Source organism: Astatotilapia calliptera, chromosome 8, assembly GCF_964374335.1.
Source record: "Astatotilapia calliptera chromosome 8, fAstCal68.1, whole genome shotgun sequence".
Lineage (NCBI taxonomy): Eukaryota > Metazoa > Chordata > Actinopteri > Cichliformes > Cichlidae > Astatotilapia > Astatotilapia calliptera.
In genome coordinates, this window is record NC_137429.1 from 22,795,433 (window position 1) to 22,865,682 (window position 70,250).

Consider the following 70,250-nt stretch of genomic DNA (forward strand, 5'->3'; position numbering starts at 1 on the left):
AAAAAGTGAGACAAACAGTTTCTTGGCGGTCATGTCTTCAGACTTCTTGTCCTGCGCAGTTCTAGCTGATGCTACAAAGTAAATTAGAGTCATTTCAACAGGCGCACTGAATACAGTGTTAACTGTATGTCTGAATAAAACACGCACTCATTCACACACACATGCTTTCTGTTGATGAAAGATACTTACCAGGGAGTAACTGTACCGGATGGGATTTAGCCATACCACAGTCTGACCTGATTTCAACTGTGACATTTTCCTCTTTCTGGACATTTTGGATGGTCAGAGATACATATTTCAGAGGATCCCATTCACGGATGTATTTAATCAAGTTGCTGCTACATGTTATGGCTCCATTTGTGTTCTCCCAGGTATAATTTAGAATTCTACAGTTTGAGCCATCTTTCCAGTTTATTGTACAATATAGTCACACTTTGTCTAACTCCTGCAGTCTTCTTGCAGTTCAGTGACACAGCTGAAAGACAAAACATCAACATATGATATTATTCAATTTGTTACTCTCCCTAATGTTTTTGCAGTGGCCAGTTTAACAGTAATTATTACAAGCAGTATAGACATACCTTGACCTGATGAGACACTGCTTTGTAGTGCATAGAACAGACACAGACATACCCACAGATGGAACATGCTGGAAGCTTCACTGTGTTTGGAAACTAGAGGAAAGAAGAAAAGATATGAGGATCATTCTGAGAGCATCTTTAAAAAAAATGAAGAAACATACTGGTTGGTTTATTGAAACCTAGCGTTTAATTTCAGCAGGGGAAAGTGCAGTGATTTGTGCCAGCGGGTAAGTTGTGCCGCCCCTTGTTTCTAGTGAACCATAGAAGAAATTGGTCATGAGACCGGACATTTTTGATTTTTGAAGATGTAAATCTGAAAGTAGTTGTGATTGTCATTGTGAAGTTCGCATCAAAACCAAATCCTACACCTACATTGGATTGGTTGATGGTGCTGACACTGGTTTTTAAGTTTTTAAGGTGAAGTCGTAATAGGTCTGTAAATTTAAAGCCCATCTTCACTTTCAAGGAAAATGATGACGGAGTCATCCCTAGAGTAGATGTGCATAAAAACAGCCATCCACACCACACAAACTTGGTGATACTGCCAGAAGAGAGCAGTGGGTAGCATCAATGAGTTCAAGTGTTGTTAGGCTGTGTTTAAGAAAACTGACTTTTGATGTGCTCATGTGGCAGAATTGGCTTATGTAAAATTGGCCTTTGAGGTTTTAAAATAAGTTTAAATAAACCTTAGATTATTAATTTTGTGTTAAATTTGTCTAGCTGTTATATAGCATTACAGTTTCTGAGATCAAAGTCTACTGTTTTACTTTCATAATCAATGGCACCCAAGGTATTCTCTCCAAAGGCACAACTTACCCTGCACCAGGGGCAAGTTGTGCCACAAGACCACTTTTTTTTCAGAAAGCTATATTTCTTAAATACTATATGTGTGATTGTTCCCAGGGACGCACGACATCCTGAAATATATTTACATATTTTATTTGGAAGCATTACAGTCATGGTTTTAAGTAAAACATGGCACAACCCACCCCATCGTCCCCTCCTACTGTTTTGTTCATAAATTATAGTCACATCAAGGTTTGAGAAGAAGCTGTTATTAAAACCTGCATTTCAACAAAGAGCTGTCAAAGGACATCAAGGACGAGACTGTAGAGAAAGTGCTGCTCAGATAAAACCTAAATCGAGGAGTATGACCCAAAGAACACCATCGCCACAGTTAAGCATGGTGGAAACATTATGCTATGGGGCTGTTTTTCTGCCAAGGGTAGGGGACGACCTCCAGCATGACAATGACCTAAAACATACCACCAAGGCAACAAAGGAGCGACTAAAGAAGAAGCACATTAAGGTCATGGAGTTGACTAACCAGACCTGAATGCTTGAGGATTTCTCTGGATTTCATTGAACTATTTCATCTTTATGTTTTCTGAGTTTAAAGCTGCTGTGTGTATTGTTTCTACACCTTAACTGTAGTTGTCACAATTGGTGACAAATACTTGTGATATCGTGTGATGTCACGGCAAGATTATACAGAACCATGCCACTACATGCCACGCTGTATTGTACTGTTACTCTTACCAAGCATACGTTTTCTGAGGTAATACAAGCAGTTATAAGGGTGACAAATCTGTCAAGCGGTGAGTGTTGATATGGTGAGTAGTTTAAAAAAGGGAGGTACAGATACATATCAGCAGATCTCTGAGTTTATTGCTTAACAGAAACTAAATGAAAAACCCACAAGACAGATTACAGATGCTATTTCTGTGTCTCTGCTTATCTTCATCTCCAAGTCCTTACTGTACTAAAGACAGTGTTAACTTTGTGAGAATACTTCATGTAGATCATGAACTGTTGTCATGTGTCCATTCACTTACATTTACACACACATTAAAATATAAGTAGGTGTATGAGTTGATGAGGCATGTGCTCAAAGTGATCACATCTGTAATGTTGAACTGGTAAATTGTACAGTGTGTGATAACTGCTGTGTTAACATGCTCATAACAGCAGCAAATGAAAAATGCTATGGGCGGTTCAGATGTATAACAACCTTTCTTGTTCAGCATTGCCCTTTAAGGATGTGGACTGTGATACATGCACAACAAACTAATAGATTAAGATGTCCCATAAATACACAAACACACTCACTGGTTTTATAATTTTGAGTCACTGGGAGTTATGGTTTTCTGTGGCTGACACAGCAAGCCAAAAGAAAAAAAAGAAAAAGAAAATGGAAAAATGATCAAATCCTGAGAAAGTTATGGAATAACTTAAGTCCATATTAAAATCCAACAGGAGTCAATAATGTTCTAAACAGTCAGATCAAAGTAATTCAAATAGGATTTAAATAGGCTGGCTGAAAGGAAAAAGCTTGACGTAATAACCAATTTCACTTTTTAGACTCAACGTTTTGCTTTTGTAAATTTGGATCAGCAGCTCTCAGTTACCCTCACGCATGTCTATCATTTGTTAAAATATGAAGAAGCAGCAGCACGCACCTGTTAGAGAGCTTGTTGCTTTAAGAGCATCTGGGGACAACTCAGAGTAACACCACCGATTATAAATGCCGCTTTTTTTTTTTTTAACCACACACCAGCGCTGCCAGAGAAACATGGTGCTGATGTTAAACTCTTACAAACTTTTTGAAGATTAAAAACACCCCACAAGTGTTTTTTAGATTATTTTAAGAAATAGTATTCATCTGAATTATGCTACTGATGCTGACTGAAAACAAGGGGGATTTAAAATCAAAGGCACGTTTGGCTTTTTGTTGTGATAATTAACTATGTTAATATCTTTCCTTCTTTGAAGCTTGCAATATTGACTTTTTGACTGAGTGAAAACAGATTTGTTTCCTTGTATAAATCAAAAACATGTCCACCAAATGTGTTTTTCTCCATCCAAGAAAACAATAAATCTCATATTTTGCTTTAATTTGATGCGACTACAGACTGAACAACTTGGCAGGTGTTGGTGAGAAAACGTCAGATGAGCCATTTCCCTTTGACTCAGAGACAACCTGGATCTAAATAATAAGCAATAATAAGTGTGAATATGCATGTTATTTCAACAGTGTCATAACCTTTTTCTTTAAATTGCCAGTTTTAATATTTCTTTTGAAGAAATTCAAAGATTAATCCATTTGTTCGCTTAATGACAGCACAGAAAATCTAAATATTTTCAGCCATCAATCATCAGTGATGCATCTGAGGTGCTCCTAAGGTTCAAATTTTGGTCCCTTCTTGTTCTCTAGTTCTTCTATGTTTCCACTAAGACTATACACATTTCTCCTGTGACCTGTAGTACTCTTTTTCTATCTAGATTATTTGGTGATCAGCCTGGTTTGGAGAGATCAGCATCTTTTGGTTCTCAAAGGACCCAAAAAAATTTTTTTTTTTTTTTTTAAAAGTTTCCGGAGTGACGTCTCTTTATGTTATGACCAGGTCCCCCGACCAAAACAAAAAACCATCAGCATCAGAATGAGACAAGTCACTTATTTGTGAGAAGCATTTTTCTTTTTGTGCTTTACATAGGACACGAATGTTTGATCTTGTAAAACAATATGCATAACTTAATAAAAATACTAGTTTGTGAAACTGGAGCAGTGATACAAATGAAACCCTCTTGCAGCCTTAAACAGAAGGACTGTCCTTCCTCTGGGACGGATAATCTGAATAATGCATCAGATTTACTGTGACTGATTCAATAAGACACTGTTGCATAGTTATCACTGTGTTAGAGAACACGCAGTCTTTCAGCTAGGAACAGTGGAGATGACTTTAGCATGGAAAACTGCATGATTCATACTGGACAGCTAAGATTCAAACTCATCAAATATACATTCAGCATCCACAGGTTCGGTTCATGAGTTCCAGTTGTGATAAAAGCTTCTGTTTTCTCAAGGGGTTATTGCTCTGTGACTCGACAGGTTCACACTTGCTACAGATGTCACTTATTAGAACAGCTGGCACAGCAGGTGATCTTGTTTTTTGCCAGTTTAAGAACACCTCACTGCATTCACTGATTCACTCGGTATCATTTCTAAGTGTTTGTTTTTCTGCCCCTCACATATCATCAGGCTCGGCACAAAAGAGGCAGCCCCCCCCCCCGTGGTTAAATGGAAGAATGATCTTTTGAGACGTCAGTCACTGGTCCGTCATTCTGCGTCATCCACAGTTTTTTAGAATATGTGATGGTCCAGGCAGAAGCACAATCGAATAGCTGTCCATTCATGTCTTTAAAGGAAGACGTTCCCTTTCTTCTCACCACTGCATGTGTGGGGGCTGTGCGTGGCCGTGACTCTTATCTCTGTACTCTGTGTGCAGCAACTTTCTGGCCTGTGACGAGTCCTGACCCTCCAGCCAGTCCTGATAGAGGGTGTGCAGGGTAGGGTTGAATTCTGGGAGCCGGACTGGAAGGCTGCTGTAGATCTCCTCCATCTGGTTGACCAAGGCTTTGTCCAGCCGGCCTGCACCTCCCTCACTCTCAGCCTGACCGCGGCCGCTCAAGCACCCTGAAGGGAAACATAGGAGGAATGTTAAGGGTCATAAATCTTAAAGAGCTGGCAGCAGCATGTCTGAGCTCATGGGCCGTGATGGGCGTTACCTCCGGGGCAGGACAGCACCTCCACCAGCTGATAAGGCACACGTCCCTTTCTCATACGGTGAACCAGAGTCTGGATGTTCCTGAAACCATAGACAGCAGCAAACTGCAGAAGTGTTTCACCATCCCGCTCTAGTGTCACTTCCTGGAAGTCCCGATTCCTGTAAAGTCACCAGCAAAGGGATTATACACAGATAATCAAAGAAAAGTGATCTTTAACTGATCCATCCACTGCCGTGTTTTAAACACCCACATCACACTGCTAAGCTGATTAAACTGGTTTTTCACCTTTACACAGACAAAGTAGCAGCTCTTAAGTACAGGCTGACACAGCAATGTGGGGAGTGTAGGATCACAGGGTCAGTCTTAGTTCAAAGTTAGCTCACAGTGAAGTTGGTGTGACAACAAATTTTGTATTGCTCATTGTTAATAATATTGAAAGGAAATTAAAAGCAGCAGATGTGCATAAAGTTGACAATGAAGAAGGAAAAAAAACACTTTCCGTGCATCTGTTGATGCGCCAAACGTACAAACAACCACAGTAATGTCATAATTTCACATTAACAGATGGACAAATGGATTAAAACCCTAACACCATCTCCAGAATGACACAACCGTGAGGTATTAGAACACAACTATGCCGACTGGGCCGTCTCTCACCTGAGGGTCTTATATGTGATCTCCTGGACGTCCACACCAAAGAGTTCTTTAGCAGCGTGTTTGAACACGTGTTCCAGGAAACCTTCAGAGCCTCTGCCGTCATGTCTCACCAGCGCCACGTCTCCACCGTCTCCCAGCCTACAGTCACAGTCAAAGCTGCATTGACACAGGCTCAGAGGTTGTATCCAGTCACGTAAACATTACACATCAAAGTACAATTTATTAACACTCCAACTACATAGCACTGACGTCATCGTTTACATTATTAAAAACAATGCTCTCAGCTACTCACACTTGGTCCAGTGGAACTGAGTCCAGCTCCTCCACCGACACCTTCCTCTGCTCCATCAGGTAATAAATCTGCCCTGGAACATGAAACATGACTCTTACTTTGACAGTGCTCTCTTTCATTATCCACTACAACACTCACTGGCCACTTTATTAGCTACACCTGTTTAAAGGCTTATGTACAGATGGACAAGACGACCTGCTGAAGTTCAACGTGAGCATCTGAATGTGGGAGAAAGGTTCTTTAAGTAATTTAACCGCATTTTTGTTGATCTGAGTATTTCAGAAACTGCAGATTAAAGTTTTTCCACCCAACCATCTCTAGGTTTTAAAAGCTGGATAGTGTAGTGGTAAGACTACACACTTCTGGAGTGGTGGTCGCAAGTTCAGTTCCCACCTGGTATCCAGTAAGGGTCCTGTCACGGCACGGCTATGTCTGCAGCCTGTTCGCAGTTCAGGACACAAGCATTTCACTGCATGTTCACTATATGTTGAACTGTGTATGTGACAAATAAAATTTGTATTTGTAAAAAAGAAAACAATGGCTTGTTCATGTGAGAGGAAAATGAACGGAATATTATGAGCTGACAAGAAGGCAACAGTAACTCAAATATGTCATTTTCTGCTGTGACATTCAGCTGGTTTGGCATAAACAACATGCTGCCCAGTATGAACTATTGCTGTTACTGGTGATATTTTCTTGGCACACTTTGGACTGCAGCTGAGCACTGTTTAAAAACCACAGTACAGTTGCTCATCATATCCATGCCTTTATGACCAGTGTACCCATCATCTGATGGCTGTTTCCAGCAGGATAATGCACACAGTTGCACTGATGTCAAACTGGTTTCTTGAACATAACAATGAGTTCACTGTACTCAAATGACCTCCAACAGTCATCAGATCTTAATCCAGCAGAGCACCTGATGATGTGGTACATCATAGATGTGCAGCAGCTGTGTATCATACTAGTATGAACTGAAACCTCAGAGGAATGCCTCCAGCACTTTGTTGAATCTGTCCATCTATGCCACTAAGGCTTTTCTGAAGGTAAGTGGGGTTCAACCAAGTATTAGCATGGTATACCTAATAAAGTGGCCAGTGAGTGTACATTTTACAATGATACATGCAGTGATACTCTGGTTGAAACAAAGAAAGTGAAGAAGAGGAAACATGGTTGGTTGGTTGGTACATGCAGGTGCATCAAATGAGTGCGAGTGCAGATTTCTTTTTTAGCCACAGCTGCAGCTCTCCCACAGTTGCTCACTCTGACATGCTCTGTCATACTGGGGTCAGCTGCTCTTAATCTTAAATGGATCTAGAGACAAATGGCTGAATCTCAAGAAAACAAAAGAAACCAGATCAGCATCCTGCTGGCATAATTACAGTGATTATATTCGAGTATCCATTATGACCTTTCTGAAGAACATTATAGCTGTTTAAAGCAACTCTTGGAGGAAACCTTTTAAGGATATCAAGTAATTCAGCCTTTCCACTGCACAAACAATCCTCAGGTTTCAGATACACCTCTAGACAGTAAATGTGTTCTGCTGAAACCAGAGAGAGGGGTCTAACAAACTCTAATATGGTTGCAAATATGGTCTTTTTAATAATCTTACCTGAGGTAAGTACGCAGTCTACATCCCTGGTCTCCAGCATACTGTTGTAGAACTCTTCTCTGACAGCTTCTAGCTTTTTATCAAAGCAGGGAGCCACCACCACATGGTAGAGTTTCTCTGGACTCAACTTCTGCTAGTACAGAAAACACAACAAAGACATAATAAGAGAGATTCTCTCTCATAAAATACAGAACTCAGTCTGACATTAGCCTTGGATTGTTCAGGTTTGAGACAGTACAAACACTGACTCAGATGGAACGTGTGGTTTGGGACGACGTGACTACATTAGGTGATCAAATACTGAACATTTAGAACAGCCTTTTGGCTCACAGTGATTTTTACACGTTTGATAAATTTACCTCTTTAATTTTACATTATTTTAAACTTTGGCTACATTTTTAAACATCATTTTAAAAAAACAAAAAACAACCCACAACAGTTATTTTGAAGGATTTTAAGTATTCTTTTTAGTATAATTTAAAATGACAGTTATCATTAAAAAGAATAAATAAAAAAAAATCGTAATGGCATAGATCCACTCTGTATGTGTTCTCACTGCACCTGAGAGTGGTGTAATCTGATACCCTTGGCACTACTATTGGCTGGATGCCACACACCCACTGCCCAAAGGTTAAAGCCCAGGAACATGTTGAACACAGCAAAATAACAAGAAAATGTAGCAATGGAGACAAGTGCCAGGGTCATCTGCCTGCATTGTTATGGCTTATTTTAGTGGGTCGCAAGTCATTTAAAAGGATGATCTTTGTATGTATAAATGAAGTTATATCTGGTTGTATTTACAAGTGCTACTGGCACTACTGAATATGCCAACAAAACATCCCAGCTAGCAATCATGAATAACTACGCATGTTCTTTTTAACCTTCTGCTTTTTCCTCAATGACAGTTTAATAAAAGAGCTTTAATGCAAGGTGTTACACATTTGTCAGGCTTCATTTCTGTTGCAGGATATTTTGGCTGAGCTGCTGTTAAGATTTTAGGAGCGGTTCATTAACATTAGTTCATTTGATGCATTCTTTTTCTGCATTTTGTGACAGCTTAAATTAGAGGTAATTTAACACAGGGCCTCAGAAGTGGTGAAACTTGTTTTGGTAAAGCACTTCCTGAACTACAACAAGTCCTAGAACCACATGTTGGGTGAGCAAAGTTCCCGGTCTTAACCTATTAGAGACTTTTCTAATAGAAAAAAAAGATTTAGAGCAGCATGAAGACCTTTTAGCCAATCAATGTTAGCCATCAGTCCCCATCAGGCTGATCACCTCTTACCTCCATTATATTTAACTCTTACGCCTATACAACAGATTAGTTTTCATTTATTTACCCTTCCTTATTTGTCGACAGACACTTAAACAAGTGGTAGAAAGACCTCCAATTACCCTGAGACCTTTGACTGTGAGTTGTCACAGTAGATCAATGCTTACCTGCTGTTTAGAGAAGTAGTCTTTGACCAGACACCCCATGATCTGTTGGGGAGACCTGGCTGTGCAGATATGAGGAGTGACCAGGCTGCCCAGAACACGCTCTGAATAGCGGATCCACCCTGTAAACACACAATGTTAAAATAACCATTAGCCTACTGTGCACGCGTGGCTCAGGGGGTTGGGAATCGCATCTGTAACCGGAAGGTCGCCAGTTCGATCCCTGGGCTCTCTGTCCTGGTCGTTGTGTCCTTGGGCAAGACACTTTACCCTACCACCTACTGGTGTTGGCCAGAGGGGCCGATGGTGCGATATGGCAGCCTCACTTCTGTCAGTCTGCCCCAGGGCAGTCTGACAGTCTGTGGCTACAACTGTAGCTGCCTCCACCAGTGTATGAATGTGAGAGTGAATGAATAGTGGCATTGTAAAGCGCTTTGGGTGCCTTGAAAAGCGCTATATAAATCCAATCCATTATTATTATTATTATGAATTGAAGTTTTTTATTTTAGAAACACACACCAAGAGATAGGAGGAAAAAAATCCACATAGTCCAATACATTTCTTTCATGATGATAAGCCGGCTTGCTATTTAATTACTGGTCGTTCCTCACCTGGAGGCGAGCAAAGCCCTCCTCCATGGCCAGTGTTAGACCCCACAGGATGAATACCTGGGTGTCTGCATGCAAGTGTATAGCTGCAATTAAAGACCAAAAAAGTTCTAGCGTCCTATCTCTGATAAAGGGAGTGGTGCAGGAAGAGCTTCCTATCTTTCCCCAGCAGCTCTCTGCTATCTGCACCTCTAAAACCCCAGGTTCAGCACACGCACAAAAATTCACTCAAGAAAGAGCCCGGGGACTTGCAGAACAAAGAAATCTTAAAACTGAGGCAAACACCAGCACAGATGATAATCACACTGCCAAACCAGTACAACGGGGTGGGGGTTTGAAAAAAAGAGGAGAAGAAGAAGCAGCAGTAAAGAGTGGGGGGAGTATGAGGAAGGCAAAGAAGAGAGGACGGTTTACCTGGACAGGAGGAGGTGAACATGGGCAGGGCGTGGGAATCATGGTGCCTCCTGCGATATCGCTGAATAAACTCCTTTTGACTCTCTAGGATGCTGAAGCCAGCTGCCAGAGTGGTGTCAAACACATATTGCACTCCTGCAGGGAAAACCCAGAGTGACGAAGCAGAATGCACACAACAAACAGGGAAATGTTGAACATGTATGATAAATACCAGGGCGTACGGGTAATCCGTGCACACCTGCTTGCAGAAAGGTAAACTTAAGTCTGTTTAGCAGAAAAGTGGGAAGTACGGCCAAAAAAAAAAAAAAGTAGCTTTTTTTAAAATAACAAAACAAGCTAACAACAGAAAGAAACAAAAAGGAGAGAGTAGGAAACTTATGGTAAAGTCTACTTCGTATTTCATAAAAGAAAAAAACTCAAATCACCGATGTGCTTGAGGAAGCCGCAGAGCTTGTGGGCCGCTTCAGCGATGTCCACACCGAACTTGACAGCAAAGAAAGGCAGAGACTGCGGACACACCGACGCCACCAGCACCTTGTGCTTCGACGCATCACACTTCTGACAGGGACAGAGGAAGGTGTTGTTTAGCAAGCGCAACAAGGCAGCGCAGAAACACTCCCTGGTTTCAGAGGAAGTGTACCTTATTCAGCGCCAGAACTCGCTCCACTTCCTCCAGACCCTGCTGAGAAATCTTCAAGGTGTCCTCGTCTGACAGACAGCCGTCACAGGACAGGCATGCGCTCAACAAAAGCTGGGAGCCTTCATTCCCCTGAAAAAATTAGATTTTTTTCACCCCGACAACCTTTGAAGTGGGCTACGTTTCATCTTCCTGTACTGGTTATTACCTGCCTTAAGCCTACTATCTGCTAAAAGCATCTTAATCTGAATCATGCTGAAATAAAGAACTGTAACTTTTTAGACTTTATCCTCCCTGTGAACTTCAAACAGTCTGAAAGGATGCATGAAAACTGCTTAACATGGGAACATGATGAGGACTGATTCATGTAGAGCAATTAATGACTAGAGTGCACTGGGTAAGCAGATACTACCTGCCCATTGACTTCTTCGCTTTCCTGGTTTGAGTTGGCCCCATCTTCGCTTTGCTTCTTATTGCACTGTGTGTAGAAAGATCGATAAACTCAGCTCAGAACTGAGAGCAAGAAAGAGGCAGTCAACCAACCCATTTATGAGACAGCGTAGTGCTACAGAGCCATCATCATACCTGTTTGGTGCAGTTCTCGCACTTCTCCTTGCGCTTGGCTATGTTGACCTCTGACATTTTCTTCAGCAGTTATATCTTTAAATTAAGAGAGACACACAGAGATTAACATCCCAGCTCCACACAGCCTAAAGTTTCCTGTAATGAAGGCAGAGGCGACTACTCTTTGCTGTTTAATTAACTCCACCTTCCACTGACTGCTTCCAGCGTCCTATCACAGGCGGGCGTTTTTATCATAAACAAAACAGCTTTATAATGGTGGGAAACTGAGTGCAAGCACAAGCTAGTCTTCTGTCATTACATCCCAAATTGCTCGGGTTAATTATATAAACAGAGTCAACAGAAACCGCCACGAAGTCCATTACGTCAGATTGCGTGCGCGTGAGGGGAAGCGCGAGAAGTATGGGCTGGAAGCTACCGTGCTATTAAAACCTATAGAGAGTTAGCTTGTTGTATAGAAACAGTCTTACTTTCATATGATACAAAAATACCTTTAAAAAAATCTAGTTTGGGGTGAATATATTTATATCTTTAAATAAGAATAGCCAAATCCTTAAGCATGCCTCACGTTAACAAGCTACCTGGTATGTTAGTTTTGCTGCCCTTAAATATACCACTTGAAAACACGCTATTTCGGTCCAGGCCTTTTTTGGGGTTTCTACATTAATTCCTGTGTGGGACCGAAGCGTGTATGCTGGTTTAACGGCGCGGCAGACGCAGTGTTAACGCTGCAAGGTCGAATTTTAAGGTAACTCACCGGACGGTTTATTTCACTGCTCTTTCGGACAAAGACATGGGGAAAAATGTAGAAGAGCAGCCAGTGCTAAAGAAGACTACATACAGGTGAACTCGACAGTTACTCAGCACCCTTCGTTTTCCGGTCAACTCGTCTGTGGACGGCGTCACCGCCACTGTTGGCCGCCAGGCTTGAACCTCTGCGGTTATTTCATAATACTCTAACTGCCGCTTACAAAAGCGACGAGACTCCTCTAGTGTCCAAGCCAGTCGTCCGACTCCATTGTGTACCCCGGCGACCTCTGAGCGCATGCGCAAACTGTGTACGAGTTGCTCCGGAAGCTCGTGTGTAGAAAGACGTCTTCTTACCTCACGTCACACTAAATTCAAATGTGATAGAAACAGCTTTGATAAAAACTCAGTTTAGGTATTTCTGAAAAGAAAACCTGTGTGGTTGTTATCGAGTTATGAACGCCTTTTCAAATTGTTACTATGTTTGAAACATTTAAGTACACAATCATATATACTACTTGCTTGCTTATGGTAGGCGTATGCAGGCAAATGTAATGTTTAAATGTAAAATTTAAAGTAAAAAAACCTTTCTTTCTTTCTTTCTTACTTACTTTTTTCTTTCTTAAGCTTTTATTTTGAAGGCGTGATGAAGTAAAGCTCGCCCTGTTCCTGGAAGGAAGTGTTTCCCCTATGGGACTGTTTTGTTGCAATAATATGAATAGAACTTCCTTATATTTTCAGCGGTTGCGTTCCCTTGTACGCATTCTTCTTTCCTAAATCTACAAGGCAAAATTTTATAAGAAAAAAAGGCGATTTTAAGGTAAGCAATACAGATTTCATATTACTGTCTTTACCTGTTCTGCAGAGATTGTTGTCACGCTGAGTGATCGTGGTCAGCAGCAGCAGCAACAGCAGCGGCATCTTTCTTGTCTCGTGTTTTCAGATCCAGTTAAAAAAAAAACAACCGTATGTCTGATCAGAAACATATATGGAACAAAAATGTAGATCAAGCCACGAGAACAGTTTGAGTTTTATTTTGCCATCACCCCTGTACAGCAGTACAGCAGCAGGTAGGTCTATGCCACTCAGAGGACTGAAACATGTTAAAACATCAATGTGTGACCATGAAACACATTTCATCTTTGATATTTCTTCAGTTAGAAAACAAACAAACAAACAAACAAACAAACAAACAAACAAACAAAAGATCCACTGCTTACAGCAACTTGTCTGGATTATTTTTGAGAAACCATCTTGGTTTATTTTGAGGTAATCCAAGCTTGTCTGATTTGCAAGGGAGGCTCTGGGGTAAAAAAGTGAAGACTTGGTCCCTATTGAACAGCTGTTACTTTGCTGTCTGGGCATTGTATTGAAGCAGAGCACAGGTCTGGTATAGCTCCTTTTGGGGTTTTGATTTGATTAATTTTAACTTAAAGATACGAAATATAAAAGCTGAAACTGAAAAAAAGTGCAGAAAATACATAGGGTGATTCACTAGTTGTTTACATTTCACTGAGCTCTGGCTCTATCAGATTTATTATAATGGCAATTTGAAAATGAACACAGACGTGAATGTTTTACAGTGGCTCTTTAAATTGAGTTCACTTAAAACAGTCCCTTCCATTAAAGGAAAGGTCTGTGAAATTATGGAGTAAAGCAGGTTTTGCAAGTTTTTGCACTTTTCCCACTGTAAGAAATCAAAGGTTTTAGTGTTTCTAAACTGCTGGGTTCTTGTCTTTGTTTAGATGGGATACATGACAGTAGAAGACCAGAGCTCCACCCTGCTCCACCTAAAGAGATCCCCGGGGATCCGTTCATGGTCTCTTCTTGTTGGTAAGTTTGTTTTTTGTGCAAATGTTGTTCCCATACTCAAATATGACATGCGCTCTCACACTTCAGTGATGGAATATTCCCTTGAACTGCTCCAAAACCATAAGCCTCTTATTTTCACTGCAGGTATAGCATCTGTTGGCTTAACAGCTGCATATTACAGCTCAGGTATGCAAGCTAAAATTTATATGATATGTCATCTTAACTTCCAACACTTGAGTACAGCTTTCTTTTCTTTCCTTGTGTTGCGTCGATCCCGCAGACAGCATCCCGTGGAAGCTCTTCTACGTGGCCGGCTGTCTGTTTGTGGCCATGCAGAACATGGAGGAATGGGAGGAGGCTGTGTTTGATAAAACCAAGAACCTGATTGAGCTTAAGACCTTCAGTTTATACACTTTAGTCCTGACTCTGTGGAGGAAGGGCCAAGAAAAAGGTGAGTAAAACCACAGAGGGGGCTGGTCACTACAGCTCCATTAGTGAGCTGAGAGGCCACAGTAATGGATCTTACCATTGTGTTTTTTCTCTCCATCTCCCAGTTGTGCTGGATCTGGACCAGCTGTGCGATATCTGCGTACAGGAGGAAAGGGTGCGTTATTTGGGAAAAGGTTATCTGCTGATGCTGAAGCTGGCTGCAGGCTTCTCCTACCCCCTCACTCAGAGTGCCACGCTCGGGGGACGCAGGTAGGTCACCGGCAGTTGACAGTTCAGCACAGGATCTGATTTAGTATGAAGTTGTTGCTAGATGAAAGATAAAATAGAGGTTTGATGTTCAGATTTTCAGTATATTAACCCCATAAAATTAAAACTTGCAGTTAATACATGTTTAGCTACCAGTTTATTAGAGGGCTCGCAGCTAAAACACAACAACTGTATAAGAGATCCTTCCTGCATTGATTTATTTTGTGGCCAATCTAGAGGCTAGAATTTATGTTGCTGTTAAACTGTGCTGACTTCTACAGATAGATGTTTGTTATTCAGCCTGCCCTCATCAATAAATAAATCAATAGCTCTCTTACACAGTTCAAACAAAAACCAAAGAACACAGAATTGACTCCAAAACAGTTCTGTTAGATTTTAATTATTTTAGCTAAGAAACCACCAAGTAGATGTGTGTGCCAAGTGTTATATAAACATTAAATGAGTCGCCTGTCTTCACCGTTTAAATCGGTTCAAATCAATTCAAATCAATTATATCTCTACAGCGCCAAATCACAACAATGGTCGCCTCAAGGCGCTTTATATTTTAAAGTAAAGACCCTATAATGACACTGAGAAAACCCCAACAATCACATGACCCCCTATGAGCAGGCACTTGACGACAGTGGGAAGGAAAAACTCCTTTATAACAGAAAGAAACCTGCAGCAGAACCAGGCTCAGCCATCTGCCACGTCCGGTTGGTGGTGAGGTGTGGGAGACAGGACAGAAAAGACACACTGTTTGCTTTCTGGTGTTCACTTTAAGATTGCTAACAGGAATTATTGTTGCATGCTAATTAGCTATCGAGATGTGATGGCTAATAATACCCTGCAGAAAAAGTACCACAGCACTTTGATTACTACGATTTGAGATGAACATTTATTCATGAATACACTGTATTAATATTTGGATTTATTTGGATCTGTTTTCTGCACTCCGGTTACTCCTCAGTGATGTGGAGGCAGTGGCTGCTCTGCTCAAGCGCTTCCTGGCACTGGAGGAACTGCAGAAACGTCGGCAGCAGGAGTATGAGGCTGAGTACGGGGACGCAGAGGATGAAGATTCTCTAGACAATAGCACCGACTCAGATGAAGCAGACAAGCTGTGATCTGTCTGAAGTGTAGTGTTACTCTAATGTAAGGGAGATTTAATTAGGGGCAGTGCAGCAATGCAGAGCCATTACAGAGGGTGAGGTTTGTGCAAGGCCCTTAATATATAGCAAACTCTAAGCATGTGCATGCATGTGGAACAGCAGGGAAAATAACCCTTAGTTTCTACTTACAGTCTTCCTTGTTTGTATTTTTACTGGTAATAATTCAGTTATATGTTGTCCTGCAAATGTTCACAATTTAGGAAATCTTGGAATAGACCTTTTTATTTCCCTTTTGTTACATTCTAAGTGGAGTCTTCTTTAAGCGAGTATTATTTCATCATCTTTGAGCTAATTACTGTTTGAGAGCACACTTCAGATTACAGATTTCCCGTGCCTTCCTACTGAATTTGAGTGTTTGTGTATGCGAGCCTCAGGAAAGTGCTTTTCCCACAGTTTTCTGGACCACCCCGCTCATAATTGTCTTTTTGCGTGTTTATTTGAACCCAGTAGACAATCCAGATGAATGCATGTGTAAACTGTAATTGAGCATGAAGGATCTTCTGAGCTTAGTCAAGAGTGAATTATGTGTCAAATGCTTTGACGTCATGCTTGTCTATCTTGTAACCTTTACCTGTTGTTGTTGTTTTTTAAAGTGAACCAAAGACTGTATCTCAGGAAAAGACTTTTGTGCTTTTGTCAAACTTTGTCTCATTCCAAGTTCAAATGTGTGCTGCTTTAAGGGAATAAACACTTTGTTTTTTTTAAACTAGGGTTTGATTTTTATTGTCATTGTTACATGTAGCTCCATTTACATATAGCAGTTTACTCTCACATAAGCGTAGAACCCTATATAAAATCACTCCTTTGAACTTTAGTGCCAGTGTGTGGCAGAAATTAGGAAGGCTTTATGTGAATTAATCAGCAATGTCAAAGACGGAAAAGTGATTCTATGGCACCATCTCCTTCAAACAGGCTGCAACATCCTCTGTTATCCTCTGAAGAGGAGCTGTTACAGGGCTGACGTGTTCCTCTATCCACTCCTGGACTGTTGAATCTGGGTAGAGACTGGCCATCTCCTCTCTCACTGCCTCCACCTTCTGCTGTAATGTAGCCAAATACCTGCAACGTGACCGGAAGAGAGTTTAAAGCCATACAGACTAAGGTTAAGACTTATCACGATGCTAGCTCACAGGCTGAGCTAAGTGCTAAAATGATTTAAATAACTGTTCTATTCTGCACATGCTTAGCACATATAAATGGAACCACAAAATATGAGTTTCATGGCAGCACTTACTTACAGGGGCCCTTTTTAACTATAGCCCGAAAACAAGTAACTTGTAGAGGTAAAACAAATTTTCTGTCTGTTTCCTTTGTGATTTCTGAAGAAGATATCAGTAAAGCAGATGTAGTTTCATCTCTAGGTTTTTCTCACAGAGCTGTAACTGCTGTAAAACATATTCGTTCTTGCATTAAGGACTTCAAGCCTATCTGGCACCACAGCAAGCTCCTTTTTGTACATGTTTTTCCCAACATCTGTTGCATTTATTATCAGGAAACTGGTGCCATTAAGCCAGTCCTGTTAGATTTTATGGGTAAAAAAGCATCATAAGGACATTAGAATTGCGTCACTTCATATCTTCTGAGCATCCCTTTGAGAATTTCAGGAAATAAAGACATTCTCTGTAGACTTGCTCTGGTAACTAGTTACCTAGAAAGGTGTGTTGCTACCACTGTCACACAAAATCATGTCAGACATGATCCCTCTATGGTTTATTGACAGCATAAAAGATGCTCCAAACTTCTGGGTCTGAAAAGTGAAGCTATTGTGAAGTGCCCTAAACCTGAATTCTTCTCATTGGTCACCATGGAGCGATCCCATTAGCTGCACAGAGTCTACGAAAAATCGCTCTTGGCTCTGACCTCAGCATACATGTAGGATTACAAAGTGCTTGTTGGCCAAACAGGGTCACACCACTTCTTCATTTTGGCTTAACTTTTGTTAAATATCATGACACATATATCATATAGTTTAATTGAGGTTCTAGTTGCCTAATTTTAAGGATTTTTAAATATATCCTGTACATGCTGTACTTTCTTTTTACTATGACTGCATATTCTGTGTATTTTTAATTTTCCACATTTTGGTAAAACATAAGGAAGGTATGCTCACAGGGATGCTTGGTTGTGAATCTGCATGGTGATTAGCGGGGTAACAGTTTTCCTCTGCCGCTGGTATGGGCTAAACCATCCTCTCACAAACCTGCAGAAACACAAGCATACAGTTAAATCTCTACACTGGAAAAAAATAACTCTCGACAAATCTCTAATAAAAATTTATTTGGCACCTGTTAGCTTCACATTTCTAAGTTATACATAGCACTAATGTTAGCTTGTTAGCTAAAAGCGGGCTCTAACTAAAGTTAAATTAAAAAAATATCAAACGAAGAATGAAAAAATTGTAGTATAACCTTTAAAGCTAATTGTCCAAAACCTAAAATGTAAAAATGAAATTTGTTTTACGATGGCTTCATATTTAAACTTCATTTTATAAACTTAGCAGCATAGCTTACCTCACTGCTAACAGGTAGCCCGTGCACTATACCAAACACTATACCTAACATATCTGGCTGTCTTGTAGTAATTGCCAAAATAGCAACACATATAAATATTTTTAATAACATTTTTAGAATGTTTTAAAATCTGTCTAAAGACTTAATCCATTCCCACATCTCACTGAAACTGTTGTTCAATAACGACATGACTGACTAAATTTTAGTTCATGTTCGCAGCACACAAATATCCTTAATAAAGTGGTACACTGTGCACAAATCGTAGATGCTAGCCTACAGACATGAGGCTGAATTGGCATTCAATTCCATTTAAATGAAATGTTATGATCATTTCCCATAACTTACATGCTGTTTTCAAAAAATCTTATATCTTCTGAATTGAGGAGTGCATTGAGCTCCACGATTAACTCAGCCAGCCTCCTTCCTGGGAACACTGTGTCAGCTACACATGTCCTGAGGACCGTGGGGAATAAAATCCTGTTAGCTTGGAGATGCATACATAGATACAGTGATGGTGTTGTTTATTACAACGGTGTTAAATCTCACATTCCCATGGTCTCCACCTCCACTGATGAGATCCCCAGCTTCCCGGTTACTTTGCTCTGGGCCTCAGCACTGAACTGTCCATGAAGGAGAGTCTGGAGACAGACTGCTAGTGATGGAATAGCCACTGGGATCAGCTCACACAGCACTGACAGATGGTCATACCTGATGAAGGGTAAATGATGGCCCACATAAACATCTTATTTTCCTTTTACTCCGTGGAGAACGTCCTCTGCTTCTTACCTTTGCCAGCCTGTGATGGCAATACCCTTTATATTTACAGCAGGAGACAAAGAAGCAGCCACCTTCAGCCACTGCAGGTGATTATCCAGGTGTCTCTGCGTGCTGGTCACACAGGTGTAAACACTGGTGGAGCCTTTAAAGGAGCTGGCTGCCCAAAGATCTGCCATACCGGCACTACAGTACTTCTCCAGCAGAGACACTGAAAAACATAGTTTGAGAATATTCAGTGTTTATTCTACTTACAAATGTAACTTAATGAATAAAGCGGATATATAGGTTGAATTTTTCCCAAGTCTTTAAAATGTAAAAATGGCCATTCAGAATTTCAACTTAAATTAGTAAAACAAGCTCAGTCAATTTAAGATAACATGTTGAATCATCATTAGGTCACATATTTTTGGTTGTATTTACTCTGTTCATTTTTACCCCTCATTGATATCAAGTTCTTAAAGCTTCTGCATTTGAAAACATTCTGTACTAGCAAAAAGAAAACTTACAGAAGGTGAATTATTAGCCTGAAGTCAATAGTTTTGCAGTGCACTGTTTGATAATGTACATCTGTGTACTTTACCTACCAGTTTGGGACACATCCAGGTTTGGGGTGTAGTCCCACAACATAGGCTGGACGAGTCCCACTAAACCACTGGCTTCCATATGGATTAAAAAAAACAGTAATTAAGAATATTTTATCATAAATAAATACAAATCATTTATACTGTACAGTTTTAGCACAAGAGTCTGAAATGTTTTTTTGTACTAACTTTATTGCAAAGTGGTTTTAGACAGTATTTAGACCCGTACACGTACAAGAACTTCAAACTACCCTGAATATCACCTCACCTTTCAGTGTGTCCAGGCTCATGCCTCTCATCATATCATCCCACATTATGATGGTCATATGAGGCCACGCCTCCTTGACAGCCCTGGCCACCTTGGTCACATGACTTAAGAACAGTTGCTCCACTGTACGCCCAGGTGAAGCCAGCCACAACTTGGACTCCTCGCCCTCACCCAGCATGTACACCTTGAGGACGCGAAGACGAATGTAAGAGATTCAGTTATACATAAACAACTGGTTCCCCCCTGAAGACTGACCCCTCACCTCATCTGCTCCAATGTGGAGCGTGCTGAGCCCCGGATGCAACTCCACTACCTGCCTCAGCATCTCCATCACCACCTTCACCCCCTCCTCTCTGTGGGGGTTCAGGGTTCCCACGCAGTGTGCCACCTCTCTTAGGTGCCACATGGATCGGTGCTTTAACACAAACTATGACAGAGATGAGATGAGCGCAGGGGCGACACAGAACTCCCATCTTAAAATTGAGCCACATGCGACACACCTCACCTCCATGTGACCAAATGTCTGCACGAGTGGGATCACCTCCATCCCCTTGGATCTGGCGAATTCCTGCATAGACAGCACCTCATCTCGGCTGAAAGTACAGCACGCAAAAATCAGACAGTCTGATAAACCAAAGCATTTCTACAGCAAGTCTGCACTTAAAATATCTCTATCAAACACAGGGAGGGTTATGATTTTATTAGAGGATCTTTTATTGTGAAAAGAGATTAAAAATCCACACACAGTGAAAACTATTTAAGAAGCACTAGATCCCCAAACTGCACCTGTAAGCAGGTTGTGCTGTTGCCTGGAGCAGCTTCAGCTCCCCATCATAAGGAAACACATCCTCATACTCCACCAGCAGGCCATCCACTCCCAGTTCAGAGAAGAGCTCGATCAGCTGAGGATGTTAGCACACATGGGGAACTAAAAAGTGACAGAGCTGTAAATACTGTTCATGTTGCAGCAAGACCCGAGTGGAAGCTTACCCTGTGCAGGTATTCAACTCGTGGAGGAGCACCTTTTAAGTCCAGGTGCACCACTTTCTTCCCTTTAGGCCAAGGTGGACAGCTCATTCTGCATGCATACACAGAGCCCCACTCACTTGTACACTTTAATCACAGATGAAATGTTAATATTGTGGCGTAAGCCAGTTCTCTTACTGTTTACTATCAAAATGATGATAACAGCCGAGCTAGCCTAGCTATGTTGTTTTCGCAGCTATGCTCTGTAAGTGCAACTCAAAGAGACCCGAACGTGGTCCAATAGAAAAAAGGCTTTCCCTTCCCCGGAGCCAATAGGATTGGATTATACGGGGCAAGCAGGAAGTAGAGAGTTTCGGGAGCTTGTACAAGCTGTTGGCGGGGTGAGCGGTATGGTTTAGTGGAAGAAGGCAAGAGACTGCGGCCGTGTGTGACTGTATGCGTTTCTAAATGCTACGTAGTAGATGTTTTAAGGTGGAATGGCTCCAGTACGGCAAAGAAACGCGAAGGGTGCGAATGCAGCCGAGATAGAGAAGAAAATTAAAAGGTGAGCTTAAAAAAAACAAACAAAAAAACGTGCTAATGTGCTCACCTGTGCACAGCTGTACGGTGTGAAAGGGGAATGTGTGCCAGTCAGGTGCTGTCACCGTGTTTGACCGCGATGAAACGTCAGCTGGCTAAATGCTAAGCTAATGTTAAAATAACACAGGTATAGAGTGTTCAGGTGAACCAAATACTTTTAAGTTGTGCTTTCCTGTACACAGTTTTCTCATAAGTGAATCAATAATATGCACATAATATTTGCATTTCACATAATTATGCAGTGACATATATTGACTGAGTATTAATGCCCGGTTCAACAATGATCCAGCCCCAACTAAAAACTTCGTCATTAAGCATGTATTATATGTATATGTACACTGCATATATACTGCTTAAAAATAAATTAAGGAACACTTTGAAAACACATTACAACTCACTGGGGGGGAAAAAATCATGTCATAACACTGATATGGACTGGGTAATGTGTTAGGAGTGAAAGGATGCCAGCTGTTTGATAGAAATGAAAATGATCAACCTACAGAGATCAAAGAAACCCCAAAAAATCTAAGTGGGGAAAAAACGCAGCAGGCTAGTTCACTTTGACAAAATTTCATTGCAGGAACACAAAATAGTACTCAGTAGTTTGTGTGGCCCCCCGTGCGCTTGTATGCATGCCTGACATGGTCCTAATGACATGATGAATTGTAACCTGGGAGATCTCGTTCCACATCTGGACCAGGGCATCGCTGAGCTCCTGCACAATCTGAGGTGTGAACTGGCAGCAAGGTTTGGACCAAAGATAACGTCCCAGAGGTGTTCTACTGGATTTAGATCAATAGACCTAAATCCCTCCATGGATTTTCCTCCTCAGACTGTCACTGACCCACCGGTCATTCTGAAAAACATTACAGGCAGCGTAATGTTTTCCACGGCTTCACCAGAGTCTTTCAGGCATGTCACATGGGCTCTGGGGGAACCTGCTCTCATCTGTGGGTTAAGGACCTTCTATGGCTCTGTCTAGAGTTCCTACCTGTCTCCATGCAATTTCCTTCATGCTCTTGAAGCTGTGTGGAATGCAAAACTAGTAAAAAAAAGAAAAAAACAGCCAGAAATAGATGGGATAAGACAGATAAGATGGGGGAAAATGTCAGTGGCCTCTACCTGTAAAACCTGTGGTTCCTCTAATGAACCAGTTGTAACTAATTAACTGTTCAATATCCCAGAATTTTGATGTTATTAGTGTTATTTAGTTTCCACTGATAGATTTCACTACTTCAACTATTTGTTCATCAATTTAAGGCGGTTTTTCATTTATAGCCACATAATTATGTATTTCACTGTTATTTCAAGCTAATATTTCTTTAGCCATGACATTTAATGAAGAATGTCATTTGTTTTGAATTTGCCATGCAGTTTCTGTGCATTAGAAATGGAAACAAGTATGAAACAATACAATCTTGGATTTTCCTATCATACACACAAATGTGGGAATCTTTTTAGAAGTGAAATAATTACTCAGTACATCCCTCTAACTGTTACCTGAGAGAGAAATGGCTTTAGTTCATCTAAACATGTTATGGAAGTTCTCTCAGAATTCAACTTCAGCTAATTATCTGGAGCTTTTCTCTGTCTTGGTCAGAGGTAATGCACTGAGGCAGGGATCGTCATGGCGGGGGTCCCGTTTGCTTGTGGCCTTGCTGCTGGTCGCTTTGTCTGCATGTGGGGCGGCAACGTGGCTGTACATGACCTCTTTGGACAGTGACGTCACAGAAACTCTGGTCAGCCAAGGGGAGCTGGTCGCACCTCAGCCCAGAGTCTACAGCGTCCAGTGCTCTGAAGACTATGACAACTACAAACGCTACCCAGGTAAGGCTCCTGTTCTTACTGCATAATGTCAGCTAATCAGCTGACACTCCTGTGCTGAGTAAACATGGCAGGGTTGAGGCTCTGTCTAGTTAATGAATAACATTTTAATCCAGCAGCACATTTTTGGCTTTAAAATCAAACTGGAACTGTTATTAGTTTTTCACAATTGCTTTTTTTAAGTTTGTCAAATGGTTTGATTTTAAAGTTTCCTCCACTAGATGGCAGCATAGTACAGTATCTCTTGCACATCTCTTTACAAGGCTCTACAAAGCTACAGTGCTTAAGGTGAAGCCCCAAATTTATGTACTTGTACCCAAATATGCTAATTGCGTCCATCGGTGTGTTTGTGGTTTGTATCGCTGCATCTGTGCTCAGGCCTTTATCACGGTAAAAAGAATACAGCTAAGAGTCAACATCCCCCTGTTTTGGAATGAGTGGCAGACTTTTTGGAAATCTGCTGCTGCTTGGATTGTGAGTAATGTGGCAATAAGTGATTTCTTTTATTACTTATAGCACTGATCACTCTATTAAAAAAGAATCTATTATGCTTTTTCTTTATTTTCTGGCATATATCTACTGTTATATGATGAAGTTAAAAACTTTTGTCAACATGTAAGTAATCCCTGTAAGCGAAAACTCGAAATGCTCAGTTTTAGAAAGTTTTTTTTGTTTTCTTTTACGTTTTTCTTTGTATGATGTCAGTGGAAATCTGACCTATTCTAGTTTTTATTTTGACTTTCTTTTAAATTCAGTTTAGCTTCTAGAGTGGATTTTCTAGTTTCACTTCAGTATTTATTGTTGTAACCCTGCTGCTTGGGCAGGCAGAGGACACCTAAGTTTGTGAAGAGGATAGCTGGAGAACGAGGTGACGGAAGAGCTTCAAATCGATACCAAGTTCGAATCTCAGCGACCTCAAGGTCAGAGGTCAAGTTTTGAGGGGTAGTACTGGCAGTTGCTAGTATTTTTATGGTGTTAAGTCCTAGTTTTGTGTTAAGTTTTAGTTTAGGTTTTATTATTAGTTTCAGTATTGTTTTTAAAAAAAATTATTATTCTTCGTAGGGATGAGGAGGAGGAGCCTGATAATGTTTAATCTATTCTAGATACAGAGCCTGCTGTCCTGTCCAGTTGTGTACTAAAGTGGTACTGTACTGGTGTGTTGTAGAACAGAAGTTGAGCATATCATGTGGCACTTTTGAAGAACTGTTAATAATCTGCATTCCCAGAAGTCATGGATAATTGATCGAGGCTTGCATCTGTATTTGTTCTCTCTAAAACATGAGGGCTGCCCACAGCTCAAACTGTGCCTCTCCAGTGCCTAAAGATAATGAAGTGAGAAGCTTTAAGCAAGAAATTATACCAGTCAAGAATCTGGAAGTAAGACTGGACATGTTTTGGCAGTACTGCTTTTATTATTACCCACTTTCCCTGTCTACTGACAATTATTTTTATGCTCCTGTTGTTTTTGAAAACCTCTCCTGGCCGTCCTCTCCTCAGGATGCACCCCTCAGAAGTGTGGCCGTGCTGTCACAGACGGCGTGGTGACGAGGGAGGAGGCTCAGACACTCAGGAGGTAAACAATGTCATTCTGAGAGCGCTGGGTCTCATTTCCCTCCCTTCCCTGCTACCTTTGTGCTTTTCTCCTTCATCATCTTCTGTGTTTTGTGGTGCAGCTGAATTATTCTCTGTGCTTTTGTCTCTGGCACACAGGTTGGCTGAGAGGGGGCTGGCTCTGGCTGGGTCAGAGGGAGGAGTGAGTATATCCCCAAATAATGCTGTTGGAATAACATGACAGTAGGGCTGCCACAAATGATTATTTTGATAGTCGACTAGTCACGATTATTTTTGCGATTAGTCGACTAATCAGATCATCATCCATTGGACGTAAAACTACAGCTTATTGCACCAGCAGCATCTGCTCTTATATAACTATCATTAGCTTACAGCTTTAAGTGTGTAAGGTCTGTGCTAACTAAAAATAAAGACAAGATGATAGTTTATTAAATTTTAATGAAATTTGCAGATTGTTCGGTGAAGTTTAATAAACTCCTTGCTATCTAAAATATAACAGGACACTGGAGTATATTCTCGAGCATCTCACACTTCTGATGATCAGCTGTCTGCTTGACGTTTATTCAGCTGTGTAAAAACTATAACTTTGATCTCAGCCAAACCGATTCACTCAGGAACAAATAAAATACTAAAAAAGCCAAACAATAACATTTTTAAGTTATCTAAGTGACTTATGTATGTTTAACCTGAGTAGCGAAAGACAGCGGTGGGTTTGAAAACGATTTGCTGGGAGTCCGGTGTTCTCACGGCTCTAGTTAGCCTTGCCCCCGGCTAACTATCGAGCTAGTGGGTAACAGACGTCTCCGAAAACGTCGGAGCGCTTTTGAAAATATGTGGTGTCCTGATAAACTGAGCAGATATTTGAGGTTTACACAGCTACATTCTCGCCTGAAAATATGTTAAACGTTTATTTTCTGACCCAGAAAGAATAATAAGAGTAACATTAAAACTAACTAGCTGCCGCCATTGTTGGAAACTGAGCTGGGCTGCGCTATGAATTCTGGGACAGAGCTACTTCTTCTTCTTCGGGGTTTAACGGCAGCTGGCATCCTTGTACATGCAGTGCTGCCATCTTCTGTTTCAGTCCGTTATTACACTCTTAAATACTACTACTTATTCCTGCGTCTTTTGGGATCTTACAAAGCTTCAAACGACGCATCGACTATTAAATCAGTCGTTGACGATTTTGATAGTCGACGTAATCATGACTAGTCGACTAATCGTGGCAGCCCTACATGACAGTGAAGCAGGGATAACCCGGCTATCTCTGAGACAGCAAGCTTTCAACAAGTGCATTTATACAGGATTAAATGGGTGGTTCGTGTTTTTAATACTAATAAAGCATGAAATATATTAACAAACAGCCTTTGAAATTAAAACTAACATGAGAAATATGGACGTCACTCCAAAACATCCACTCCCACCTTGTTTACTCAGCTTGAGTGTTGATTGTACGTTGCATTAGAGTTTTTGTATCATGGCTGGTATATTTTTATAGCCAGTTTGATATTTACACATGTGTCCTATAACTTGTAATGAGAGTGCATTCATGTGCAGTGTTGTGAAATTCATCCTATCGTGGTAAAGTTTCATTTTATAGACATTTCAGTCTCTTTATAGATACAGAAGTATTAGAGGAAGATGACAGAATCATTTTTTTATTAGTAGTGAAAGAAACTTTACCCAGTTAGTAAGATGGGATCCTCTCATACTGTCATGTTGAAACTGATCTTATCTTATCTTATCTTATCTTATCTTATCTTATCTTATCTTATCTTATCTTATCTTATTTAGAAAGAGGGACAATGCATATTAATGAACATTTTAACAAATGCAAATGATTATAGCCTATACCCTTAATTTCCATCTGCAGACCCTCTGGCAGGTTGGTGTTACACACAAGTTAGTAAAAACATACAGATACACTATTTACAGACAAAAAGGACAAAAACAGTGATGACATCATATTAGAACAAACAATGACAAGAAGAGTGGACAGCAGAGGACAATATAGAGAACAATAACGGAAACAGGAAAAATGTAAACATTTGTTTTAAGAGACACATTTTTCTTTCTTTTGCCAGGAAAATGAGAACTGGGCACATGTGCAAATATAGATGGAAATGCAGTTTATAAGGCAAAAACAATTCTTTAAAGCTTAAAAGTCAGTATTTGTTTGACTGCTTTATTGTGGGTTTTGTTGCAAAGCAGCAATCTGCAGAGGGTAAGCTTTAATACAACAAGGTAAATGAGCACTGAGGGTGACTATGAGCAATCTCCCTTCAACTTTGTATTCTACGTCAAAATGATCCCACACTGTTCAGATGATTAATGTATGCATTTGTCTACATCCATCTGGGAGTGTGAGCAGAGCTTTTGAATAACCCATCCGTCTTTAAAAAAAAAAGAAAAAGCTGACAGGGGAACAGAAGGAAATCCAGCTGTTTTTTTTGTTTTTTCTTTAAATAAAAAAATAATTGAATCTGTCATGGGCTGTGTGATATGTAAATGACTCGGTATGTAATGGCTTCTTTTGAGAAAGTCTAAACAGTTTTCTTAAACACCCGGGCACTGTAGTTTTTAGAAAACTAATTGGTATGTGGCACATTTATTAGGAATTAGTGTCTGATGAAGTTTTATCAGCAGTTCTAGGAAGCCTGTTCAACAACAGGAATGTGTATGTGCTGTAGTTATTACATCTGTGTTTTTGTTGGATGTGAATGAAATAATACTCCAGTATGAACCTAGAAAGCACCACTGCTGTAATGGGCCCTCTCAGCACTTGAGGGCAGGCTTGAGCAATAACTAGAGCTTTGGCTCTTTTGCTGTGGAAGATGAAACTGGGACTGCCTGGATGTTCCGGGCACTCTCCAGTAATGCTTTCCGCTCCCCCCAGGCCTGGTCCACAGCCAATAAAGGAGCTGTTTATGGAGTGTTAAGACACTCACATGAACCGAGGGGAAGCCACAGAGAGACTTCTTTGAAAATGACTTATTTTCAGATCAGTGTCCCCGAGGAGTTGATAAGCAATAACAAGTAAAGGGCAGAGGGAGAACGCCACAAAAAGGCCACTGAGGGATCAGTGTTGACCCTTGAAACGGTCACTGTGTCATGCTTGTACCAGTGCACATCAACACTTTGGAATTATTTGTTCAGCTGACTTGTTTTTTGTTGTTATTTGCACACATTCCAGTTTTTTTGTTTGTACCCTGCAGGCCTCCATACTGGACCTGCACTCTGGAGCCTTGTCGATGGGAAAACAGTTTGTTAACATATACAGGTGGGAAAGTACATCAGTTTTTTTATTTGTTCTTCTATAGATCGACACAGAAACTGTGTAAAAAAAAAACCAAAACATAGACTGTTCGTTTTTATGAATGGGGAAACTATCCATAGAGGCCAAACTGTGTTACATACCAGGCTGAAAACATTTTAACATGCTGATTTATGGGGACTGACTCCTTTTTGGAACTGCAGATTTTGGCGCTTCTGCATTGGCTTCATTTTACAGCCCTAGACACTCGGTACTTATGTCTACAAGGTTTTTCCAGTTTGTTCCCAGCAGGAACCACCTACAGCATCATGTGCAGAAATCTAGTCGTAGTATCGAGTTGACAATCAATCTTAATGATGACGGACTCTGTGAGCTGAACTCTCCAGGTTCAGCGACCCGCACGAATCTCATTCATCAGCGCTGGTACAATCAGTTTTCTGCCTCAGTTTCCTTCCGTCGCTCTCTAGTCACATAGCGCAGGTGGCTGACACGAGATCCTCAGGGACCATCTGGCTGACTTTAATCAGGAAACAGTGACGGTGGTACTCCCAGCTCACTTCCCACCCGGTTAGCCTCCCCTCCGCTGGGGACTTCCTCATGCGAAACAGTCAGATGTTCAGAATCTGTTGCGTTTGGACGGTTGGGTGGGAATACCTGTCTGGATAATAGTGCACTGTGCTGTGAAATATTAATTTCTCCTAACAGATCCCATCTCCTCTGCTCTGTCCCCCCCCCCCCCCCCCCCCTGTCCTCCTCTCTGTGTTTGTGTCTCTGATTGGCTGTGTCTGGACCTGCCTGTGGTTGTGCGGTGGGGATGTGACTGCAGGTATTTTGGGGAACGGCTCAAGGATGTATTCACACAAGAGGATTTCCAGCTTTACAGGTGATGAAGGAACCGTTATTAAAAATCTTTCTGTATATTTTTAGAGTTTAAACCAAAAAGAAACACCTGAATTTTTAAAATGGTGACATACGCAATGTTAGTTGTTAATACATGTCCTGTTTTATTTGCATCGATAAAATACAACTATTACATCATTTAGATGTACACATATTTAGGTTTCGTTGTTCTGACAAGGATGCCCCCCGGGCGCCTCCTGGGTGAGGTGTTCCAGGCATGTCCCACCGGGAGGAGGCCCCGGGGCAGACCCAGGACACGCTGGAGAGATTATATCTCTCGGCTGGCCTGGGAACGCCTTGGTATTCCCCCGGACAAGCTGGAGGAGGTGGCTGGGGAGAGGGAGGTCTGGGCCTCTTTGCTTAGGCTGCTGCCCCCGCGACCCGGCCCCGGACAAAGCGGATGAAGATGGATGGATGGATGGATGGATGTTCCCAATGTGCACATACAACCTTTCTATTATTAAAAAGTAACATAGAACTAAAATGACTGAACATTGTCACAAACCTTTTGCTAATAGCAGTTTTAGTGCTCGAGCGTTTGTGTAAATATCAGTGCTTGTTGAGCCCTGCAGAGCTTTATTTGGGATATTTTTTAAAAGCTCGAGCAGCGCTGCCTAACGGTGTACCCCGGTCATAAATCATTCTGTTTGAAGAAATAAAGTCAGAGCTTTCAACCTGTCATATTGTGTCTGTTTATCCCCGGTAGAGATGTGCGTGGGCGAATCCAGGAAGTTATCGCTCAGACGTTTGGTTTGGACCCAGCTTTGATGTACCTCACCAAGCCCACCTTCTTCTCCAGGATCAACAGCACGGCAGCCAAGACCCAACACGACGAGTACTGGCACCCGCACATTGATAAGGTAAGGCACAAAAACCGGATCCTCGTCTGTTTTTCAGAACAAGCAAGAAAAACTAAAAGAACCAGTCCGACATTATGTGTTGTTGTCAGCGACGTTACCTTGTTAAGTTTAAAGCCCTCCACAAGGTAGGTTTCATATGGTAGGCTAATTCATTAATCATTAAATTAACAGAATAAGGAAATAAAAATGAATTTTTACTAATGTTAGTGAGTTATCTCTGTCCGTGTCAGTAGTCTGTGCAATAGAGGCAATTAATAAATTTTATATTGTGGTAAACACTCACTGGAAACCTCATTAGGTGCATCTGTTCAGCTGCTTATTAATGCAGATATCTAATAAGTCAATCACAAGGCAGTAGCCTAATATATTCAGGCATGTAGACATGGTGACAGCAACATGCTAAAGTTCACATTGAGCATCGAGATGAGGACGAACGGTGACGTGAGTGACTTGGAACGCGGCATGATTGTGAACTTGTTTGGGTATTTCAGAAACTATTTATGAACTGTGGATTTTTTTTCCCAATCAATCATCTCCAGGGATTAAAAATAATTTTTCAAATAAAATAAAATATCCAGTGAGGGAATCCAGTTTGTGACAATGTCTGATGCCAGAGATCAGAGGGGAATGGGCAGACTGATAGGAAGGTAACAGTAACTCAAATAACCACTTGACCTGTGACTTTGACATGTACTGTCAGAATTTGGTAGAAATGACATGAAAGCATGGATCCTTCCTGCTTTCTATCAGTGGTTCAGACTGGTGGTGGTGTAGTGGTGTGGTTGATATTTTCTTGGCACAGCTTTGGTTTGTAATAAGATGATAATGGCTGCAATTACAGCCTCAGGGCCTGAATTATCAAGACTGTTTATAGACGCAAAACTCCGAGCGAATATTAACAGGACAATTTCAGTGCCGGATTGCTGAATTATCGAGATAGCAGCTGAGCGCAAAAAAGCAAATGGTTTCTTATTGAAGGCTAAAGTCAATTATCTGGCAGAGAGACCCCCATAGAGGATGAAGATCAAGTGAGATTAGAAAACAGTGGCCCCATGGATATTGTGTCTCCAGTGATTCCATTCAGGTTAGTAAAAGGGTGTATCTCATTATCTTGTTGAACTGAGTGGGAACCTTTTTGCAACATCAAAGCAACAGTGAAAATGATCTCAAGGCCTCTCCACCCACATCTTGTTCTCACTTAAAATGTATTGTAGACTTTTCTGAAATGAACAAAGGTCTGAATTTCTGTTAAGCTCAGTTTGTTTGCTACTAGGTCACTTTCAATGAAGAGAAAGTTGTCAGTACTGGAAGACTTTTCCTTTTACCTTTAAGCGAGGTTGCAAACATGTAGTGCCAAGCCCACTCCGGTCTGTATCTGCCATATATGTGATAGTGATGGGAATTCCAGCTCTTTTTAGAGAACCAGCTCTTTTGGTTCGGCGCACTAAAAAGAGCCGGCTCTTTCGGCTCCCAACCGGCTCTTCAGGTTGTTTTGTTGCTTTAATTAATTTTTTATTATTAACAACAATATAAAATTATGCACAAAAGGAATTACTAATGTAAAAAAAAGTGGTTTTATTTATATATGTTTATATATAAATATATACGGTGGCCCCTAGAGTACAAACACGTACAAACTCCAAAAAGCACGTACCCCTAAATAGGGATGGGTATCGAAAACCGGTTCTTGTTGAGAACCGGTTCCCACTGTTTCAATTCCTTGGAATTGTTTGCCATTTTTGCAAACGATTCCCTTATCGATTCCAGTCGCCCCGAATGACGTCACCACGTTGCGGAGCGTCATTTACCTGGCAGGAAACATGGCACCTAAGCGGCTCAAACGCTCAAAAGTTTGATTACACTTTACGAGAACGGATGACAACAGGGCAACTTGCAATACTTGCAAAGTAGATATTTAATTTAAGGGAGGAAACACTACGAATATGCAAAAGCATTTGCTCACAAATACGCGATGACCTTAAATGAATGTCGTGTTTTTAATTCCGCTCTGGACTCGTGAATCTCAACCCAGCAGCAGCAGTAACGTTTGCACGTCCTCTCCCGTTAATGCGGCGGATAAATAATCAACTAACAGTGCATATTATGTTAGCGCGATCTGCCTTATTACAAAACCTGCCATTACTGTGCGTTTAGGTGACCATGATGAGAGAGACAGACAGAGTCTGGCTCAGATGCTGGCAGTTCTCGCTGCAGTTTACCATTAGCGTCTCCTTTCAAGCCAGGATAGACGAATGTCACCGAGCAGTGACTAAGTTTTTGGTGTGCGTGCCACACCAGAAACTCCCATTTACCACAGCAGATGCTCCGATTTTCGGTAAGTGAATGTGTTTAATTGTAGGCAGGGACATTACTGGATATTCTTGTGTAATTTCTACAGAATAATTTATGTTGTATTTTGTTATTGCTACAGACGAATATTTATTTTATTATTTTACATTTACGATTTTCTTTCCTGGGGACCCTGTGACACCCCATTGAAGAGCCGTAGGCTGGATCTCTTAAGATCTCACTGTTGGGTTTGTAAGGCCATGTTACTCCTAAATTTCTATCTTGTTCAAAGAGAAGATATAAAACAAAGTTCTAAGCTATTCGACCTTAGTGTTCTCCTTTTTTAAAAAGAATCGATAAAGAATCAAATCGTTAAAAAGAATCGAAAATGGAATCGGAATCGTGAAAATCTTATCAATACCCATCCCTACCCCCAAACCCAGGTTGATTTTCAGAAAAATCAAAGGATTGATTTTAAGTGTGCCGTATGTTCCCAAAAAACACGGTATTAACGACGGCCCGCTAGCATGCGCTACCAAAAAATGCTTTGTTGCGTATCTGACGGACGAAAGCTAAACCAGTTCCACATCACTGAAGTTGCAGCACTTTTGCAAACCGATTCTGGTTCATCCGTTTCATTCAACGATTCGCTTTCACCCTTCTCATTCTCCGTCGCCGCCATGCTTTTTCCGCCATGTGCGTATGAAAACAAAGGCACTGCGCATGCGCGCTTTACCCATATTCTATCACGATATTTCATTTTCTTATCGTTGCCCAACATTATACCGGTATTACCATGAACGGTATGATATGGCCCAGCCGTAACACCTACTAATATTTTTTGATCATCCCTTATACCATCAGTTCAGCAGTTCTAAAACAGCTGCTGTTTCACATTTAGACATGGTTTTACATAGATCATGGCTTCAAATAGGTGACATTGCCATGCAAGGCAGGTTGTTAATTTCCTGTAACCCATGTCTCTGTTATGTAAACTCTTCACATCCTACATCATTCAGTCATAATTTCTATTCATGAGGTGCAGCTTTAAAGCTCGCTGCTTTAATCTCGCGCTTTCATTTTACACTTTGGTCATTGTCATGACACATTCTCTGCTCTGCGTTTGAAAGAAGACCTTGAGGAAATTTGAGTTAGATGTGTTTTGATAGGAAAAGACCAACAAACTTTTAATGGCTTACAAATTATGTTATTAAGAGTGAAAAATGTGTTAGTAAGTAAATTCTGAAAAGAGTTTTCTTATTGGAAGAATTTCTTCTTGTATTTTTTTAATGTGTTACTGAAGAGCTGGTGAAAGAAAAACACTTTAAAATGTAAGAGATGTCCCTGAATGCTGCTTTTGCAATCGTGTTTAAACTGCACGTCAGTCTGAATATTATTCTGTGGTTCTCCTGCTACACGAGGCAGAAACGACATGTTTCTGTTACGTGTTCACTTTGCTTGTGACGATCGTGCTATCTTTCTAAGATTATTCTTGTTTGCTTTCGCTTCATCCTTGGTGTATACTTAACACCTAATGTGAGCCCTGTGGCCATATTAATATTTGCCACCTAATCGTCTCCTGCTGGCCTTTGACAGCTGGTAAAACTTAATCAGAAAGAGCCACTTTTTCCCCTCCATCTGTCTCTGCTGCTATTTTGGGGCTAATTGTCCAACCCAACTCTCATTTAAATGTAAATGGCCCTTGGCTGTCTTGGGTGGTCGATTTTTCTTCCCATCGATCATAGCACTGATACGGTGTCATAGCAGCAGTTGGGGTGTGACAGCACAGAGAGTGTGTTTTATCTCATATCTGGAGTTGTAATGAAATGGAATTGAAGGTGAAGACACGAGTGTCAAGTAGTCTGTTCATTCCTGACCCTTCCTTGACTTTTGCTGGAGTAAAGCTGCACATCAACTTACTAACATGGTAATCACCCTGGATTTACCCTGAAATACAACCGCTCTGATGCACCCACCAAGGATAATTGCACTCTCTTCAGACAATGTTTGCAACTCCACCAAACAAACGTATTGTCACCAAACACTCAGATCTTTTCACAGCCTCAAATAGCACCTGGTCCATTTTTTTTACAAAGGCTGTGTCACACTGTATCACACAAAGATGGCATCTTGCATACACTCATTATTTTACACTGACAATGGGTCAGATGAATGTGTGTCGTGACAAACATATAAAATGGTGCAGTTCTGATCAGCCCCACATCAGTTGAAGGGACATTGTTGTGTGTTTGACTCATCCATGACCCACCAGTGTTCTTAGTTAAGAAGTTTATCTGTTAAGATTGTTTGGTACGTGTAATGCAGTCATTCTGTACCCTTAGTAGGAAAAACAGGCTTAAAGCAGAACGTTTCCACCTCTGTGCTTGACTGTGGACATGGCGTACTTTGGATCCCAACTAGGGAGGATCACAAAGACGAATGTAACAACATTGTCATCCCCTATGTAGCCGTTGTATCGGAAAAAAACTCAGGAGAGTTTTCTCCAAGCATGACATCCCGGTGTACTTTAGGCCAAGCAACGAACTCGGACAAAAACTGGTTCATCCCAAAGACAAAAATCCTAAACACAAACTTAACAATGTAGTGTATGCTGTACAGCATAGCGAGTAATGCCCAGACCTCTACATTGGAGAGACCAAACAGCCGCTTCACAAGCGCATGGCACAACACAGAAGAGCCACCTCCACAGGACAAGACTCAGCTGTCCACCTGCATCTAAAGGACAAAGGTCACTCTTTCGAGGATGCCAATGTTCACATTTTGGACAGAGAGGACAGATGGTTTGAAAGAGGAGTGAAAGAAGCCATCTATGTCCACTGTGAGCGGCCATCTTTGAACAGAGGCGGTGGTTTACGACACCAACTGTCTGCCATCTATAATCCAGTGTTGAGATCCCTTCCCAGACGCCTTAACGCCCACTCACATCCTGAGTCATGTGACCTCTGGAAATCACATAATAGGCTGGGGCTAGGTTTCACAATGAGCTCACCCAAAACCTTGGCTGATTGTGACCTACACCCGTTTTCACACCTTGGCTCGTGTGATTAGGTAGAGGATCATTAGGGGGTCTATGTCTCTCTTGGGGGGACACTTCCACAGGGTTTAAATCTGGGACTCTCCACCATTTGACCTAAGAACCAAAGAAGGTTCTTGGATGAGAGGTGAAACGTCTTCAAGCAACTTAAAGAAGTCCAGATGCTTTTTTTTCCAAGCTCCTTAGACTACTTTGGATCATGGAACATTTCTCTTTCTCCAAACGTGGCGGGTCAAGTTGCTGCCAAACAGCTCGATTTTGGTGCATGAATTCTAACTGCAGCACTTTCTCCATAGCTCCTGTAAATTATTTAGAAGTCAGCAAACTTGTGCCTTCTTGAGCAGGAGACCCTGCAGGTGTGTTACCAGTTGTGGACCACCTGCCTTCAGATTGTTAACAAGCTCCCATCGTGTAGTTTTAAGCTAATTTACCTCCTTTCTCATGATCATCCTCACCCCATCAAAGAAGATCGATGGTCATTTTGTTTCTTAAAGTTTTTGAATAATCGCAACAGCAGCTCTCACCTTGTTTTTTTTCTTTCAAAAATGACCTGGCTGTGTCTCTAATAAAACACTACTCTGCTTCACTTCAGCAGTATCAGGTAATGTTCATATGTTGATTCATGGTTTTTCTTCAGTTTTTGATTTATTACAGAATATTTAATTTAATTTAAATTTTAATCATCAAGTAAACATTTGCACTTCTTTGAATCGGTGTCTGGAAATAATTGTCAATAAATGTGTCAGAATGTCAAATTCGTAACTCAGTGTTTCGAGATAGGTGGAACCTGTCCTATTTAAAACTGGTGTTTAAGCCGTGCTGTTCTCTTTGCTTTCTGTGCAGTCATTGTAAGATGCACGCTAAACCATTTTCTTTTTTTCAAAGTTGTGGATTCCTTCAAGTCTAGAAAGCCAGTTAGATATTCTAACTAGCGTCTACGTTTAACTACATTCAATGGAGTGTAAATTATTTTTCACATGACTTTAAATACTAGGGGATTTTAAGCATCTTCAAACTCACTACTTTGGTTTTCAGACCTGCAAAATCCTTTTGAAACTTCAGCAGCGTTTGCTGTGAGCTTCTGTTACAGTAACAGTGTATAAGCAACAATTGGCTTTTACTATTAACAGATGTGTGCTAGGTGTGTTGCCTGGCATTGTAAATCTCAGTAATATGTTAACTTTTCAGATTTACAGTGTATGTTAGTAAAATGTGTTTAAACGTTAGCCAAAAATAACATCTTACATAAGATGATTCTAACTTCAGGCAGCTTCTCAGTCCCCATGGTTGCACTATATTTCCATTTCACACTCTTCTCTAATTGGAGAACACAGGCGTTCGGGCACACGCACATTAAGAGACAAATGTTCATGAATTGTTAAAGTTTCCTATTGTAGAACTCGATTGGAAACACTTACGAGCGCTTTGTGAACGATGCCGGTTTGACGTCGTTTCAGGGATTCATAAAACTCTTAGCAGCTTACTTTTGTTCTCTCTTTGAAGTGAGAGGACTTATTTCACAGCAAGAAATAAGAGAGGCAGCCGTTTCTTGTTCCCTCTCAGCTTACCTTCAGATGATATATTAAGGTTTTGAGATCAGGCGCTTTCACGTTAGCACTGCTATTAGTTGTTCTGCAGAAACGGGCAACAGTTCACTTCCCATGAATAACGCTTGCTGCTGCTCAAAGCGGCATCGTTTTGACTTGTATTTGAGTGATTACAGATACGATGGGGGGAGTGGGAGGGAGGACCTGGCAGCAGGTAATCTTTGAGAGACGTAAAGACAAAGCTCTTCTTTTTCCACATGAGCTGCTGACACAGTGGGCACAAACAGGTGGCTGCCATCCTGCTGTGGGAGAAGCTGTGTGGTGTATACACAAAGGAACTTCACAATGAGTTTATGCAGAAAGTAACAAATCCGCCTGCCTGTAAAGAACATGCAGGTGGGATATTTTACCTAATGCTTTATGTGTGAAACTGCTGTGAGTAGATCCAAACTGTGCCTCAGAGCCTGGGGACCTCACGTGGAGCCAAAATGTACAGAAAGAGAGCTGCTGCTGCTTCTTTTACAGTGTGATGGATAAAACCTTCAGGGATATGATTCATGAAGTGATATGCATTGAATGCATGCGTGAACGGTTCCACAGCTGTAAATGCTTTTTGGAGCTTTTAAAATCAGTGTTGAGTAAGAATCCATACAATAACTTTGGGAATCCACGGAGTGACGCTCCATAGGCAGACCGGAGCCTTAGGTTAGTGCTTTTCAAACGTTTTGTCGCGGAGGTACAACAAAGAAAAAGCCAAAGGCATGCTGTCTGTTCTTTTTGTTGTATTGTGAAAGTATTTTGGGAACACATTTGTGACATGTGAAACCAGCAGCATTAGCTAGGCTTGTATGATAGGGTTCTCCCCCTCCCTCATATTGATAAATTAATTTTTTCACACAGGCTGCTGGTCAGTTTGTAGTCCTCTGTTGGGGCGAGGATCAGAATCAGAATATAATTGATTAATCTTAGATAGACTGATAGATCTACAGCGCTGTTTCTCAAGGACAAACAAAGGAGAAAAAATGTTTTACTAAGCGCAGTGTCACTCCTCCTCTCTTCTTTTTCTTTCTAGCTGCTCCATTTAGGAGTCGCCATAGTGAACACTGCACTAGCTCTAATTCAAAAATCAAGCCAGCAGTCAGAAATATTCTGCTTGTGTTTTTTACCCGTCAGCTCATGATGATGGAGCGGTGCTGCTGCTCCACGTGAACACATTAAATTTTAAAGCGTGCAGAAGTTTGGGAATGAACTTGTGACACGTGTGTGTTGTGAGTGTTGGTTGAATATGGAGATGAGACATGAAATTATATTATTCAGCTCTCAACTCGTGCTTTCCTCCTCTCTCCCTGTCTGCCAGGTGACCTATGGCTCTTTCGACTACACCTCCCTCCTGTACCTGTCTGACTACGGCTCTGACTTCACTGGAGGTAGATTTGTCTTCATGGACCAGAATGGCAACCGGACTGTGGAACCACGGACAGGTATTATAAGCTGAATCTACCTAACTCTTTTTTAGCTTTAAGCCTTTTTTTAATGCTTGACCTGCTTAAAGACAGGATGGTGTAAACGCAGGCCGTCGACGTTAACACCTGATAGCTGATTCGTTCTCATAAGCCTAAAAGTTAAAGTAAATGATGTGAGACAGATAAATGATTTCATTATAGCAGCAGAGGTTAAAATTATAATTGCTGAGCTGCATTAGGGAGCCTGGAGATGGTTTTAGCACACTAATGTGTGCAGCAAAGTGGGCGTAATCCTCTGTAAGTGGGTAATCAGCAGCACAGACTGTAGCACAGTGCGCATGCAGGGGATTTGTTTTTGTATTGAGCTTTTAGGACCTAAAAAGTTAGAAGTAACTACATGTGGTCTTTTTTTAGTAAGTAACGTGATCTGTCTGTGTCAACACTTCACATTAAGGAAAAAAAATGGGCAACACTATAAGCAAATGAACACCTTGAAGACTGAAGCAGAAAAGCCTAGAGGGGCATCTGCTTTTCAGACATTTTAAAGCGGAGGAGGAGTCCTCAGGGGGAGCATGCAGGAAATCTGGAAAGTTTCCAAGCTGGTCACTTTAAAGGAATGTGACACAGCATGTACACCGGTTTTATTTATATACTGAATTGGATGATATTGAAAGTGAGCAATAAATTGTTCTTCCTGTTTAACATATGGCACGCCATGCTTTATAAAGAGTGATTGGATTCTTTTTCTAGTTATAGATCTAACATGGCTTTTTAAAAAATCACATTTATTTAATTATTTCTGTCGTCCATTAAGTCTAAATGTAATGTCTGCGCTTTCTGGGGTGAAATACTGGTTACCTCACATTTTACTCTGTCAATACTTAATAGAGGCTCTCCAATATACAGACACACTTAAGATACTTGCTTTTAAGTAGAGAGTAAAGATGTAAGACAGAAGTAATTATCAAATATCAATAAGGTATTATTATTAAATAGATAATAACTGAGTCGTTGGTAATGTGCACCTTTTTTTACTTTTCCTTATTTTTGTCATATTAAAATTGTGGATGCTTCCAGGCAGACTGAACAACATCCACCTGCCACACTGACAGCTTTAAGATGTAGCACAGTTTACAGGGGGCACATATATTAAAACAAATAGCAAATATCTCCTGTCTTCTGTAATATATGCACTGTTGCACAGCCAGCAGACATGGAGCGCTGTTAAATGATCCTTTTTTGGTTTCTTTATCAGAAAGAGTTTGGCTTAAAGGGAGAGGAGCTGAAACGGCTCATTTCAGGGGATGGATCAACTGAGGGGCCATCTATCATAAATAAAATGATTATGATTAAGTTATGTGGAGTCCAGGGATAAAAATATGAAGCTTTAGGAAGAATAATAGGACCACTTCAATCATTTATTATCCACAAATCTGTCCACATGATTCGTAACTAAGCGTAACTAAGCGTAACTAAGCGTAACTAAGCGCTCCATCAGGACTAAAACGTGTGTAAATAAGAAAAACTGTTGACTGAACAGATGACAGCAGCAGTTTGTTTTCTTAAACTGAACTAAGAAGAGGAAAAAATATGAGAACACTTTGCTGACGTTTGTTTTTTGGAAACTGGTTTTTGGTAATAAAAGGCAGCAAGTCAAAATATTAGGGATATCCACTCTCACTGGGGAGCTCTTATGGTGACTTCATGTTTTAAACTTTGTAGGTTGAGCATTCATCACTGTAACAGTAGATATATCACAGAAAATAAAGAAAACTATACAGGGAGTGCAGAATTATTAGGCAAGTTGTATTTTTGAGGAATAATTTTATTATTGAACAACAACCATGTTCTCAATGAACCCAAAACACTCATTAATATCAAAGCTGAATGTTTTTGGAAGTAGTTTGTAGTTTGTTTTTAGTTTTAGCTATTTTAGGGGGATATCTGTGTGTGCAGGTGACTATTACTGTGCATAATTATTAGGCAACTTAACAAAAAACAAATATATACCCATTTCAATTATTTATTTTTACCAGTGACACCAATATAACATCTCCACATTCACAAATATACATTTCTGACATTCAAAAACAAAACAAAAACAAATCAGCGACCAATATAGCCACCTTTCTTTGCAAGGACACTCAAAAGCCTGCCATCCATGGATTCTGTCAGTGTTTTGATCTGTTCACCATCAACATTGCGTGCAGCAGCAACCACAGCCTCCCAGACACTGTTCAGAGAGGTGTACTGTTTTCCCTCCTTGTAAATCTCACATTTGATGATGGACCACAGGTTCTCAATGGGGTTCAGATCAGGTGAACAAGGAGGCCATGTCATTAGTTTTTCTTCTTTTATACCCTTTCTTTCCAGCCACGCTGTGGAGTACTTGGACGCGTGTGATGGAGCATTGTCCTGCATGAAAATCATGTTTTTCTTGAAGGATGCAGACTTCTTCCTGTACCACTGCTTGAAGAAGGTGTCTTCCAGAAACTGGCAGTAGGACTGGGAGTTGAGCTTGACTCCATCCTCAACCCGAAAAGGCCCCACAAGCTCATCTTTGATGATACCAGCCCAAACCAGTACTCCACCTCCACCTTGCTGGCGTCTGAGTCGGACTGGAGCTCTCTGCCCTTTACCAATCCAGCCACGGGCCCATCCATCTGGCCCATCAAGACTCACTCTCATTTCATCAGTCCATAAAACCTTAGAAAAATCAGTCTTGAGATATTTCTTGGCCCAGTCTTGACGTTTCAGCTTGTGTGTCTTGTTCAGTGGTGGTCGTCTTTCAGCCTTTCTTACCTTGGCCATGTCTCTGAGTATTGCACACCTTGTGCTTTTGGGCACTCCAGTGATGTTGCAGCTCTGAAATATGGCCAAACTGGTGGCAAGTGGCATCTTGGCAGCTGCACGCTTGACTTTTCTCAGTTCATGGGCAGTTATTTGGCGCCTTGGTTTTTCCACACGCTTCTTGCGACCCTGTTGACTATTTTGAATGAAACGCTTGATTGTTCGATGATCACGCTTCAGAAACTTTGCAATTTTGAGACTGCTGCATCCCTCTGCAAGATATCTCACTATTTTTGACTTTTCTGAGCCTGTTAAGTCCTTCTTTTGACCCATTTTGCCAAAGGAAAGGAAGTTGCCTAATAATTATGCACACCTGATATAGGGTGTTGATGTCATTAGACCACACCCCTTCTCATTACAGAGATGCACATCACCTAATATGCTTAATTGGTAGTAGGCTTTCAAGCCTATACAGCTTGGAGTAAGACAACATGCATGAAGAGGATGATGTGGACAAAATACTCATTTGCCTAATAATTCTGCACTCCCTGTAATAGCTCCCCTTCAGTGTAAAAAGGTCGTCACTGAAGAAAATTTGAAAGATAAACTCAAAAGCTTTGTGTGTCGTATAGTCTGCTGATCGTGGAGGCCTCACTGTGGGGGAAGAGAAGAGGTGACGCTCCAAAGTGTCATGGTTTGTAATATTTGTGTGACCTAGTTTTTGTGCAAAAAACTTGGGGCAGCTTCGTTCTCGGCTCATATTCCCCCACGTACGCGTTACTCCTGAACGATTCTGTATGGGAAACATCGCCTGAGGCGTTTTCCTTCTGACAGCAAACCATCCCAGACTGCCTCCGCTCACCTTGTCCCTTCTTGAACTTCTTTCTTCACCGCTTTTCGCTCTCTCCCTTTATCTCCCCCACTGTCCATCATCTCGTGCCATTTACATCAAGTCTTTTGCCACTTTTAATCAAAAGCAATTCAGAAAAATGATATTTTACTACTTCTCTTACCTTAAATGCTTTTTTTTTGTGTGCCTTTTTTCACCTCCATTTAATCTCTGCTACCACTCTCGCTCATGTGTCATACTCGGTGAGCTGCAGTGAAGGATCCTGGGCTGCTGACACTGTCTTGAACATCGACTGAAGGACGTATGATAATAAAGAGTGACTGCAGCGTGTCTGCCTCCTAGTCTCCTGTGACGGGTTTTGGTGAATAGCTCAGCCGTCTTGTATCGGCGAGGTGAGAATAACCTCCAGACAGCAAAGAGGGCGACATGAGCAGGATTTTTAAACCCAGTGAACATTGCAGGAGGAAGAGGAAGGTGGGGAAGAGGGTCATGGAAAAGTGAACTAGGAAAAGTACAGTCTGTCCCTTGGATAGATTTTTAAATGCTTGGCAATCTGTAAAGCTGGTAAATCCTAACCTGCTATGTGTGTGCGTCGAGTAGTAGACATGATACAGGCTCATTCATAATGCATCAACATCCCATCATTTTATTTTCTCTACTAAAATCCACCATCACCTCATCAAGAAACTGTTTGGGATGGATCCCACTGACATGTTTTGACTTGATAAGAGTCTGATCCTCATATCTGGTTGGATGATTAGTTTGCCGAGATAATCATGTCTCTTCGAGGCGACTGCAATGAACAAGGTGTAATTATAACACCAGGAAGACAATCAGGACTTTGCTGTCAGAGAGCGCAACAGTCAAGGATGTAATGACAACGAGCAGTAGGGGGACAGAGGTGGAGGTGTTCAGACTGCAGAGGAAAAAGTGGAGGATTAGATGAGATGATGGATAGATTTGTGGAATGTGAAAAGCGCCACCGATAGGGCAAGAAGGTAGGTCAGACACAGAAAATGGCTGGGAGACAGATAAAGAGTAAATACAGTGTGTGATAGCGTGAGAGATATGGTGTTTGGCTGGGAATGGCAGATACAAACAGGGTAATAAAAGGACAGAGCGAAAAAGACACGTCTACCAGTTAGAGGAGCCAGCAGCAGTTAACCTGACTGCTTGGATAACCACGGGGGAATTAGATAACCTCAGCTGGGCAGACACCTTAAAACGGCCGGTCTGACCTTGCCCGCTGTGCTTGTACAGACACACACAGTGTATGGAGTGAAAATATGTGCATTAATCTCTCACTCTGAGAAGGTGTGTTGTTTTAAAGACGCTGCTAGTGTGTGTGGGCGAAATCATACGATCGAAACGATGCCTTCAATGTTAGTCAGAAATGACCGTATATGGAAGATCAGCTTGCAGTGTTACAGGAAGTTGTAGGATTCTGCAGGTAGTTTAATTAAAGGCACAGGAAGCACAGAGTGACGCCGACTGGCTACTTAAATGTACCTACTACACAACTGCCATAAAGGGAAAGGACACTAAAACCATTTTTTTTGCCAGGGTTTAAACATATATGCCCATAGCTGGGCACTTGGGGATCAACTTCCTTTTGTATGCAGCCTCAAGTGGCCACTGGAACTTAATTTAAAATCCTTCTCCTAACATTCAAGGTCTTTAATATACAGACCTCATCTTATTTTAATGACCTCACAGTACCGTGTCATCCCAGTAGAGCAGTTCGCTCTCATACTGTTGGCTTACTTGTGGTTCCGAGGATATTTAAAGCCTTCAGCTTTCAGGCCCCTCTTCTGTGCTGCCAGTTTGGATTCGGGAGACAGACACCCTCTGTACGTTTAAGATTAGGCTTCAAACTTTCCTTGTCGATAAAGCTTATAGTTAGGGCGACACTAAATCCTCCCTTTGTTATGCTGCAATAGGCGTAGGCTGCTGGGAGCTTCACTAAGCGTTTCTTCTTCACCCACATTTTACTTTCTCCATCCACTGTGCGTTTACGCACCACTCTGCATTTAATCATTAGTTATTATCAATCTCTGGCTCTATACCAGAGTGTGTCTTTTGTCCAGTCTTCCTCCCCTCACTCCCAGCAGCAGATGACTGCCCTTCCCTGAGCCTGGGTTCATCGGAAGTTTCTTCCTGTTCAAAGGGAGTTTTTCCTTTTCACTGTCGCCAAGTGCTTGTTCATAGCGAGTCTTTGATTGTTGTATTATTGTAAGGTTTTTATCTTACAATATAAAGCGACTGTTGTTGTGAATTGGTGATATATAACTATTACTGAATTGAACTGAACTGAACTGAAGAAACTGTAGACTTTTAGCATGTCTGCACTCGGTTGATTTTTCATCCCTGGAGGCTGCCACTTGGTTAAAGTGAGAATTGTTTATAGAATTAAGAAGTAAAAGAGTCCTTGAATTTTGTATAAAATTTGGTTCCTCATGTTTCATCACAGACAGAATGATTAACATTAACGTGACAGTGGCTGGATCCCACACTTCTCATTTCTGTAGCTGTTTGTTAGACTCCTGTCTAATGCTCATTTCTTTTCAATGACAAACAGATTTTGTGTTAAGATGCTTTCATCCCTGCCGCACTGCCCTACAGTTTTCTACAGGTGGATGTGAGAAAGCAAGTTAGCTTTTAGCCTCCCAGCTCTGGAATCCAAAGTCTGTGTGGATTAAGACTGCAGAGATGTGAGAATAGCACAACTAACTGACCAGAGAATTCACAGTAATTGTTTGTGCATTGTGCGTCACGCGTCCTGCTGCATACCCTCCACTTGTCTAGTCAGAGCTCGCCTGAAGAGGATTTTCTCCTTCTTGTTCTACAAATGACGGGAAACGTCTTTGGATGACATCTGTACTTGATTCTTGTGAAATCATTTATGACTTTAGTATCGAGTGTAAGCCTGTATAAATGTATTGAGAGCTCGACAGAGTTCCGTGCATTTTCTTCCCATTTAGTTTGCGGTGCGTTGAAGCCTATCCTGGCTGTCACTGGATGGGAGCTGAAGTGAAGCCTGGACAGGTTGTCAGTCTATCACACAGCTAACACACCCCGACAGACAGCCAGTGGTGAGACGCCCAAATGCTACTGAAAATGTCCAGAATAATTTCACACTGAATAAAACAAGAACATTTTGCAGCTCTGTTCTTGTCTGAAGCTCACGGTGCTAACACTCTCAGAGTCATAATGCTAATAAGATGATGTTTAGCAGATATACATTTTCCAGCACTCGCCATCTTAAGCTGTATCCAGTTATCGTTAAAAGAAAAGAGTGAAACGGATCCACTTAAGCTGCTCTTTAGACTGACGCATGGTGACAAATGGAAAGCGACCACACTCCTTTCAGCCTTCTCAAGGGTTTTAAATTGAAGTCAGTCACAATGTAATCCAGGTAATTGCATCTGGGAGCACATTTTTCTGTCCTGTCTGCTCAAGCTTAGCGTGATCTATCTTTATCTTACTTTTATCCCTTTCATCTCTGGTTACACCAAACACCCTCTTTAATTCTTCCCCAGCTGATTAATTATAAGGCTGTGGGAGTAATAAATTGACTGGACATTGTGTCAGTGTGCCGCGCACCTTGTGACTGTGCCGGCAGTGTAAAGAGGCGTTTCGCTCCAGCAGGCGATTTTGTTATCGGCACTGGATGAGTCATGCGTCGTTTAGCATCTTGTTAGAATTGTGCACTCATCCCGGTTGGGTCTGTGAAGTTCAAGAGCTCATTAAGTGCTAATCAGCAGCATGTGGCTGTTTTTTATTATTAAAAACAAAAACAGTCTGGTGGCGTTGCTTGAAGTATTTCGTGCTGATCACTATTACGCATCGTAGTACCTCTGTGATGGTATTAATTGGATCTTCTTTTTTTTTTTTTTTTTTTTAAAGCCTCTTATTAGCAGGTCCAAGAGAGACGGCAGTGTTTCTGCAGGTTTTTTCTCCTACTGTCTCAAGTGTTATGACATACTTTTTTTTTTCTGTTCACTTCCCGTTGATGGCGTTTACATTTATCTATCTTTGTACGTGGTCGTTGTTTCTCTGAATGTTTAACCGTGTTTGGTTCTCAAGGCAAATTCGTTCATTTGAATAATACACAACAAAAGAAAAAAATTCATCATGGTGCACATAGTCACTTTATGAGACTCCAAAATGCAGATTCACCGTGATGTTAAAAAATAAACGTGTATTCAGGGAAAATGTTTGACTTTCCACGCCCTTATATGGCATCAAACTTTTGATCCTAATGATTGGATACCCACAGATAATGGAGAATTTCCTAAATACAGTCAAAGTAAGAATCACCTAAAAAATAACATTTTACAAACTATTAGTAGAATTAAATCTTATGTGGAAATTTTAACAGTTTATTACTGTATTTTTAGGGTGGGTTTCAATAATCGATTTATCGATTAAAATCGGTTTTAGTTTGAATAAAGCGATATCGATTCATTAAAATCCTGAATCGATTTTTAAATATAAATGTATTTTGCCAGAAACCCAAAATCTCAGGTTAAACCTCACAAAACTATTTCACCAACCACCAAACAACTAAAACAGCAAACGAGAGCAGGTGAACGGATTCTGCAAAAAGAAATAAACGCAAAGCGCGAACTCGACACATCAGAATCAGTGAGCTGTCGGCTTTTTCACCCGACGGCATGTACACGGACACACCACCGGGGCTGATTCTGAAGCGGCGGATCAGCGCTTTGTGTTTATGTCTTTTTTTGCACTAGATTCTGAAGCTGCAGGTTTAATCACTCTCCAACCAAAATTGACTGAACCAGCAGCAAAAGAAGATCAAATCTAAGCTTCACATTTCACTTCACATACACATCGTCATGAATTCCCTTTTACTTTTGCTGTTTTGCTTCCACCACGATAAGAAGCTCTCACACAGCTCTCACAAGTGTCAGTACTGATAAATGATCAGAATTATAATATTTTTGACAAAATTTCCCCGATTCGAATCGAATCGAATTTAAATCGTGGATCGAATCAAATCAATTCTAGAAATCAGGGACGATACCCAGCCCCGTGTCTTTTAGAAGTAATGTGTACATTTTTTGCACAAGTTGTAGCGCTTATACTGCCTGTTTAAAATCAACCAAACGCACTTCAGTGGGATTCAGATGTTTAAGATATAATAAGGATCTGATTATTTCAAGTGTTCTGATACATAAAAGCTTGGAATTTAAAGGTCTGCCTTTTTTTTTAATTTAACTAACCAATGGTAGATGCCAAACCTTGAACTTACCACTACTACATTATGTCGGCTATCTGCCAAACACAGAGCCCACGCACTGCTTCATCTACATATTAAAAATAACTCACTTTAGCTTTACTACTTAAGTCTTTTTCTTTCTTGTCCTAAAAAGATGAGCATGTCTTGTTTCACACATTCCTGCTTCAAAAAGCACACGTCACCAGGGAAAAGTGCGCTAACATTAGTTTGAAGGCTAGATGCCTAGTTTGCTGCTTGGTTCCGCGCATTAAACTCCATGTAAACAAAGCTGCAGCTCTCACTGAGGTCTAGTTGGAGGCGTGTGGTCCTTACTTTCTCACTCCATCCATCAAAAATTAATCCCAGTTTCTCTCGCTCTGCTACCGGACCGCAGCCTGCTGTCAGTCAAACACTGACATGATGCTCAGTTGTTGACGTACAAGAGAAGCAAACTAGTTCCCAAACCACTTTTCTTCCTTTCTGTGAAAAAAGAAAATTCCATGAAATAATAAAAAAAACTATTTTTTTCACTTGACTTTAAAATTATATACATTGGATTTTTCTATTATATAAAATTAAAGAATTAAAAAAAATCATACAGTGTACTACAAAATATCAATGCTATACATTATTAAGTACATATTATATTCAGCAATGGGGGTGTCTGGCCCATTGCTACGGGCCATTCAGTCCTTATACGGTTGCAAGAGCTTTGTCCGCACAGCCGGCAATAAGTCGGACTCGTTCCTGGTGGGTGATGGGCTCCACCCTTTGTCACCGATTCTGTTCATAATTTTTATGGACAGAATTTCTAGGCGTAGCCAAGTGGCGGAAGGCTTTCACTTCGGTGATCTCAGGATCTCATCTCTGCTTTTTGCAGATGATGTGGTTCTGTTGGCTTCATCAGGTGATGGCCTCCAGCTCGCCTTGGAACGGTTCGCAGCCTAGTGTGAAGCGGTGGGAATGAGAATCAGCACCTCCATATCTGAGGCCATGGTCCTCAGCTGGAAAAGGGTGGAGTTCCCACTCCGGGTCAGGGACAAGACCCTGCCCCAAGTGGAGGAGTTTAAGTATCTCGGGGTCTTGTTTACTGTTAGACCTGTACTCTTGCTCATCCCGTTGGTGATTATGGGCAAATATTCATGGGTTAATGGCATGACACATGAGTAGCATGAGGCAAAACTTCCCCTATACATTTAGTGAAGACAATGTTAAGTGCGGCACTTAACAGCACTGCTAAACAGAGGTTAGCTTGGGAGGATACATTTCCTCCATAGAAGTGATTGTTGACCCAGGTGCTTCAAGAATAAGCTCAGGACGTGGAATTGTTTCTCTAAAGTTTTCTGTTTCATGGGAAAATTTCTATTGTGGAAACCCAAATCCTTAAATGACAGAAATGTACTGATGCTTTACTCCTTTTCATGACACCGCAAAGTGCTAAAATACTATTGGGAAAGACTGCAGGTAAAGCAATAATTACAACATATAGTTTTTCTGTTTTTAAGAAGTAGCAGTTTTGCCTTTTTTCTGCTAATAAGCATGTTGCATTTATTATGAAGACCTTTCTAGTTGTGCTTTTAATGAAGAAAGTACTATTTAGACTCTAGCAGACAAGATGATGTGGCTGATATTGTAAGGTAGTTATTAGGTAATGGAAGTGGATGTTTGATGTTACATTTAAAAAAATGCATTACTCGTTGGTCATCAGTATTTTATAGGCTAGAGCAGGAGTGGGCAACCCCAGGCCTTAAGGGCCGGTGTCCCTGCAGGTTTTAGATGTGTCCTTGATCCAACACAGCTGATTTAAATGGCTAAATTACCTCCTCAACATGTCTTGAAGTTCTCCAGAGGCCCGGTAATGAACTTATCATTTGATTCATGTGTGTTGACCAAGAGTAATATCTAAAACCTGCAGGACACCGGCCCTTGAGGCCTGGAGTTGCCCACTCCTGCCCTAGAGTAAATACAAAATTTAGTTTTTAAATGATAATTTTAGTGTCGAAAAAAGCATGAAGTGAAGTAGGCTAAAAGAAAAAGAAAACAAAAAGAAACAAAGTCAGTAATATCTATCACTGTGGAAAGAGTTACAAAACCATTTCTAAGGCTTTGGGACTCCACTGAACCACAAAGAGCCATTATCCACACAACGACATCTGAAGAACTCCACGGCTAACTTGTCAAAGTTCGTGATTCAACAGTAAGAAAGAGGCTGGGCGAAAATGGCCTCCATGTGAGAGATCCAAGGAGAAACCCACTGTTGACCAAACGGAAAACAGTCTCACATTTGCCACAAAACATCATTGGAAGGTTTGAGTCCCGTTCCATCTGGTGTAAAACTAACTAAAAGGATCATACCAACAGTCAAACATGGTGGTGGAAGTTATGTGGCTGCTTTGCTTCTTCAGGACCTGGATGACTTGCTGTAATTGACTGAACCTGACTTCTACCAGAAAACCCTGAAAGATAATGTCCAGCTATCAGCTTGTACCCTTCAACTGAAGCAAAATTGGGTTGTGCAGCGGGACAATGATCTGAGACACAGCAGCAAGGCCATCTCTGAATGGCTCTAAATGACAAACTGTTGGTTTTGCAGTGGCCCAGTCACAGTCCGGTCTCCAATCTGATTGAGATTCTTTGACATGACCTTCAACAAGCCGTACATGCTCAAACAACCACCTCCAGGGTGGCTGAATTCAAACAAAGAAGAGTGGGCTTGAGTTTTTCACCTCTTCCACAGTGAGGTGAAAAACTCATTGCCAGTTATCTTAAGTGGTCAATTTCAGTTCATGCTGCCAAGGATGGCGCTACCAGTTATTAGGGGTAGGGGGCAATTATTTTTTTCTCAAAATGCTTTTTTCCCTAATTATCAAATTTCAAAACTGCATTTTGAATTACTATTATTATCTATTATTATTATCCTTCTCCTTTTTCCCTTATTCTCAGAGTTTGCAGCATAAATTCTGTTGTTATACAGCGAGCACCTCTGATGTCGTCAGCTAATGCTATCCAGGGAGATTCAAACTCTCTTACACAGACACACAAAGACACACAAATGTATAAAGCGCCTGTAAGGGAAATTATAGCAGCAGAATGGGGGCTCAGTGATTCCAGCTGTTTATTCATGGCATAAGATAATGAGATATTCTCTTCAAAAGGTTTGAGACACTGTAAGTTTATTAGCAAACCAAGAGTCTGAAAGAATTCTGAATAAAAATCTACAACTGTGGGCTTGCTGCTTAAACTTTCCAAACTGAATGGAAATGTCTTATCTAACACAGAGCACAGGTAAAACAACACTGGCTAGTAACTGGTAGTAGTTCATGAGATGACCTGGTGACGCAGAGCTTCTGATAAGTGAAGAAAATTTATCCTGAGGAAACCTCACCAGACTCAGACTGTTTGTTTATTTAATGAAAAAAAAACCTTTTCAGTCAAAGGAAATGCATTTCAGTCCAAAAAATGAAACCCTAGAATAAGTAAATTGCTCCCAACTGCTTGTCTTTGTGTTCGCTTCCCTTATCAATGGTTTTTGACTCCACCATCATTGCAAATACTTTTTAAAAAAAAATAATAATAATAATAATAGCTTCACCTTATTTACTTTCTTTTTGCAAATGAAAGGAAAATATTACAACCAGACAGAGGGAGGACATGGTTTACCTTGCTTTGCATAATAACTACAAAACAGCAAGTTTAGCTCGAAATAAACATCCAGCTTTTGTGATTGTAGTGAGAGTTTTAGGGGGAGTGTTTGAACTGTTTTAAGGCTTATAAGCTATATTAGGCTAAACCTGGAAACGTGGTTAATAAGCAAGGTATAATCTGTCGAAAGGTTAAAATAATAACAATAATTTTTAAAAAGTGCATACCAACACTTTCAAATTGGATGTTATAGCAGTTTCTCTATGAACAGCATAGCTGTTTAGTAAGCTATCATCAAGTCAATTAAACTTCTGCTTCTATGGTGTTGGTATGGTGTTAGAGTTGGAGTTGTCTCGAGACCCTTACCATTTTACCAGCGAGTTGATATTATTGGCTGATATTAACATTTTGCCGAAATATCAATATTGGAATTTATTAAAACGATCAGCGTTTATTTCAGAATGCCAGATTTTAAAATCACCAAATATCAGTGTTAAAAATCTCTGGTCGGGCTCTGCCAGGGACGACTGTGTTCTCAGTGAACAGGTTAAACCAATCGTTTGCAAACTACTTCCACTATGTCCCACTTTAGAAGTCAATAATAGTTCACACGCCTCATATTTTAAACATTTTTTATAAATCAACAATATAAAAGAAAATTTCAGTATGCACGAAAGTATCAGCAATTTAATTTTTTATCATATTCATTCAATACAGACTCGGGTTTTTTAGCCTGGTCACCCAAGCCCAAACTGACGTTTTTCTGTCCCACCCCCACAGTTTGAGAACAACTTTGTTAAACTAATGAGTGTTTAACCAGAATAACTGCATATGCTGCCTCTGGTGTGTATACCAAGCTTCGCTAGCTGCGTCCTCGCTCTGTTTTCAACCTTTCTTGACGTCTTGACGACTTGATACTCCCTTTAGGCATTTATTTTGGGTTAAGACCAGATACATATCTGAAGGAAGGTTACGGAGGCCATAACTTTATATAAATGATCAGTAATTCATAAAAACTGAATGTTTGCAGCCAGTTAAATCTCATAAGAATCATTTAAAAAGTTTGCTGACTTTTCACCAGAAAGAGGTTTTAAAAATCTTTTTTCCCCACAGATTTATTTCTAGTACACATGCCCCAAGTTTCATCTACACCTCTACCCAGATTTCTGATACAATCACTTCTCTTACCCTGCATTGCTCTGTAATGAATGTTAATATGCTAATCATGTGAATGATCAGCCATTAGAAACAAGCAGACGTACCATCATCATCTTTACTATGACGGTTTAAACCAGTCAACTCATTTATATGTTTCCTAGGTTGACTGTTGAGATGAGATGTGATCATAATTAAAAAATGTAACATTTTTTGTTATATATTAGTTTGACTTTAAAGTCATCTTCTCATACACCTTTGAACAGCTGCCAGTGCTGCTGATTTAAATCCCTGGAAACGACATTGTGCGTTCTGTGATTTCACCATGATCCAAGTTCAGCGACTCAAGTGTGCACAGAGAGCAAACCTCAGCTTGTGTCAAACTGAAAACACTTTCTTGAAGAGGATCATTGTTGTATTGAATTATGATACAGGGACTACATGTTCTTTTCCCCTCTCGTTCTCTTGTTGAAATGTCCAGTTTCCAGCACAGCACATCACCTAAGTTTTATAAACAGGAGCATACCTGCTGGGGGGTTTTGGGGGTGGGCGGGGCTTGAGCTGTCAGCGCAGAGTTCTCCTTTATAGCTATGAAGTATCTGTGAGAGAATATTGAGCTGGAATGACCTGCACTGCCGTGTGTGTCTGTGAGCCCCCACGGCTCATGAAAAATGCTACAGGTTTGTGGCCACGACAGCATAATCGTTTCTCACCACCTGCCTCACCGCCAGATTTATCTTCCTGCAACTTCCCCCACTTTCATACAATTTAATTCAGGGGTGTCAAACTCAAATACACAGTGGGCCAAAATTCAAAACTGGAACAATGTCGCGGGCTAACGTTAATATTTATTGAAATATATTTATTCCTCCAGATATAAGAATTAATCTTTTCTTATGGACTCAAAACACGTTTTGCTGAAAAACTGAATATGGAACAAGCAAAGCTTAATAATAAACAATATATATATTAGCTGTATAATACCAGTAGGCCAGCTCTAATAGTAATTTGGTATGGCTTCGCGGGCCAAATGTAATTAGGCTGCGGGCCAGAGTTTGACACCTATGATTTAATTCAAGTTGATCGTCATTTTGACACAGCGGAGGATCCAGCGTGCGCACAGAGGCACTTAAATTAGTCCAGAGATATACGAGAAGATGCCCTTGAAGGACAGATCGTCTACATTTAAATCTAATGCTGTTTTTGATTTGTAGAAGTGTAATCCCAGAACTTTGTGATCGCATCTCGTAAAAGAGGTATGGTTGGCAGCTTCTATAGTTGGGTTTACAGCATTCTCCAATAGATTTCGCTTCAAGATTTCTATTCGTCAAGTGCCGTATCTCTGCCTTGCCAATACCTCTGATGTAACAACCGACCATGAGATTAATAGAGGTTTTCTCTGACTTTAAAAGCCTTGTTCAACACATGGTAACACCAGCTGTGTGTGTGTTGGATCTGAATCGGTAAATATTGAACAGCTTTTACATTTCCTCTCTCCTAAAGAGTTCCTCTTGTTCCTTTTGTCCCCACCCTTAGGGAGAGTTTCTTTCTTCTCTTCTGGCTCAGAGAACCTCCACCGCGTGGAGAAGGTAATGTGGGGGACACGCTACGCCATCACTGTGTCCTTCACCTGCGACCCTGCACACGCCATCTCTGACCCTGCCCTGCCATGAGGCAACCACGGATGATGGATGACGGCACTGCCCACTGGTTCCGATAGGCCCTGCAACAAAGAGGCAGAATAGGCAGGAATTAAGAACAAGGGGAAGGAAAAAGAGCTTTTACATGGATTTTTACATTGGTATTCTGTAGCTGCTCGGTCAATATCTTCAATTTTCTCCGTTTATTTTTCAAGTATTGACTTGCTGATGGTGCAGCAGGGGGAAAAAAGAGCCACATGTGGTCTCCCTCTGTGCTTTCCTGTTTGTTACGCACCCTTGTGTTTTTATCCTGTTTTCTACAGAAATGTCTTTTTTTCCTGCACCATCTTAATCGCTGGTTTTAAGGGTTTTTCAGTTCCCCTGCAGGCTTTCTGCCAAAGCAGGATTGTTTTCTGCCTTTCTGTTTATTATTTTAAGAGAGCTGCTGATTCCCTGAAGAAGAGATCTGAAACTTATGAACTGCCAACTGAATAATCAACGTTTCATCACCAAGTACCACTCATACCCCGTCCTATGACCCGTTGAGGTATTTTCTTCTAAGAAGAACCGTCTCTCTGTCCTGTTCGTTTGCTTTTTCCTACCTTATGCTTCTGTGCAGTCTTGAGGATGTTTTGAAATAAAATGACATCAAAAGTTTGCCTGGTTTTGTTAGTCATGCTTCTCTGTACTTTTCTATTTTAAAACCAGCAGCCTGGAATATTAAACCTTTATGTATTACTACTTTTTAAATTCAATTAACCAGTGTTATACCCGTCTCTGCTCCTGCTGATTGCTACTAGAGTCTTATCCGCCCTTCCTTTGTGAGCCAGCCACTTGAGGAATCTCTTGATTGATCTGAGACTATCATGTGGTTGGGAAGTCATCATCCTCGCCTTTCTTATTTTTCACACAGCTGCACCGAACCACCCACCGTTTCCATTCTCATTTTTTCTTTATCGATTCTGGAGTTTTTTGATTTTAGGATCCATAATTTTGTGTTTATTTTATATGTCAACACCCATTTCAGTTTTTATGCTCTGATGTGATTTTAAATGTTAATGCGTTCATGTGTTTGGGGCTTTTTCTTTTTTTTTTTCTTTTAAAGGTAGAATCAGAAACAAAATGTCAGCCAGCCATCAAAGAAAGAAAGAAAGAGAAAGTCAAAATATTATTACGTGGTGTCATTTTCCATTAAAAAAAAAAAAAAGCAAAACAAAAGAACGGCTCTTCATGTCATTTAAAATAACAGCAGGTTTTTTTACACTTAATAAATGCAAACAGCTGTTTACTTCTGTTAATGTCAACACACTAGGACAATCTTTTAGCGTATATTTAAAATCAGCTGTGCAATTCTGCATTTTTTGGCATTTGAAAGTAAACGTTTTATAAATCGCCTACACTAAAAGCATTCATTTTTAGGCACTAGGTTCACTTGTATATAGTTGACTCATTAACATAAATATGCTAGTAAACTTCTCTTTGTGTGCAACAGTCTGATGCATGTCCAATATTCGCTTTCTTTTTTAGCTCTTTTTGTTTCTGTTCCAGCTCCTACTGAAAATATCAGGCTGTGTAGATAAATTCTGAAAAACCCCAAACTAATTTTGTTTGGGTGTTGTTGGTTGTGTACGTTGCACATTGGACTATCACAGATTTTTAGTTTTAAATTAAAAATACCTGCACGATAAAGCAGAATAAATGAATAGATGAATGGTAAATGAAGAATGCTCGTAAAGGTCATGAAAAACTGAAGTGAGGTGATGCTTCCCTGTTAGTTTGTTGCTAACAATTGCAACTTTTGTGCTACAGAAAGACGTGCCAGTTGCACACTGGTTCTCAAAAATGTAAGTATACATTTATAATGTATCATTAGTGAGCACACATATTCAAAAGCTGTGACTGAAACATTTTTTCTCACACTTTTCTCACCTTGCTGCACAGCTGTTAGCACATTCACTGGTGATATAAAGAACAGAGGTAAGTCTTTCTATGCTGTGCAGGGCTGTGTGGGAGTTTATTTGAAATGAGCATGGTGTTGGGTCACTGTGCAGTAGCACATATATATACATTGCATATTTATATATATTTATGCTCTGATGTGACAGGGTCACAGCTGTAAATGGCAGCGCCTTGTTCAGAGTTTATAACTGATCTGATAAAGATGGCCACGTATGAATTTACTAATAAAGAAGCCATTAATCACCTCTACCCTTATAAATAATGGTTCCAGTCACTGTACTCTTCATCTATTACTGTTGTGGTGACATTTCCACATGGAACTGTTAATAAATATAAACATAAATGAAATGGTCAAATATATATATTGTAGCTGCTTCCGCGTAATCAGCTTTAGCTATCAAACTAATTCGGCACACTTCACAAACTTCTAAGACAAATTTTTGCAAAAGAATCTTCCAACTCGTACTTTTCTGGCTAATGATGCTGAAAGATGCCAAAGCTTTATTTAAAAACAAAACAAAAAAACAGATAAGAAATTGCGTTGTCCTTGTACTGCAGGTTGGGAGGCTTTGCTGTGGTTGGAATGTAAATTTGATCAGACAATTATGAATTGATTATTCATGATTGATTATGAATAAAACTGAATTGAATTGATGTCAGCTTTTTTCCCTCTAAAGTGACATACTGTGATCACTTGCTAGCTGATTACGTTAAGGTTGTACTAGCCTATATTAAAGCAGACACACACAGTTTTTTCATTTCCTTATATCTTTCCTGTTGGTTTGAACAGACTGGAAAAACAAACACTGCCTTCGGATCTCTTTAAATATCAAGGACACTGCTTCTAAATGTGATTTATTTTAGTTGTTGATACTGTGTGGGAAAGGAATTGAGCCAATAGTTGATTGTAAATGACCCGTCTGGCCTTGCCCGACAATAACACAGTAAATACTTCTACTTAGTAATAACTATTATCATGCATGTCAGGATAAATTTCTGCAGGAGTGGGTGTAATTGATTTGGACTGCAAATAAATGTAGGGTGCAGACTGTGCCAAGTATTATTTTTAAGGCTTTGACAGCTGTAGGCATTGATGCAGGATCAGTTGAGGCCTATTTAAGGTAATTTAAACAAAGAACAGACTCTCTGTAGAACATATTGCCCTCAGCAGTGTTTTATCATGATATGGGTTGTGTAATTAATAGTCTAGATGTGACTGATTATTTCAGGTGTTATCATTGGCTTGTGCCAACTGGCGCCATTAGATAGTCTCTGCAAGGCTTAAACAGGACTCAGACTCTAGTGATCTGTCTAAATTCCACTTTAATGAAATGCAGGGAAACAGCCGCCAATATAAACAGTTCACACAGAGCTGTAAACCGCTGGAAGTTACTGTAATGTTTAATGTAATGTAATATTCTGCAGACACAGACAGCAGTATTATCTGTACCACGTTACAGTAAAGAAAGAATTTAGCACTGTGTGCTTTAGGAAGGATTTTCTCCCTTTTTTCCTTCATTCACAAACTCAAAAACCTGCTGAGCTTTACATGGAGGTTAGATACTGAATTATGGCTTTGTTTATAGGAATTTTGGATACCTTACTGCTGATGCTTGTCTGCTAAGATGTAAGATAAAAAAAACAATTACACACTAAAAAAAAAGTGTGCTTGCACCTCTGCTGAAACTAAACAGGATCAAATGGCACAAATTTCTTCAAGACCTTTAACGTCCATTGTTCTAATTTCTCTTTTGGGATTAACGTATTACATTTTTACAGGAAACCCAAAAGTGGCTCTCAAGCTAACGCTTAGAAGAAATCTACAAATCCAAGCTAAACTTCTCAGCTCGAATGTATGCAGATTTAAGCTGCTAAATCCCACACAGACCTGGTCTTATCCAGAATTTTCAAACTTCTGCAAAGTTTTGTCAGTCAATATGTGGAGAAAGGAAGAAAAAGAAAGAAAGGGTGGGGGATTTCCATATCTGTGATGCGGCACGATGTAGCTGTAATGAATTTATGCATGAGTTTGGACAATTTGACATGCAAACACAAAAAGGTCAGTGTACCAAAGTGCCCAGTCCCACCTGGGACATGATTTGCAAAATGTCACACTTCTAGATATTCAGATATGTTTTAGAATGACAGGAAATCTGTCACTAATGACATTTTTCTTTTACTGCCTAGACGTGCGTAATATTTCCACCACTCTCGGTCTGTAACAGTCTTTTTTTCCATGCTTCTTATGAATCTAAGAAGACAGTGGCTTTACAGCTGAAGGCTGCGTGAGCTGGAAACAACATGCCAGATTAGAGTGAAGAGCTGTCTTAATTAAAGACCGTGAACTCTTCATAAAACACAGGCACTTTATGCATCTGTTGTTAGCATGCTTGCCACTGAGGCCTTCCAACCTCAAAACTTTTGCAGTAATTGTTAATGGGTGCAGGTGCTATGCTATTAACTGTGTTATTACCACACAAACACTACAGCATGAAAGGAAGTCCTGTCTGTCCATTCAGGTAAGTGGGCCACAGTTCAGCCTAGTAAACAGAGCGCACAAAGCCTGGATGCGAGCACGCTGAGGAGTAGGTGTTTTGGCTCAGGTTTTACCACAGCAGCAGAAGTGTGTTTGCCTCCGCAGGTGGATGCATGCAAATTCAATGGCAGTGACATGCCATGTGTGTGCTTCTTTTTCTCTTCTTTTTCCATTTCCTGCCAAAATTCAGGATTCCAATTAAATATTCAGAAAATTATCTCTGTTGCTAATCGTTTTTCCTTGATGGTGATGGGGAACGTCTTAAAGTAAGACGTAAGGGAGAATTTATAAGGACTTAGGAAAAGATAATTATAGTGCTCAGAGGGTTTAGCTCATACTTGTTTGCTTAATAATGTGATGGCTCTGCAGTTAAAATCAGTAAACTGTATATAAAAGATGAACCAAGGTTCCTGGCATTTGAAATTCATTGAACCTGCATTCTTTCTAATGACCAGCAGGAGGTGCATTTCTGATTGGGATAAGAAGAAGTCAGAAAATGTAAGATTTTTGATGTTGATATTTGGTGATTTAAAAAAATGACATACTGCACAATATTTTGTTTCTTTCAGACACAAAACAAATGCATCTTCCTAACATTTGTTACGTGTAGTTATTCATGACTCCCTACTAGGAAAATAAGACTATGTATCTTAAACATAAACTGGTTTTATTGGAACAACAAATTGTACCTTGCTTATATACTCTGAATAATTCTGCTCACATTAACCGATTATCATGTTTGAGGCATTTTAAACGGGTGTGCTGGTCCTGGTGAACAAACTATACAACATCAACACTCATTACATAATCACTGAAGGGTGTTTCTTCCATCTGTTCTTTTTAAATTTTCTTTAAAATTTTTTTTAAAGTTACACTCAACTGTGTTGATGAGTGACTTCAGTAAAGTCTTTGCCTATTAGCTTATATTATCTGTAGTTTTAAGTCCTCTTGCAACATGATCATGCAACAATTTTCTAATTTTCAGTTCTACTTTGGACCAGATTTACTAAAACGGGACAAAGTAGCGTGTGAGGGCATGATTAGCTCTATGGATGATTGTCACTCTTTGTAAATACCAACAGTACTTTTTACAATTTACACCAAAACCCAGTTTATGCTGGGGCAGTGCGTTAATAAATCTTGCCCTTAGAGTCAAAAAGGATGATGAAAATGCTTAGCTCAATTGAGTGACGTCATTGTGGCCATCTTTTTTATACAGTCTATGGTTTAAACTAGCATTAGATACACGCTCCTCTATTTGTGTTCTTAGAGTGTTTCTTCATGTAGGCTTGCATAATTGTGTACAAGTAATGATAGTAACACTCAAATTAAATAGCTGTTTTAACAGATACTCGTGCTGCTATCCAATCAGATGTTTTTTTCCCCACTAAAGAGATGATCCCCTTATTTTCATTTTTCCTTTATTAAGGTTTTTAGCATCTCTGAAGTAAAATCAATTAATAAGTTCTAAAAGCTGATAATACAGCAACTCAGAATGAGGACACAATTAACACAAATTAGGTCCACTTCAGCTTGATTGTTTTAATGTGGGTAATTATATTCATTTGTAGAACACTTTTTTAAAATCCGCTTTACAAAGTGCTTCACACAAGGGAACAAATTCAAATCTAGCAGGTTTTAGTAGAGTAGTGCAATACTCCTCGTTCACCTGTGGGTTACAACTGGAAAAAAGCCGCATTTTACAATGTGAAACATGTCGCTTATCAGTTATGTTGATCTGCTGTTTTTGTGACAGTCGGATGCTGTCTTACTTTGAAGAAGTTATCTCCTTCACTCTCATAAGGGATGTTCCAGTGTCTTCTACTAAAGGAGGTAAGAAAGGAAATACTAAAGCACCTTCCTTTGTTTTCAGAGAATTTGACCAGCTCTTATTATGGCTGTCACACAACACATCGAGGTCAATTCACCTGTTTAGATGTAGGCTCATCACCCCTCCACCCTTTTTATCAAACATGGTTCTGTAAATTATGGTCAAACGTCACCACTCTGGTCTCATCTGTCCAAAGCCCCATTGTTCTAGAAGTCTTGCTGTTTGTTCAGATACAACTTTGTAAACCTGGACTGTGCTGCAATGTTCTTTTTAGAAAGAAGAGACTTTATCCTGACAATCCTTCCATGTAAGCCGTAATTATTGAGTCTTTTTTTTTTAAAATATTGTGCCGTCTTTAACTTTAACATTTAACATGCTAACTGAGGCTTTTAGATTTGGAGATGTAGCTCTTTGTTCTTTGGATTTCCTGGGACCACCACTCTGAAGATTAGCAGCTGTCTTGAGTGTTTTCGACTTTCCACAGATAGATGGGCAACAGTTGCTTCTTTAAGATTGTTGCTGGTGTGTTTTGTTTCCTGCTTGATATTGTGTTAACACACCTCAACATTCCAGATCACCAAACTGCCCCAAATTCTGCTTTTATAGAGGCACTCACACTTGCTGATGACCAGTAAGTCAAGTGTATTTAATTAGCAGCACCTGCCTGCTGCAGTAGGCAGGTGCTGCTGTCATATTCCTATGACAGCGGTGAGGGTGTACTTAGTTTTTCCACACACTGTTTCTACATTTTGGGTTAAAAAAATATGATGCAGTGTAATATTTCATGTTTTGTTTTTCATCTGAGGTTGTATTTACCTGGTTTTAAGACCTGCTATGGATCAAATCAGCTCATAGTGACCTGACATATTGTAATTGTATGTCTATAAATTTGTTTTTTATTTATTTTTTGTCAGAAAACTGCAAATGTGAAACATTTATTATCCTTAAATGGAGGGTAATTAAGAAATGTGATCATCGCATAGTATGCCCACCAGAATGGCTTTAACTCAGCTGTTTATGATCCTTTTTTCACTATCTGCAGTGCATGCAGCAGAGTAGCATCATAGCTGAGCAGCAATGAGTTTAAGTCCTTGACCAGTTTGTGAGATGCAATGCTATAAACTAAAAACAAAAGAAATAAACAACAACAACAAAAAAATCAGTTTTCCCATTCCAACGTAGTTCAAACATTCTCTCTGTGTATATGCAAATATAATATTGGATGTCAGATGTAGTAGTGGTGAGAGTATATACTTGTTAGAGCAGTCCAGTACCTCTATGAAGGAATAACACAGAAGGTGGGACAAAAAAATCTATGCCCTAATCAGATTATTTTTATTGTTATTCGTTTTTTTTATTTACTGTGTGGGAATTTGATTACATGTGAATGTATTTCGGGACGTCCCTGGTTTGTAGTGTAGGCGTGTCAGTAGGAGGTTAAACCTGCAATAGCACAAGTTCTGACTGCCCCCTTTATTTAACTGCTCTAACACAAATAATGTAATGTCAGATTAAAACACCCTTAAATTAAACATTCAAATGTGCTTCTTAAAATCACTTCTGCGTTTAAGAGGTGCTTCAGCTTCTCTAATTACCGCCGCGGCCTTGTACTGCAACACAGCACCGCAGGAAGAGTTCTTCCACTGAGGCTGAGCTGCAGGAGCGCAGCAGAGGGGGAGAGAGAGAGTGGCTCCGTGGGCTGTCCATCATGGACAGAATAAAATAACAAACAACATATGTGTGACCAAAGAACAGCCGCACTTTAAAATGACAGAAAACAAACTTTGGCTGCTTCCTGCTTTATGCGTAACGGAGACATCACCGCCTACCTGTCGCTGCTCCGGCTCCAGACGCTTTCACCTCACTTCAGTGACCCCATGACCAGCGTCTCGGAGTTGAACTCGAACTGATTGCTGGAGGACGCCGACTTGCCCCACGAGTAGAGGCTGGGCGGCCGCTTCTTAAACGACGACGTGTACTTGTAGAAGCTCCTGTGCCTGTTCTTCAGGTACTCCCTGTAGTTCTTGGTGAGCAGCGTATAGAGGAAAGGGTTGATGCAGCTGTTGCTGTATGTGAGGCTCGCGACAAGGTAGTTGATGCACGTGTGCGTCTGCGAGGCCAGGCTCAGCGGCTTGGTGTGGTACAGAGGCAGCAGCTGCCAGATCCAGAAAGGCAGGAAGCACGCCCAGAACACCAGCACGATGGTGAAAATCATGATCAGCACTTTCTGCTTCGGTGACCTTTTGCCGCCTTTGCTGATCACAGAGTTGCGCTGGGACTCTAAATAAGTGCGGGCTAACTTGACGTACAGGTACCCGATGATGAGCCCCGGGGCCATGATGCTGGTGCCAAACAGGACCGTTACGTAAACTTTATAAGCCAGTGGAGCCCATGTGGGCGCGCACATCCTCTTCACACCCCCGTCCGGCGTGCTTTTAGTTGTCTGAGCGACCATTACCATCATGGGCACGGTGAGCACCAGCGACAGCAGCCACACGCCCCACGCCAGAGCTTTGCGGTAACTCTTAGAGCGCCTGACCGTGTCCAGCGGCTTGGTGACGGCCAGATAGCGCTCCGTGCACATTACGGTCAGGGTGAAGATGCTGGCGTGCATGGTGAGAAGGTCCAAGCTGAGCAGGATGCGGCAGCCCACGTCTCCGAAGTACCAGTCCTTCAGGAAGTAGGTGGACACCACGAAAGGGATGGTGGAGAGGTAGAGCAGGTCCGCGAGAGCCAGGTTGATGATGGAGATGTACATGGAGGTGGCGAACCGGATCGAGTGGCACATCACCACCAGCGTGTACACGTTCCCCGAGACCCCGATGATGTAGACAACGGAGAGGAGCGTCCCGAAAGTGGAAGTGATGACGAGTTCGTGGTCCACGGTGCCGCCAGCCCGAGGCGGGCTGGTGTTCAGGTTTAAAGATTTGTTACTCATGGCGCGTTCGGATCCGTTCCCTGCTCTTTGACAGCTCCGGACAAGTTTTGGAAAAGATGCGCACTGGCACAGGTTGCGTCTCGCTCCCTCCCCCCTCCCTCCTCTCTCTCCGCTCTCCGCCTGCTGCTCTTTGCTCCTGACGTCACCAACGTTACTTCCATATACATCTGACAGTCAGCTGTCTCACCGGTAAACAATGCTCAAATGGACGAAGAGGAAAGCATCGGCTTCTTTTTTCTTTCTTGAAGAGCGGGTGGATTTCTCGGCGCAACGATGTGAGACTGGGATGTATTATTAAAAGTTTAGTCAGCACTGAGCGCGCACCTGATGCCAAAAGCAAGACCGAGTCTGCTAAAATGTCATGAAAAGCTAGGACACAGGTAATGTCACGCATAGATACTTGCTAGAGGAACCGGTAAAACAACCACCCACCCACCGCCACACACAAAAAAGAATAAATCCCCTGCAGTTAATTTCAGTGTGCCATTTTCTTGAGACTCACGAGCGAACTTTCTCTTTCACTGACCGCAGCGCAGTCGGAGCCCCTCACGCGCTTGTTTTGTGCCAGCATTTCCTTTGTGCAACTCGGTGTTTGTGTAACATTAGCAAACACTCAGGTCGGCATTGAGTTATGCAAATAGTTTATTATAGGTCACGGAAAAAATAAATACATCTCCAATTATTATAATAAATAAAACTTATTATCATCTCAAGATTAAATAAATAGGTTTTATTGCTCTTATCTACAATCACAGTCATCTGTTCTTCTCTCTTATGTTGGAAGTTATTTTTATTTTTCCCACAGGTTGTGAACAAAGATGGTGGGCCAGTATTGTGTGTGTGTGTGTGTGTGTGTGGGGGGGGGGGGGGGGGGGGGTGTCTTTGTCTGCAAAAGATGAAATCCTGTTGTAAAGAAATGTGTGGAAAACCAGCTCTCTTGAACTCTGACCTCATTAAACACTTTCCTGATGAGTTTATTATCCCAGCTGCTATTTTCAGGTCTTATTGATTTGGTTTATTCTGTTCATCACAGCCCCAATTAGTGACCAGAAGGACGGCAAAGCAGCTTATATTTTGGGCAGATCTGACAAGGTGAAATAGGCTAAACAAACATGGACCCATTGGTTTGCGGTCTCTGGCAATTTGGGCTGTTGTCATCTTGTTATGTTGTTTTTTTGTTGCCAGAATTTACAACATGCGTCTGAATCTCACTGACAAACACTGAATGCTCATGTTAGCAACGTGTGGAAAGGTAGCCACCAGTGTTGGTCAAGTTACTTGAAAATAGTAATTAGTTACTAACAGAATTGGGCAGTAACGTTTAACGCGTTACTGTAATCCGATTACTTTTTTCAAGTAATAAGTAAAGTAATGGGATTACTTTAGAAGTAATCAGTAATTAGTAACCAATTTCTATTTTCAAGAAACTTGACAAACACTGGTTACTAATTACTTCTCCAAGAAAGTAATCCTGTTACTTTACTAAGTACCTGTTTTCAAAAGTAATTAGTTAATTTATTACTTAGAGTACTTTTTAAAAAACATGACACACAACCTGAATACGTAATAAAGACCAATTCAATTTTTCTGCATAATCCCTCATATAAAATTGAATCAAAAGTCTCTTTTTAAATATTGTTTTATGAATTTTAATGTTTTAACTTTATGCACATTGCATGAAACGAAACTTAAATTGTAAGCAACAGTCTTTGACTTGAAGAAATTTGTATAACATTTAAATGTATTTTCTGCATATTCCAGCATATAAAATAAAATATTTTTTTTGTGTTTACACTCTTTCAAATAGACGGAAGCAAAACACAACAATAAATAAATAAAATCAAAGATTCAGCGGCACTAAGTCCTGTCGCTCTTAAATCTATTTTCACATGTTTAGCAGGAGTGAGGCCTGTGGAGGTTTGCCAGGTGCTACAGCGGTCATGTCAGTGGGGGGATCCGGGGGTTTCTCTGTGAGTTTCACAGTCCCATGGTGGATTGCTAGGTGCTTGCCAGATTTGAAGTTTAATTTTTCGCTGTAGAAAGAAGTTTTCTTCCCATGTAGAGTGTATGGAATCAAACTCAAAGCAATGTCAGTACTTCCAAGCTTTAAACACTGCATGGTCGTGCTCTCTCCCGCACTCCATATTATCTATTTTTGATCTACACACGTCTGTTACTGCCATGGACGTCGCACGCTCATAGATCATTGTCATGAGACACTCTCACAAACAAAATCAAAGTTTAGTAATGCAGCGTGCTTATGAGTAAGTAACAGTAATCTAATTACTTTTTTGCAATAGTAATCCCTAACTTTACTCGTTACTTGAAAAAAGTAATCGGATTACCCATCTCTGGTACCCACACCCTAAAGCATGCTCTGTTTTATTGTCTGTTTTATACGGTGGCCTTGAGAGGCTAAACGGACTGCAACTTAAGAAAACACCAGCAATAAGAAAAACGCTGCAAAAGCACACAAAACACAACGGAAACAGGAAAAAACAGAAATAAGAAAAACGAAAACAGGAAAAACAGATTTCCAAAAGCACAAGGGAAGTGTTTCTGGGGAGACAATAACCCGACAGACCAGCTGTAGGAACCAAAATATGCTAAGAATTGCGCTGGGAGACACTTATAAGAAGTGGAGGATCTATCGGTTTTGTGAGGAAAGAAAAGATGAGAGATAAGTGTGTTAGCCTAACTATTAGCCTAAAAATCCATCATCAGTATTATATGAATTATGATAAAACACACCTACCATGTTTTAGGTTCCTGCCACTGATCATTGGGTTATTGTCTCCCCAGAAACACTTCCCTTGTGTTTTTTCCTATTTCCGTTGTTGTTTTTCATATTTCTTTTGTGTTTTGTTTGCTTTCCCAGCGTTTTTCTTATTGCTGGTGTTTTCTTAAGTTGCAGTCTTTTTGGCCTTTCAGGGCCACCGTAGTTTTACCCTGAATGGCTCAATGTATCAATAAAATGAACATCAAGTATTATACATCACTGTGCAAAAGTCTCAAACCACTCTCACTACTTCACCTTTTTCCTTCCAAGTGAGCTTGAGAATAGTTCTTTAGGATTTGTAAAGGCCTTTCAAAGGTTTCCGTTGGTCAGTGGCTGATTTTAATTCATTTTCATTCCGCTTTTGCACTTGACTATTGTCAGATGAATGTTTTATGTTCGTTACGACTCTAAACACCGACATATGAAACAATCGCATATTAGGATAGAAAAAAAAAACACTCATAAATTAGCCTCCCTGGAGCCCGGACCTCAACATTACTGAAGCAGTGTGAGATCATCATGACAGAGATTTTACAAATGAGATAAGTCAGTGGAGTTCTAATAATTTTAGGCAAATAACCTCCTACATAATTAATATTTAATCAATAAAAGAACAAAAAATATAATAAATCAGGCCCCTGTGCAAACAAAGTTCCTTCCTGAAACAAGTTTTGTATTTTTTAGTTCTGTAAAACTTGCTTTGTAACTGGGTCAGGATTTCTTGAAAGAGGTATTGCTGTTTATTTTTTCAATTGTATTTTTAAGCACCAGAAGACACGTTTCATCTGGTCCCATTATATTCAAGACAAGAAAAACAGACTCACTACAGAGGATGTCTCCAAAACTAAATATATTAAACCGCACTACACACCAGTGAAAAAACAAACAAACAAAAAAAACAAGCATATTCGATTTGTGGATTAACTGCTTTTTGAAGCTTTTCTCTTCTCGCAATTCCCGCTCGTCTTTTATTTTCATGGAGCACCCACAGATGAACTGTTTATTGCAGAGATGAATTTGTCTGGGATTTTAAGCATCACTGCACTCAGTAGAGCCTTGTAAGTAACAATAGCGTCTCCAAACCCTCGGTACAATGCTCATTATTATTCATGAAGCTGTCCTTTTATTGTCGTCACTTTGCTATTGGGCTTTTCTCTCTTGCAGCCCCTGTCTTTCCAGATCGATGAGTGTGTCCTGAGCCAGCAATCATGAGCCAATAATCTTCCCCAGACAGCGTAGGTGTCCTCACACTCATTCATCCACAAGTGATAGAGCTCTGTGGCCAACCCTGAAACTGTACCATCCATCCTCAAAGCCAAAAAAGAGCAGCGCTGAAGCCAGAGATATTACAGTCATTAGCTGGGTGACGTGGGACTCCCAAGTGCAGCTGAAGAGGCAAAGAGGGTTAAGCATGGTGGCACTTAACTCAGTCACAGCCATTTTTTAATTCTTCGCCCTGGTTACAGCAGAAACACCACAGAAACACTGTCGTTCATTTAAAATAGCATATATCAGTCAGCATTTTGGTGAATGGACCTTACTGTTTTGACTCAGGGTCATCAAACTGAAAAAGAAAAAGACTGAAAAAGATTCAGAAACATAGTCTTCTCAAGGCCACCATTAAAACAGGGGAACAAGCAGTACACTTACTGGACACTTTATTATGTACATCATGTTAGTCTCAAGTTAAACCCACGTTTGCTTCAAGAACCTGCCCTAATTCTTCGCAAGGTGCTGGAAAAATTCAGAGATTTTGACCAGATAGCATTGTGCAGTTCCTGCGATTTCTCAGGTGCACATCTTTCACGTGTTTTTACCGTTCCACAAAGATTGAGATCTGGTGACTGCAGAGGCTATTTAAGCACAATGAAGGTTCAAGGTTCTTTATTTGTCACATGCATAGTTATACAAGTATAACACACAGTGAAATGTAACCAATGAACTCATCGTTGTTTTCAGGAAAACAGCTTGAAATGATCTGAGCCTTGTGACATGATGCTTTTCCTGCTGGAACCAAGATGGGTGCACCGTGGGTAAAACGATGGACTTTAGTAATAGGCTGAAGCATTTATACGATGGTATACTAAAGGGCTCAGAGTGTGCCAAGAAAATGTCCCCACACATCACTGTAGCACCACCGACAACCAGAACTGTTCAACGAGGCTGGATGGATCTGTGCGTTCATGTTGTTTATGCCAGTGACCAGTGATGCTCTTGGTTTTAATGAATGGCAGAGTTACTGTTGGAGTCCTATCAGCTCGAGGCAGGCTGACCATTCCATCAGGTGGTCTTGATCAATTCAGTTGCTGCCAGATGATTGGCTGATTAGAGATTTGTTGTTGTTGAACAGGTGCACCTTATAACGTGTCCAGAGTGTATTTTAGCATTGATGGTTTGGTGAAGACCAAAAAACATGACTCCGAATGAGTTTCTGCTAATTCAATCTGAGTCATTTGTAAATGCTAACAGACAAGGCTTCACCGATGCAGCTTTAAACAAAGTAAAAAAAAAAACCCAAAGCAATATTTATGTATTTATGTATCATTTAAGTATAAGAAAGGTGTCTGAAAAAACAGAATGCTCCTTGTTTTAAAACTGGAAGGAAGATCATGTATGTTGATTCCATGAGAAATTAAGGTACTATATAATAATATATATATATATATATATATATATATATATATATATATATATATATGTATATATATATATATATATATATTTATATATATATATATATATAATTTATGACCTGTCAAAGACTGAGTGAATAGACACCCAGACAATAAAGAGACAGAAGAAAAGAAGAAGGAAGGAGGTAAAAACACCCAAAGCTACTAACCTTCAAAATAAAACAAAAAGTAACGTGAAATAGAGACCAAGAAAAACACTCACACAGATGAAGACAGAGGATAGAAATGAGGCACAAATACAAAGGAAGAGGAAAAAATAACAGAAACCACATGGCAGTAGCAGTCGTTTTCTTCTTCCTCTTGAAACATTAGCACAGTCTACTGTCACATTAGGTTTGCATTACATTTTTGGCAGGACCTGTATGCATGTGGAAAGAAATGATGTGTGGAGCAGCTTCTGACAATATCAGATGTAGCCAAACAACTGGTCTAAACTAGCCTGTTCAACCTCAGAATCATACATCATCACACACACATCACACAATCATCCACAACCACTTAGAGCTCTGTAACGAGTGCCAGAAAATGGTGACTGAAAAAAAATTGCTGCTCGCAAAAATAATGAAAACTGGATCAAACTGGAGTTTGCGACTCCTCCCCTGGATGATAGGCATTTCCTACTATGCAACTGTGTGTAGAGGTTTTAATTTAGTTGGAGCAATGCTCAGAGAGAAGTAACATGTCTACTTAAGTTAGGGTTAATTTTCAAGTATAAATAGGGGCAAAAATAATCGAACGCAGTTCAAAATGTTTCCGCATGATTTGATCGATACATTTAAAAATGCAAATGTTAGCAGTAAAGCTTTTTCATTTATAGTCATAAAACATCTCCAAACCTCATCTGGGTCTTGTCTCATCGTCACAAGTACAAATACTGGCCAATATAAGCCAGTTCACAGATTTTTCCTTAAGTAGGTGAAACTTAAACATGCTTTTGCTCTCAGGGTTTCTTGACTTTGGAATTATCTGCCTAATAATGTAAGGCTTGGAGAATTCTCATCTCCTTTAAATCACTTTTTAGCACACATTTTTATAGACTTGCTTTTATGTGAATCCATAACATGTGAAGTTTTTTTTAAATTGTCTAATTATTGCCTTATTTAATTTTCCAAGTTCCCTTGCTTTTACTGTTTCTTTGGCATTTATTAGTCATCGTTTTCTGCACCTCTCAGTTTTTTGATCTTACGGCTGCTTTAACTCTATGCCAACTTTAGCTTAATTATTTGTCACATTTGGCTTGAATTTACTCTCAGAGTTTTCTGTTCTGTCAAAGCACTTTGTTACCTTTGTTTTTGAAGGTTCTTTAAAATAGGCACCTTCTTCCCTCTAATTGAAAAAAACAACAACCCTCCTTAGATCTTGCTGTTTTAGATAATTATAGGCTCATTTCCAAACTGCCATTGATTTCAAAAGTACTTAGAGCTGACACTGGAACAGCATTATGGAAATTTACTAATGATATTCTTATGTGCTTAGATAAGGGTGATTTTCCCACTTTAGTACTATTAGAATTAATTCTTTAACAGCACTGAAAGACACTTCTGAATTTATATTGACAACTGTATGTCCACATCTCCACGCTTATATGTGGAATCCCCCAGGGCTCAATCCTTGGACCAATTCTATTTTCATTATATATGTTACCTCTGGTCCATCTGTGTAACAGCGTGAAAGGCATTTTCATTGCTTTGCTGACAATACACAGTTGTATTTTTCTTTTAAGCCCATCAACCTCAACAAAGAACCTTGGTATTATATGACAGCATCTAAAATTTGATCCTCATCTTTCAAAGCTCATCCAATCTGGTTTCTTTCATCTAAGAAATACTGAAGCAATCAAACCTCTGTTATCTAATAATTTGGAACTTTTAGTACAAACTTAAATTTTCTCCC

General features: G+C 40.5%; 5 protein-coding genes across 10 annotated transcripts; 2 read left to right on the top strand and 3 right to left on the bottom strand.

Moving 5' to 3' along the window:
• Positions 1 to 4,035: 4,035 nt before the first annotated feature.
• Positions 4,036 to 12,451, bottom strand: narf (nuclear prelamin A recognition factor). Of its 4 annotated transcripts, none has more exons than XM_026177252.2 (12): positions 12,147 to 12,451; positions 11,393 to 11,467; positions 11,220 to 11,285; positions 10,811 to 10,939; positions 10,596 to 10,728; positions 10,171 to 10,305; positions 9,152 to 9,270; positions 7,712 to 7,841; positions 6,097 to 6,169; positions 5,805 to 5,942; positions 5,148 to 5,305; positions 4,036 to 5,055 (listed from the first exon to the last, which is right to left on the bottom strand). In XM_026177252.2, exons 2-12 carry the CDS (start codon positions 11,447 to 11,449, stop codon positions 4,805 to 4,807), a joined length of 1,389 nt encoding a protein of 462 aa, XP_026033037.2. In that variant the 5' UTR covers positions 11,450 to 11,467; positions 12,147 to 12,451; the 3' UTR covers positions 4,036 to 4,804. The 4 variants fall into 4 exon arrangements, with proteins under 4 accessions (XP_026033037.2, XP_026033033.2, XP_026033034.2 ...); XM_026177248.2 differs by having other exon boundaries at positions 7,712 to 7,844; XM_026177249.2 differs by having other exon boundaries at positions 7,712 to 7,844; positions 12,231 to 12,428.
• Positions 12,452 to 12,784: 333 nt separating this feature from the next.
• Positions 12,785 to 16,522, top strand: cybc1 (cytochrome b-245 chaperone 1). 2 transcript variants are annotated; one of them, XM_026177259.2, is made up of 6 exons: positions 12,785 to 12,956; positions 13,882 to 13,969; positions 14,093 to 14,134; positions 14,229 to 14,399; positions 14,503 to 14,647; positions 15,615 to 16,522. In XM_026177259.2, exons 2-6 carry the CDS (start codon positions 13,882 to 13,884, stop codon positions 15,769 to 15,771), a joined length of 603 nt encoding a protein of 200 aa, XP_026033044.1. In that variant the 5' UTR covers positions 12,785 to 12,956; the 3' UTR covers positions 15,772 to 16,522. The 2 variants fall into 2 exon arrangements, with proteins under 2 accessions (XP_026033044.1, XP_080161724.1); XM_080305598.1 differs by lacking the exon at positions 12,785 to 12,956 and adding an exon at positions 13,080 to 13,206.
• Positions 16,508 to 21,196, bottom strand: hexd (hexosaminidase d). Of its 2 annotated transcripts, none has more exons than XM_026177253.2 (11): positions 20,943 to 21,196; positions 20,739 to 20,854; positions 20,458 to 20,545; positions 20,215 to 20,379; positions 19,953 to 20,136; positions 19,688 to 19,759; positions 19,113 to 19,311; positions 18,873 to 19,034; positions 18,672 to 18,779; positions 17,927 to 18,016; positions 16,508 to 16,875 (listed from the first exon to the last, which is right to left on the bottom strand). In XM_026177253.2, exons 1-11 carry the CDS (start codon positions 21,027 to 21,029, stop codon positions 16,704 to 16,706), a joined length of 1,443 nt encoding a protein of 480 aa, XP_026033038.1. In that variant the 5' UTR covers positions 21,030 to 21,196; the 3' UTR covers positions 16,508 to 16,703. The 2 variants fall into 2 exon arrangements, with proteins under 2 accessions (XP_026033038.1, XP_026033040.1); XM_026177255.2 differs by having other exon boundaries at positions 20,215 to 20,367; positions 20,943 to 21,156.
• Positions 21,197 to 21,272: 76 nt separating this feature from the next.
• ogfod3 (2-oxoglutarate and iron dependent oxygenase domain containing 3) lies at positions 21,273 to 54,278 on the top strand. Its single transcript, XM_026177256.2, has 9 exons — positions 21,273 to 21,483; positions 23,119 to 23,345; positions 24,840 to 24,915; positions 25,053 to 25,095; positions 28,130 to 28,194; positions 29,015 to 29,071; positions 29,795 to 29,948; positions 38,197 to 38,320; positions 53,518 to 54,278. Exons 1-9 carry the CDS (start codon positions 21,416 to 21,418, stop codon positions 53,652 to 53,654), a joined length of 951 nt encoding a protein of 316 aa, XP_026033041.1. The 5' UTR covers positions 21,273 to 21,415; the 3' UTR covers positions 53,655 to 54,278.
• A 7,503-nt stretch (positions 54,279 to 61,781) lies between these two features.
• Positions 61,782 to 62,925, bottom strand: LOC113027876 (urotensin-2 receptor). Its single transcript, XM_026177697.2, has one exon. The coding sequence runs from the start codon at positions 62,883 to 62,885 to the stop codon at positions 61,809 to 61,811; it is 1,077 nt and encodes a 358-aa protein (XP_026033482.1). The 5' UTR covers positions 62,886 to 62,925; the 3' UTR covers positions 61,782 to 61,808.
• Between the last annotated feature and the right edge of the window lie 7,325 nt (positions 62,926 to 70,250).

What these genes read in the sequence shown, in the direction of transcription:
- narf (XM_026177248.2), bottom strand. Translation starts at nt 11,449, where the DNA reads ATGTCAGAGGTCAACATAGCCAAGCGCAAGGAGAAGTGCGAGAACTGC. An exon ending in CGGCTTCCTCAAGCACATCG is followed by an intron (nt 10,306 to 10,595) that starts GTGATTTGAGTT and finishes TTTTCCCTGCAG; the next exon opens with GAGTGCAATATGTGTTTGAC. An exon ending in GTTCACCTCCTCCTGTCCAG is followed by an intron (nt 9,271 to 10,170) that starts GTAAACCGTCCT and finishes GTGTGTTTACAG; the next exon opens with GGTGGATCCGCTATTCAGAG.
- cybc1 (XM_026177259.2), top strand. Translation starts at nt 13,882, where the DNA reads ATGGGATACATGACAGTAGAAGACCAGAGCTCCACCCTGCTCCACCTA. An exon ending in AGCTGCATATTACAGCTCAG is followed by an intron (nt 14,135 to 14,228) that starts GTATGCAAGCTA and finishes TCGATCCCGCAG; the next exon opens with ACAGCATCCCGTGGAAGCTC. An exon ending in GCCACGCTCGGGGGACGCAG is followed by an intron (nt 14,648 to 15,614) that starts GTAGGTCACCGG and finishes GTTACTCCTCAG; the next exon opens with TGATGTGGAGGCAGTGGCTG.
- hexd (XM_026177253.2), bottom strand. Translation starts at nt 21,029, where the DNA reads ATGAGCTGTCCACCTTGGCCTAAAGGGAAGAAAGTGGTGCACCTGGAC. An exon ending in AGATTTTTTGAAAACAGCAT is followed by an intron (nt 18,017 to 18,671) that starts GTAAGTTATGGG and finishes GTGTTTCTGCAG; the next exon opens with GTTTGTGAGAGGATGGTTTA. An exon ending in ATTCACAACCAAGCATCCCT is followed by an intron (nt 16,876 to 17,926) that starts GTGAGCATACCT and finishes GTCACGTTGCAG; the next exon opens with GTATTTGGCTACATTACAGC.
- ogfod3 (XM_026177256.2), top strand. Translation starts at nt 21,416, where the DNA reads ATGGCTCCAGTACGGCAAAGAAACGCGAAGGGTGCGAATGCAGCCGAG. An exon ending in CAGTTTGTTAACATATACAG is followed by an intron (nt 28,195 to 29,014) that starts GTGGGAAAGTAC and finishes ATGTGACTGCAG; the next exon opens with GTATTTTGGGGAACGGCTCA. An exon ending in GACTGTGGAACCACGGACAG is followed by an intron (nt 38,321 to 53,517) that starts GTATTATAAGCT and finishes CCCCACCCTTAG; the next exon opens with GGAGAGTTTCTTTCTTCTCT.
- LOC113027876 (XM_026177697.2), bottom strand. Translation starts at nt 62,885, where the DNA reads ATGAGTAACAAATCTTTAAACCTGAACACCAGCCCGCCTCGGGCTGGC.